The 72,089-nt window shown below is 41.6% G+C and overlaps 1 protein-coding gene across 1 annotated transcript; it reads right to left on the bottom strand.

Annotated features, from left to right (window-relative positions):
* Positions 1-14,891: 14,891 nt before the first annotated feature.
* On the bottom strand, positions 14,892-70,813 carry LOC145395299 (uncharacterized). Its single transcript, XM_080268976.1, has 8 exons — positions 70,637-70,813; positions 68,250-68,473; positions 67,016-67,174; positions 66,583-66,673; positions 65,481-65,781; positions 65,098-65,153; positions 62,028-62,196; positions 14,892-15,058 (listed from the first exon to the last, which is right to left on the bottom strand). Exons 1-8 carry the CDS (start codon positions 70,811-70,813, stop codon positions 14,892-14,894), a joined length of 1,344 nt encoding a protein of 447 aa, XP_080125102.1.
* Between the last annotated feature and the right edge of the window lie 1,276 nt (positions 70,814-72,089).

Raw genomic sequence — 72,089 nt, 5'->3', positions numbered from 1 at the left:
CTATGCGAAATCACCCATAGCTGAACTGTGGTGTGTTGAACATTTGGAAACAATGTGTGATTCACACAAGATACCCATGAAATTGTGCTTTTAATATGCAGATCCAATGTACCTGAGTGGTGCACAGTGCCTGATATGTCCTGGTTTAGGTTGTGTGCAATAGGAAAGAGATTAATAAATGTCTTCAAATGTTTCACTTTGTTTTTTATTTGTCCTTTATATGAAAAGACGTTTCTTAAATTAGGTAATAGTAGTGGTGGTGGTGTGGAGAATAAGAAGAAATTAGAAAACAGAATGAAAAGAGAGAGAGAGAGTCTTTCGGCAGGTGAAAGTTTTTGATCAAGGCCATTCTGGTCAGTTTTTCACCAGCCTCCACGGGAAGCAGAAATCATCCCACAAACTCTTCATTCCTGCGTATAGATTTGGACAGGAGGTATGTGACTTAATAATGAGGATGGGCAATACAAAGTGTCCAGGACTACGCCTGCGTAGACCTGGACATGGGTTGAAATAGGAAAGGGCGGGGGGGGGGGAGGAGAGGAGATGCTTATTACAAAGTGTCCAGGATTACGAATGCGTAGGCCTGGACATGGCTTGAAGTAGAAGTTTACCTTAAGGCATGCCCAGTACCTGTGGTTGGTGGTGATTGTAGTGGTGGTGGTGGAGGGGGGGGGGGGATGCCCAGTGCTGGGACTGAAGTAGGGGTTTGTCTGAGGGCATGCCCAGTATTAAGCATGAGGGGTGGGGGATGCCCATTATAAAGTGCCCAGGACTACGCATGTGTAGTGCTGGACACTGTATACCTACTCACGTACACATCTAACAGTGCGCTATGTTTTAGCTTTGTAAACAGTAACAGGTGGATTTCACAGCTTAACGTGTACCATGTGTCTAGTTTTGCCAAATTAGTATTGTTGCTTTACAGTGCCCCAAAACACGACAGACAGTTCCTGACGTACAAAAAAAAAAAAAGCATTGGGGGGGGGGAGGTTGTTGCGCATGTGCTGAAATTTGCGCATTTATCCCGAACCTCATGGAACAACCACAGTAAAATTCTGAGGGCCACAGCTTTCAGATGAAACAACTGGAAATTTCTGTTTTTATTGGTATTTTTTTTTTATAGGTATAAAACTTTTAAGTTGATTTTCTCCTTTTTAAAAGAACGGCATATGAGTCCCTCTGCATCTGAGGGCCTCGAATGTCGTATGAAAAGGCTTAATAAGTGGTGTATTGTTGCATTTGTCATTGTTTCAGCTGCCCGGGTAACAGACGAGTCGAATGGAAGATTTGGAAGAGCAGAGGAACGAGTACTGAAGAGAACATTAACAGAGATGTTAAACAGCTTAAGTAGCGAAGCAGGCGATAGTAATGTAAAATAATCAGAAATGAAACAAAACCAGTAAGCGAGAAGTCGATGGAGGACGTAGTTACAGAGAAACCTGGCTAACTAGGATCAGCATTTCACAACACTGAGGAAGAACTGAAACAGACAGTAAAGAGACTCGAAGAAGAAAATCATCTCAGGGAAGAAAATCTTCAAGTGAGGGAACACATGACGAAAATAACTGAAAGTGAAGTGCATGCCAAAGTAGAAGGTATATTAGAATCTCACTTCAGTAAAATCTTACAAATTATTGCATTCATGAGCATAAAGAAAAAAGGTTCTCTGAACAGATGAACTCGTAGGCTATCATCAGTTCTTACACTGAGAAGTCTGATTCCTAGATGTTATACATACGAGTATTTAAGAACCAAAGAAGGAATTCTTCTGCCAAACAAAAGTACCCTAAAAGAAAAAGAAAAACATTATAACTTTGAAACTGGTGTTCTTTCATCCACTTTAACGTTCCCTAAATCGCAAGGAGAAACTCTCAGTTCAGTTGAAAATATTGCTGTGATATCCTTAGATGAAATGAGTGTTGCTAATAAATGGAGTTATGACAAGGGAACGGATGAGCTTTTAAAGCACATCATAGTGTTCAGGTAGTTATGTTAAAGGGGTCTATAGGTGAATGGAAACAACCCATATACTGTACAATATTATGAATTTGACCAATCAAATAAGCATAAATTAAAGTTTGATTTTATTAGGATGTTGAGAATGCAGAGTATCCTCTGTTTGTAGTCGTGCATGATCTTGGCTCTACTTGTTAATAGGGTAGATTGGTAGGTAGGTAGGTAGCTAGGTGATAGTAGAGAACCGTTGCCGCCAATGTCGGTACTGTAGAGTATCGTAGATTTCTGCTGCTGCCAAACGTAGGTGATAGTTGAGACTGTAGTTGTAGATTGGTGAGGCACCTCTGTCATCAGTAATGTGGGCTGCTACCAATATAAAGTCATGAGGCGTTGGATAGCGTGGAATATGTATCGTAAGTGAAGATGAGGTAGAGATCTGCTGGGGTTATGGGGTTTTATTGTGACACAGTTGTATCGTTCGTGTGTTGGACAAAGTGACGTGACCCACATATTGTCAGAAATAATGGCGAACCTCCTCCTCTACTCTATCTCCTAAGCTTCCTTCTCTTGCCTCTCTAATCCCTTTCTGCCTTCTCTGGTTCTCTCTGGCCCTCTAACTGTCACCTTCGATTTCTAGGAATATATACTGCCTGGTGTGTGTGTGTGTGTGTGTTAGTGTCTGGTACTTTTCCGTCACATGAGCTAACTGGCTTTCGTCGATTACCCTACGTGTTTGATACATAATGAGATTCTTGATCGTCTAGTATGTTTTTGCACACATAATGTGTTTGCATTCCGGCCAGAGGTTGTATACATATCCACCTAAACACCAGACATTACATATTGTGCAAGGGTTACTTGTTATGGTATGATATAATTATTAATGCCTACAACTATTGCATGCCTATAACTATCACATATTGTGTTATGACATATTAATGCCAATGTATTAACCTTAGGATCACGACCGGATTACCAGGAATAGGCAAAATGGGCAACTACCTACCAGGCCACGGCCTGTCACAGGCCATCCGGACTTCCAGAGCGGAATAAATACACGCTTTGGGCGTCCAAATAAAGGTCATCACCCATCAGGCCATCAAAAAAGGCCATTATAGGTCATGCCAAAATTTCACAGGAAATAACGGAAAAAAGAAAACTATATGTTACAGGCCAACCACCTGCGTTTTTACAAGGCCACAGCAGGGTTAATCCGGCTCTGCTTAGGACATGAGAGGAATTTGAGATAGACCCTATGAAAAACAAAATTTCATTTCAAAAAAACATGTGCTGATAGATATTTGTGTTTGCCGATGCTCCTCATCGTATCAAACTAATTGGAAACAACTTTCTAGATTCGGGGTTCCACTTAGAGAATGGAAAATATGTGGCTGATGCATGTGTTCGTGAAATTTACCTCAACGTATGTGGGATGCAATGGCAAAGGGTGAAACATGAGTAACAATGTGAACTGTATGTTCCATCTGATCACTGCTTTTCTCAGCTAATTATTATGCGAGAAATATTGAAGGCAGTGCATGGTGAGGGTCTTAAAGAAAGAAAACTGTATAAAACTCTTGCCTCTGAAATAAAATGTTCTGATGTTGATGAGCCTGATGATATTACACATTTTTTCTTTAAGATTTCTGTACGCTTGAGGATGAGATACGTGAACAAAATTATTGATATAATCAAGAAGAAAAGTAAAACATGTAGAGGCATGGCTAGGAGAAATATGAAACTGACAACATAAAGAATGCCAGAAAATATGATCTATACCGCAGTACTTCATTTGCCTTTAACTTCAGGTCAGTAAATCCTGTGCTCTCATAGTGTAGAAAGTAACCTATTTTATGAAATAAATAAAAACTAAGTTTACTGTTTTAATCCTTCGTTAGTCAGGTGGGGTGTTTTGGTACTCCAAATTTAATTAAAAGCTCATATTTCCTAGCTGGTAAATCGAATATTTCTCTCCGTTCCAGTACTCTCCTGATTCAGTGAGCGGAGGGAGCATGTGGATTGGTTTAGTCCTGCCTCTGCTGTAGTGAGAAAGAGTTGCACTCCCCCCCCCTTGGGGTGTCCAGTCACCTCATCAAACTAACCATTTATATCATATTGTGATACAGATTGGATTTTTATCTTATTTTTGTGTATTGTTTACCATTATACTGATTTTAAAAATCGCAAAGTGTATTTTCCTGTGCGCATTTACCTGGCAAATGAGATATGAGTCCATTTGTTAATTTTTACTGATATTATAATTTATTGCTTTTTATTATTATAAATTAATAAACACCACCGACAAGGCTTTCAATCTTTTCATGAGTGATTGCAGAGATATGTTTAAGTGGCAGTATGAATATACTTTACATGTTAGTAACACTACATGTATTTTTGTATTGGGGTGTTGTAACACCCCACCGGACTAACCACAAAACTAATGAAGGGTTAAACATAGCCCATCTTCCCTGTAAACTTTACCTGTCTGTGCCCATGTAACTGTTATATTTTTCTTTCTTTGTGTTTATGAATTTTTTTTCAACACTATTTGGAGCTGCTAACATGGGCTCTCCGACCTATTGTGTCATACATTCATTTCATATTCCACTTAGAGTAGGATGAAGGTAAAATAAGTAACTAAATAAATAAAACAAATATAAGCACACAATAAGTGTTGGGTAAATGTAGAGCAGGTATGCGGACTCCGAGTGAGTAGGGGGCGTGACGTCATGCGCAGTGCATGTTTGTTTTGGCCAGCCACCTGGCTGACCTGTTTAACCACATCTTGGTCAATGGCAACAGCGGTACCAGATATCAGCAGGCAAAACTGTCACAGATAGTGCCTAAGTTCATTATTTCTTATTTCTTTTTTTTACTTAACCCGCTGCATGCCGGTGCCATTTTAAAACGGTCTGACATAATGCAGCACCAGTGCCAGTGCCGTTTTAAAATGGTCTAAAATAAAAAACTTCACTGTGGTTGCATTTTTCAAGATTCATGGGTAAAAATTGGCAGGCATGTAAGGTAACTGCTCCTCTACCATCCCCCAGGCGGTCAAGGCCATACACTCACTCACTTCCCCCCCTCATGCTTGCTCTGCCTCACTCTGCCTGTGTGCCTCACCCAGTGCTGTACATAGTGAAGGCATTTTGTAAATATTTTCATGTAAGTGTAAGTTGTAAATATTGTAAGTGTAAAGACTATATAGTGAAGTCAAGTTGTAAATAGCTTCTTGTAAGTGCCAGGACTGTATGTAATGAAGTCAGGTTGTACCTACAGTATATTCAAGTAAGTGTAAGATAATGCATTCACAGTGAGAAAGACACGAAAATTGTGATAGATGCTGAAGTAATAAGTGATCAGAAAAGTGTACTGAACATCGCTTTACCTTCCCAGCATAAATACCTGAGTATACCTTACATAGAAAACGGCTTTCTCTCACGTACGTGGTGAGCGTGAGAGAGCAGCTATACCTGTACACGAGTATGCAGGACTCAATAAAACTCATTTTCGAGGCTCGGTGAGCATTTGAATGGCGAATTTCATTGTTTCCACATAAAAATCTATCATTTTAGCCAAAAAAAAAAAGGTCAAAAAATGGGGTGACCCACAGGGCTAAAAATAGCTGGCACATGGCAGGTTAAAGGGCAAATATTATGCTCTCTAGTATGCCCAGTCAAATGAACAACTACAAAAATTCCTAATTACATTAGGGTCAGTGCTAAAACACTAAAAAAAAAATACTTTTGAAATTTTCAACAAACCGGTGAAATGTGAAAATGTTATATTTCACATAGTCATACTAATTTTTCATTAGGATTTAAAAGAAGAAGACATAATTCATTATTTGCAAGTGTTAATATTTCCACAAATTGCAATATTAGAAGCTACCTCTATTTACACCCCCAGCCACCTGCTGGCTTGGGGAGTAGACTTTGTTTAACATCCTAGTTGTATTACAAATCGCATAGGCCACTTCAGAGCTTCTCTTCCCTTGCGATATATTTTGATTATTACACCTTAATAATGCTCTACGATATTTACATCGTTTTAACAGGGGACACAGGTTTCATCAGTAATATGGAAGAGAATACCGAGGTGCAATATCCAGAATATATCGCAAAGAAAATACTGGTAAGAAGAAGCAAAAGGCATTTAAAATACGTCCCAAAGTGTTCTTGCTCACTCTCCTCATTTGCTTGCTTACATAATAAAGGAGCATTACATCCAGCTGCCAGTTAAATGTCCACCATGGCGTGGGTTCAGATGAGTTCAAGCTCTAGACATAAGTTCCTGAATTGTTTAGTAGTGTCTAATTCATTCTCATGTAATTCGGTAATTCTCCTTTCAGATGCATTTCACCAGGCAAGGAACTATACTAAGCCTCTCTCAGAATATTATTTACCAAAATTCAGTTAGAAGTAAAGGTGTCACATAGAGTGGGAGAACGCTTATATTCGTGACAGCATGTATGATATCCGTACGACCACAATCAGTGTCAAAGGAAGGTATTCTCGTCGGTTAAGGACGCTCCCTGACAAAATTTCCTAAGTGATTTATTTGGTCTGTTATACCATATTGTCCTCTTGGGCTACATAAATCCTAATATCACCATACTCTGCAAAAATAACGTACAAAAGGATATTAACCAGCCACATCCGAAATTTAATCACTAAGGAAGACGTGTTAGGAATCCTACTTAACCGACTATAACACGAGTCAATGCATCACTGAAGGAGGCAGAAGAGCTCAAGGAAGAAGACGTGGAGGCTGATGACTGCTCCTCCCACCAACACCACCAGCGTCCCCTGTGATGGAGGATATGAGTTAGTCTCTTGTGGTTCGCAAACGATGGTCGCAACGCAGAGGAGGGATGCAGGAGGAAAGTTCTTGGGTTCCAAAGACATAGAACAGACCTAATGCTTTTACTGTATCTTATTTGCTACACTGAAATTATGATGAAGATGATTTCACTAATATATCAAGATAGGTTTTTTAATGGATACATACTCTATCTGCGTGCAGAATGTTATGACAGCTGTCGTCTCAAAGTCGAAAGGGACGCTGCCTGAAATTTTCTCCCCCATATAATAAATAAATGAATATATATATATATATATATATATATATATATATATATATATATATATATATATATATATATATATATATATATAAAGAGACAGACAGACAGACAGACAGACAGATATACGTAGAGAGAGAGAGAGAATCCCCACACCCCAGTAACACCTATCATTGCAGTTCCCCTCACCATTCCAGGCATCTTGAATCACATCTCATCCAGTTTATCCCTCCACACTGTCTTCGGATTTCGCCTCCAACCCGCCCACCCCTCCTGCTTACATGCTACAGTTGCCCAGATGCTTAGTTATTCAGATGTTTAGTTATCCAGATGTTTAGTTACTCAGATGCTTAGTTATCCAGATGTTTAGTGACCCAGATGTTTAGTGACCCAGAAGTTTTGTAACCCAGATGTTTAGTTACCCAGATGTTGCTGATGCCGAGTGTGGTGCGAACAGTAGTTTTCTTTGAGGGGTTGAAACAAGCGGTGTAGTTGGCTGTGTATGTTCTAACCCACAGGTCATAAAGGCCAGCTTCCAGTGCCTGCATTATTCTGTTGATAGAAACTTGATTTATAATATTAACCAATCGTAATATAATTTTAATAACTCACTACTTTATTAATCACTTATATTAATCACACTATGTTAATCACACTATAATATTGTTCACACTGTAATAATAATCACACTTTAATAATCACTCACACTATATTATTAATCACTCACTCTATAATATTAATCACTCTCATTATAATATTACTCACACTATAATATTTATCACTCATACTATGATATTAATCACACTATAATCATCATCGTCATCATCATCCGGACCTCCTTTCCCACCCAAGGGCAGAGGAGTAGCAATGTCCAGACAGCCCAAACTTGCCCAAATCAAATAGGCCACACTTCCAGTCACTCATCATTCAAGCCCCCGGAATCCTGGCTCTGCCGGGTACACCAAAAACATTCACCAAATTCTGCAGCTTCACACAAGGTATCCAACTGAATCAATCTGGACGCTGCCATGCCCACAAGGGGTTCCAAAATCCCTGATCATACACTTCTCCTCACGACATTCATCCAGCCAACTCGATCTCTTGTCAGTTCCTTAGCCTCACCGACTTCCAAACCTCTCTTCCTCAGACACTCATCCACCATATCTCTCCACCTTCTCCTTGGCCTACCTCGCCTCCTCCCTCCTTCAAATTCGCTCAGGTATACCTTTTTCACCACTCTGTTGTTATCCATTCTTTCCACATGACCATACCATCTTAGGACACACTCTTCGATTTTGGTGTCCACCGACTTCCTCACTCCACACCTTTCATCTATCTATCTATATACCTAAGCTGCTTCCCCCAAGGAAAGGGAGGTAGCCGAGACAGGACGACTCACTCTCCATTTACTCATCCATTCAAACACATTCATTCGCATCTTAGCCCCAAAGGGGAGAACGGACAGATCCTCACCGCACCACACCGCACAAGGGTCAACTGGGCAATGCAATCAGTGACATCCGCAGCAGGGCCCGACAGCAGAACTGGTTTACCCCTGCCACATCATAACAGACCCATCCCCTTACCCGCACCTGACCTGACTAGCTGATCAGACCAAATGCGGGGGAATATCCCCTCAGGGCTGCGTCATCACTTATTCATTCACAATTTCTCTCCATTTATTTCTGTCACGCACAGCCACTCTTCCTTGCTCAACAGACATCCCTCTCGCATCCAGCGCTCTCTTCACACTGTCCATCCATCCTATTCGTGGTCTTCCTCTCAGCCTTACACCTCCCACATCAGATCTAGTTATCTTTTTCACCAATTGCTCATTATCCATTCTCTCCATATGCCCAAACCATTGCAACACCCTCTGCTCAACTCTGCCAGCCATCTCCCGAACAACTCCAGTTCTCCTTCGCACTTCATCATTTCGCACCCGATCCATACGCGTCACTCCACACATACTCCTCAGACATCTCATCTCCATTACATTCAAACTTTTCCTCTCTGCTACACCCATATTCCATGTTTCAGCCCCATATAATGCAGTCGGTACCACAACACCCTCATACAGCCTTCTCTTTACATCCATTCTAAGCGAACGACATTTAAACACTTTTTTCATTCCTCCCAGCACCTTTCCTACTTCATTTATTCTAAACTTCACTTCTGCATCTATTCTTCCATCCACAGCAACATGTGACCCTAGATATTTAAAACAATCTGCCTTCTCAAGCAACTCACCATTCAAAACTATATTCATCCCCCTACCATCTATCAACCTCGTACACTTCATCACTTTACTCTTATTCTCATTTACTTTCAATTTCCTCCTTTCACACACCCTTCCAAACTCCTCTACCAACTGTCTCAATCTCTCCTCTGAATCAGTCACCTTTCATGAATCACATTATTTCGTATCCTATCCACCCTCTGTACTCCACATACCTTCCTCAGCAGTCCCATCTTCACTGCTCTTACTCTTGACTTTTCATTTTCATGCCACACCATAGTCTCGCATCCATATGTTAAAATTGGCAATAACACTCCTTCATGCAAGCCTCATGCAACTGCAACACTCAAGCCTCTGTTTCTTATCAAGGCCTTAATTGCACCAGCTAATATAATAGTCATACTATTAATAACTCACACTCTAACATTAATCACTCACACTGTAATATTAATCACTCATTATAATATATCTTAACCTCACTGCTAAGAAGTATATTGCCCGTACTGAAATATATATATATATATATATATATATAAAATTCTTTCTTCATATTTCTCTCTAGGCGGGTCTACTCACAAGGCACAATACATAATGCAGATCCAGTCAAATGAAGCAATTAAGCACTTTCTGTCAAATTTAGCTATCTGCACACCATACAGCAAAATTAAGCATGCAGTATTTTATTTTTTTCATTACTTCCACGACTTTACTCATTATCCGATTTCATATTTCAGCACCTATAATTATGATCCACATCAGAGAGGGTATCATGAGGACTGCTTGTCTGTGCAAGCTCCCTGCGCCAATTTGTCGCACGCCACACCCCCCTGTCATCCCCACCCTGCAACAGCCTCTCCCACCTGACCATTCCCGGGACAAACGAGGGCATGACTTTATCGCGGCGACACGTCCTGCTGCATTCGTACAGCACGTCACTTAAACTTGGGACAAAGCCATCAACAATGTAAATTTTGAAATCGGTATCATGCTGGGTCAGGATGCGAAAAAATTCGTCTGTATTGCCTTCCACGCACTTAATGGGTTTTCTAAGAGTTGATCTGATCGACGACTACACAGTACAGCGTGCTCTTCCAGCATCGTGGCCCTCAGGACAAGTTGCTTTACGTCAAGTGGAATATAAAGATCAACAGATAATGAGGGCATGAGCTGAGGGTGGCTGGGGTCCTGGTGAACAATAAAATTACCCAGATGATCATGAAGACTGACGAATGCTACACAGGAATCCCTCTCTGGCACCGCCACATGTCTTTTTCTTATTCATCGAGTTGCTTTTATATTGCCTTGATAGGGATTTTACATTATTTACCACAAACAAACCACAGTGTTTGTAAAATGACCCTAGATTATAATACACTGTTTTTATAGGTACTAGTTTTATCAGGTATCCATGTGTATACCAGGGAATTGATTGTAGTAATAGTTGAACAGGGATGTGCCCCCAAGGTGGGTGTAAACCTAATGATAGGGAGAGAGCTTTTAATCAGCCCTCGGGACTAGACCATCCCCCTTTGCTGAACTTTTTCAGTGTATCAGTAACACAGAGTAAGCCAACAGACACCCCTACACAGTTTCCTCCAACTATCTATGCCTTACTACATGCATATTACACACCATACGTCCTTTTCTGAATTTAGATAAACAAATGACATTTCAACTCGCAGCCTCAGATTCCCTTGGTGGGAGGGAGGGGAGGGGGGATCATAGAAAAACCCACCATCTGCCCCTTTTCCAGTGACGGCTAAGAGAGATGCTTGAAATCACTGTCAGAGTCACTTCTACATTTCTGTAACATTCACTTCATTTCCTCTAATTTTCTCTCTATTGAAGACAACCTGTCTTCCTCTAAACCTCACCTTCTCTTCGTTATTAAGACCCAGCTGTCTGAGACCGCTGATAGGAAGCCCTTCTCTGTATCCCCCTACTTTCTCTGATGTAAAACTGGACAGCCATAGTCAGGGATTCCATGCCCCTGTCCATAGGCTAGTAGAGGGCCCTCTCCTGTCTTAGGAGGTAGGGGTGAGTTTTCCATCCCTTCCCTGTAAAAAAACAACCTCCTGCAAAATAACAAAAGGAAGAGGGATAGGAGTCAGTGCGTCTTGCCTGACCCTGACCCAGTTTTGCCATGGGGGGTCCTTCCTCGGGCGCCAGCCTGGCAGGGATTTTTGGGCCCTATCATACTGGCGCCCATCATGATGGTGCTGAGTAAAGCCTACGAGACCCCGCAATCGGATGATATGGAGAGGACCCCCTAGCCCAGACCCTGCTTTTGATTTGCATTGTGGTGCCGCAGAGGACACACAAACCTGAGGCTCCAAGAGCGGGTTTAATCTTCGCAGGGCACTGCTGGTGGGAGCTTAGAATGTTCTAAGCCTTTCAAAAGGATGATTGACTGCCTTTGTTATCACAAAAGATGGGGGCAATTGGGGGTCGGCATAGGTAAACTCTCCAAAGTGAGGTGACCGGGGCATGGTGAGATCAGTAGTAATGGTTACACATACTACTGGTCTGGCTGTGACAATGGTGCCCATGTTAGGGGTGTTGCTGTGGCAGTTGCTGCTCATTTTGTCTGTTGTGTCAACAGGGTTACTACGGTTGATGAGCATATAATGCTGGTGAGATCGAAGCACTCCTTGAGCTTTATCACCCTTACTGCAGTGTACACTTGAGCTGGGATGAGTGATCTTGAAGAGAAAGAGCAATTGTACACCAAACTTGACTCTGTTGCGAAACAATGCTTCTCATGGGATACACTCCTTGTCTTGGTCGACTTTAATGTGGGCTTCAGGAATTGTGTAGGTCCCCATGGCTCTGGAACCAGAAATTCCAATATCTCTTATCTTCTGGATGATGGTAATTCCTGTAAGTTAAAAATTGCTGGATCCTGGTTCCAGCAGCCAAATCTTTACTGCTGGACTTGGTTGGTTAGTACTCGCTGGTGGATCTTTCAGAACTCTAGGGTTTCCAGGAGTGCAGAGTTTTTTGATGCTGATCACAGACTTGTTGTTACTACACAGATACAAATCAAAACTGAGAGATTCTCAAGACCCAAAAAAAAGGTTCCATCTTGAGAAACTCAGGGATGAGGAGTGTGCATATGAGTATGCAGTGACAGTCTCAAATCGGTTTGACGTTCTCCGTACTGTTGAGGATCATGTTGAATGATGAGACACACTTAAGCGTGCTACTCTGGCAGCAGCTGATGAGTGTGTTGGAGACCACCCGAGATCAAGGAGAGGAATCATCTCGCGGGGGAAGCTGACCACAATTGAGGAGGGCCATGCTGCCAGACTGGCTGGGGATCGGGAACAGCACAGACTTTGGTCTCGACGGGTACGAGTCTCAGTGAGAAGTGACAAGGAGAGGTATGCCAGGTAAATCACTGAGGAGGTGGAAGGCCATCGTCATGCAAATGACCTTCGACCCACTTACCAAGCCCTGAAGAAGCTCCACTCTAGACCCACCTCTCAGCTTTATTGTGTTTGGACAGCAGATGGACAGCTTGTGTTGGGGGCAGGTGAGTGTAGAGCTCATTGGGCTGAGTACTTTGAGCAGCTGTATATGGCTGAACCTCTCAGTGAAGTGCTTCTGTCATCTGGCTTACAACTTTTGATTGCTGTCCCACCAATTGACGAAGCCATGTCTTCTCTAAATGAAATCAGTAGGCAGTGGCTGGGTTGCAGAGTGGTTGCAAAGAGATAGAGACTCCATGGGATCCCTGCAGGGACAATTTAAATGATTGCTGGCTTGTACACAAATACTGAGAGTGCTGTCAAGTGTGGGGGATGGGCAGACATCTGACTTCTTCCCAGTAAGTTCTGGTATAAGACAGGGATGTGTCCTTGCCCCCACACTTTTCAGCACATGCAAGGATTATGTACCAGTCCAGGCTGTGGGTCGAAGTCACTGTGGGGCATCAACTGGCAATTTCAGGGTTACTGACCTTCACTTTGTTGATGACACAATTATCATGGCGGAGTCGCTGGAGATACTACTGAGTGCCCTCTAGGAACTTCACGAGAATGCAAAGCCATTGGGACTAAAGGCCTCTTGGTCCAAGACCAAGGTCCAGGCAGTTGATAGTTTGTTGGATGAAGCAGTTCAGTCTGTCCAAGCATGTGGTGAGATTATAGAATTCTTGGAAAGATTTGGTAGTGTGATCCATAACAACGGTAGATCAGACAATGAGATCTCTCGTCATATTGGTCTGGCCTACGGGGGTATGAATTCACTCAATTTGGATATTTGGCTTTCATTATTTGTGTAGAAAGACTAAAGTTTGCAACTTCAGGGCACTGATGCTCCCTGTCTTACTTAATGGCTGTGAGACATGGACACGAAACAGTGACCTGAAGCGGCAAATTGACTCCTTTGGTACTAGGTGTCTTCACAGGATCATGGGATATCGTGGGCACAACCAGGTGTGTAATGAGCAACTACTCCATGAGACTAAATTGAGTCCTATTACCCACACAATACGTCGTTGCCAATTCCAGCTATATGGGCACATTGCCATCTTTCCTCAGGCAGATCCTTCTCACAGGGTGATCTCTAAACGAGTTAACTCAAGGTATAGAAGAATCGCTGCCTGCAGTGTTGGACAAAGGGCCCTGCATGGGAGTCAGAGGGTGAGTAAGGCTATGCGGCCCACAACGTTTGCCCCTTCTTGAATGATGGATTGATCTCTATACTCACTTCAAAGCCAAAGGAGGCTGTTGTGATTATGTAAGCAACAACAAATCTTGCTGTATTGTTCCTGAACTTAAATCTTATAAATTCTATACCCTCAGGCTCTGGCTATCCTGTCATTCTCCGACTAAATATATCAGTGTTGCTTACTTATCCCCTATTTCTACTGACTATAAAAAATTCTTTGACTATCATACTTCTAAGTAGGAACAGATCCTATCAATTTCTCCATTCTCTGAAATCTCCATTCCAGGTGATTTCAACGTTCATCACATCTTTGGTTCTCCTCTCCCTTCACTGATCCACAAGGTGGGAAGCTCACATCATTTATATTTTTAATGACGTAGAGCAGCTTGTACAGCACCCTACCTATATCCCTAACAACCTTGGAGAGAGTTGCAACATATCTGACCTTTTCCTTACAACTACCCTTCTGCTTATGATGTAATCTTTGTTCTCTGCTGGGCTTCTCTGATCAGAACCTAATCACCTTAACCTGTTCTATCACTCCACAAAGGCTGTGGAACCTCCCAAAAAGAGGTGGCTGTCGTACTTTGGAGCAGCTGATTGGGAGACCCTCAGGCAGTATTTCTTTGATCTTCCTTGGAATGATTATTACAACCATTACTGAAAGCCATCTCAGTGTGCCTTTTGCATTACAGAGGTCATTCTCTCGGGCATGGAAGCATACATTCCTTTGGTTTATCTTCTGACGAATTAAAAAAAAAAAAAATGGTTTAACCCTCATGCTGCAGGTCCCGTCAAGGGACAGAGTGAAGCTTGGCCCAGGTCATGGCTCCTGCCCCGTCCCTCAACACGACCGCTTTCACACCAAGTTTTGAATGCTTGTCTGGCATTTTCCCTCACCTTTCCTTCCCCTGTGATCAGCTGACACAGCATAGCATGTCACTTGATCATATCAGTTATTTTTCCATCACCACCAGTGATCATTATCATGGAGTAATCTGGCACTCTGTCTGGTTCTTCACCCACCCCCCTAGGCCAAGCGACCTTTGCACTGACAAAACAACCTCCACACTTGACAGTACTTCTGCGAAGGTTGCGAGAATCCCCTGTGCACAAAGTTCTACTCTGATTTAATCATACACTGGAAAAATTATAGAAAGAAATGTGTGTTTGTATGGACGATGGTGACATTGGTGTAACAATAACGATAGCGACGTTTGTGAAATATACGATAGTGACGTTTGTGTTGTATTTAGAACAGTGATGTTTGTGAAATGTTTATGAAAGTTACGTTTGTTTGGTATTGACAATGGTGACGTTTGTGAAATATTTACGATTGTGACATCTGCGGACTATCTACAATAGTGACGTTTATTAAATCATTACGATAGTGACGACAGTGATGTGTTTTTATGAAAGGGAAAGTAATTGGTGAAACATTAATGACAGTGACGTTTGTGTTACATTTACGACAATGACGTTTATGAAATATCTACATTAGTGGAGAGAGTGATGAGTCTTCATGGAAGACAAAGTGATCTGTGCAATATTATCCTGATAACAGTGAATGCTTGGAAAATGGTTAGCTTGTTACTACTGCAGTCATTGTAATCTCAGTAGAAATGTAGAATATGACAGCAGAAAATCGTGCGGGAGTGATGCCTTTGGAACTCTGATGACAGTGGCGCTTGTGCATGAAATTGTAAACAGCATATGTGTCTGTATATAATAGCTGGACATAGAAAACAGTGATATAATCATAAGTGAATGCAGGTAAAATAAATATTTGTAAAGTATGATATTAGTATACTTTCCCTTTGTGCGAAATGGAAGAGAACAGGAAACTACTACAGAAAACCCTGGTGGGGGAATATTTTCCCTAGTAATATGCAGCAGTGATAAGAAACAGGGAAGTGAGCATGGAAGTGAAAAAGTTACTACCGTACATGACAGTATTGTGATACCATCTCTAACGTAAGGAAGTGAAGCTTAGACGTTGTTGGAAGGACACAAGTCAAGAGTGAGAGCAGTGGAAATGAGTTATTTAAGAGGAGCCTGTGGAGTCACATAGAGAGGCAGGATGACGAATGAGGATATAAAGAAGCGTTGCGGTGTGGATGTGGATGTGATAGGAAGAGTTATGAGGAACACACTGAGGTGGTTTGGACATGTAGAGAGGATGGAGGGTGAGAGACTGACGAAGAGAGTGTATGTGAGTGAGGTGGAGGGGGGAGGAGGGAGGGGGAGGCCGAGGATGAGATGGAGGGATGGGGTGGAGAGGTATATGAGAGAGGGGGGTGTGAGTTGGGACCAGGGCAGTGAAATGGCGGGGGACAGGGTGACGTGGAGGCGATTTGTTTGTGGCCACCCCAAACGGGATTGAGGCGTCTGGCAATAGATAGATAGATAGATAGATAGAATATGCAGCATTCATTTAGTTTATTTACTGGCTCACACATTGCAGCACACAGGGGCAACACTGCAGCAAGGAACGACTGGAAAAAACGGTACAATCATGAGGTAAGGCACCAGGGTGATGAGACATGACCCAAGACAGCAGCCAGGGGAGGCAGTGAGTCTTGGGATAGACCAGGGCTTTGAACGTGGCGGGCTAGGGAAGGAGCAAAGCGTGGGCTAGCTCGGCTCACTCACATGCACACTAAGGCCGTGGCTAGGTGCACCCATCCGAACACAGGCATGCTGAGCCAAAAATTTCTTCCATGCAACCCGTTCTCACTCCATAACGCCACCACCTAGCTAGCCTGGGATACTTGCACCGGGAAGAGGGAAAGTTGGTAAGTATAGTAAGCTTATTTGAACTCCTTTTGTTGTGTAGTTGCTAAGCTATGAGAGTGCCATATAGAACTATTTTGTGAAACTTGCTGGTAGGCTGTGGGAAGAAAGTGTGAAAACTCTCGTAGCCTAAAGTTTCATTACGCTTGATTAAATGCTGGCTGCAACAAGCACAGGGCCTTCAAAGGTACCCGAGCCCCCCCCCCCCCAGAATCTCATCTCATCTCATCTATGCTTCTGCTCAGAACCGTCAAAAGTCTGTCCTTCGTTCTAATGAAAATAATTGTATTCATACCAAATGCTCTGAGCTCTCCAACTCAGTTTCTTCCCACTCCTAGCTTCTTACCAGAAACGTTTCTAACAACTTTTCTTCACCATCCTTCCCTCCTCTTTTCCATTCTCATAACTCTGCAGCTGCTCCTTCTGATTAAACAGAACTCTTCCCTCAGACTCTCTCCTCGAGTTCCACTTTATACAGTTAATGCACTGTTCCTCAATCACCCTCTGACTTCCTCATGGCTGACATTAATATTTCTTCAGTTATGTTTTCTCCCATCACTGGCCTCAATCCTAACATGGCATTATGGGTTGATGGGGTTCCTTCTGTTGTCCTCAAGAGCTGTGCTTCTGTGCTTATACCATGCCTAGGTAAACTCTTTTGTCTCTGTTAACTTGTACCTTTTCTTCTTGACGGAAGTTTGCTCTCATTCAGCCTGTCTCAGAGAAGGGTGACCATTCCCAATTGCGTCAACATTCTGTACTTCTAAAGTTTTTAAATCTATTCTTAACAAAAACATTTTAAAGCACTTTTCATATCATAATATTCTTTCCAATTGTCATTATGGGTTCTGCCATGAATGCTCCACTGGTGGTCTTCTCCCCTTTGTAAGTTCCTACTCATTTTTTTGGGGGGGGACTTTGGTGAAAGCTTTGCCACTGCCTCTGTTATTATCAAAGGCTTTCAGTCGAGTCTGACAAAACTCTTTAATTTCCATATTGCCCTCTTATGATTTCTATCCTTCTGTCTGTTCCTTCATCTCTAGCTTCCATTCTGGCCACTTTGTAGTTGCTGTTGTAGACGGCCACCATTCTTCTCCTAAGGCTATCATTAGTGGTGTTCCTCAGGGCTCTGTCCCCTCACCAACTCTCTTCCTTCTGTTTATCAATAACCTTGTAAGCTGTACATCTAACCCAGTTCACTCATACGCTGATGAATCCACCCTTTACCTTTCCACTCACTTCCCACAGTGTCCATCTCAACAGTTACTTCAGTAAACAAGGGATGAGGCTATGACACATTGACTTGGCTCCTATATCTGATTGGGGTAAAAGTAATCTTGTTTTCAAAGCGTCAAAAAAATAGTTCTTACATCTTTCGACCCTTCAAAATTTACAATATGAATATCCTCTAATTTTTAACAATTCCCTGCTCAGTCCTGCATCATGTTTGAACATACTTGGGGTTTCATTCTCTCGGGATGTATCTTCATCTTGCCACTCTTGTAATATCTGCTTCCAAGAAATTAGGTGTGCTAAACTGACCTCGTGCCATTGTTACCCCTGCACAGTAGTTGACTTTATTCACGGGTTTTTATTTTGTCATTTTTTTTTAGCTAACATAACAGAAGAAGTTAAAAGTAATGAATAAAAAAAATTATCCATAACACCAGATTACAAGTGACCTCCACTCATTAAACATCTGGAACAGTTGGATTTGAGCAGCCATAGGTTGAAGTTCATGGGGAAACCACTTTGGGGATGCAATTACCAAAGAGATGCAGTTGGGGGAATAAAAGAATTCTGACAGGCAGTAGTTCTGCAATGCAGCAGTAAGTCAGTCTAGTCACAGGCACTATCAGATGTCCATGTAGCACAGGGGAAGGCATGGAGAGGTGGCACAATGGATGCAACTTTGTCTGAGCATTAGCCAGTAAAGTATCTGTAAAAGGATGCAAGGGAGACACCATTCCTTCATATATGTACTGGAGGTAGTTTATTTGTAATACTAGGATTATTAATAATTCTAACATCTTTATTCTGAACTTTGGTTGTTTTAGTGCAACCTTTCCATATCCATTCTTGGTGAGCAATATTCCAGCTCAGAGCGCACATGACATAATTTATAGCTAGCTGCACATCAGCAAAGAAGTTATGGACTCTGTGCAATAATCCAAGTTTCATTGAAGCAAGTGAACCAATATGAGAGGTATGAATATTAGTATCATTGAAGGTAGTATACGAATTGGGCAATTTCAGTCCATCACTAAATTGTATGTTTTTAGTCTTACTAGTATTAAATGAGACAGTGTTACTTTTTCCCCTTTCAGTGATCTTAGATAAGTCTTGATTTATGGAGATTGCAGTACTGAGTTGTGAGTCTGAGATGTTGAACATTGTGAATGGGTGTTTAAGTGTGAATGAACTGTGAAGTGTTGAGTCATCTGCATATGAGCAGATGGGACTATGGATGACGGATAAGAGATCATTAATATGAATTAAAAACAGGGCTGGAGCCAGAACAGATCCTTGTTGCATGCCGGCATTAATCGAGTGGAAATTGGAATAGACATAATCCACTTTAACTCTTATCTTTCTGTCGCTGAGATATGAAGAAATCAGAGGAACAAAAGACATTAGTCCATTGCAAGGGAGTTTGGATAGCAGGGAACAGTGCCACACTCTGTCATTAGCTTCAGAAATATCAGGGGCTACAGCATTAATTTCTCCATGTTCGTTAATTGACTGGTGGATTGTATGAGTCAGGAGATTGAGTATATCAATAGTGGATCTTTCGTGACAAAAACCATACCATCACTAATTAAGTTGCTGGATTCACGATGATTAACTGTGTGCTTATTAATTAGTCTCAAATACTTTGCCAAGATAAGACGAGATAGCTACTGGTCTGTAATAAGAGGGGTCAGAGGAACTTCCTTCCTTTGAAACTGGGTGGGTATTGGCTTCTTTCCAGGAATCAGGGAATGGAGGAATATCTATATGTAGACTGAATAATTTAGCTAGAATAGGAGTGAGTTCTGGGGAACATTTTCTCCAAACAATTGAAGGAATTCCATCTGGCCTTGGAGCATTGTTGGTTGGTAAATTTATGGATTTTACAGTAAGTATGTCGTCTGTATCTTCTTAAGTGGAGAAATTTCGGGAGAATCAAGTTCTAGTACAGGGGCGTTTTGGCTGACATCCTCTAAACTACAATAATTACTGGCAAATGTATTACTGGGAAGGATGTTCACTTTACCACGTGGGTCATTTGTTGTGTTACCATCTGAAGATTTTAGTGGAGGAATGGGTGATGACTTATTAAAGTTATAATTGAAAGAACTGAAAGATGACCAGAATATTCTCTTGTCAGTAGGACTGTTTACGAATTTAGATGCTTTGATGTGAAAAAAGTCTGATTCCGTTATATTTATTGCTGCTTTTGCATGGTTTCTAGCAATTTTAAATTGACTGAGGAACTCAGATTTTTTTTCTTAAGTGAGAGTTATAGACTAGTGATTTTGGGGTTGTTGTTGTGGCACAGTTACTATCAAACCATTATGGAGAGTCTGACATCTTTGTGAACTGTTGACTTGGTATGAACATTCCCATATCAGTTTGTATTAAGTCATTAACCCCTTAACCTCAGGGCATCACTTTCATGATGCTCAGGCGCAATGGATCATACCGCGGGGCGTCACTTTTGTGATTCTGTGTTATTTTGAATTCTCCTGGGCTTACAAGTGGTGGCTTGTATCATCTATCAGTACTGCCAATGTCCAACACTAGTCATCACTCCAAATCTCATCTGTATTCCCATCCATTGTTGACAATTTAGCAATTTTTCCCCGTTCCTGACTCCCCTCCCTACCTCCTCTCCATTACCCTGTCCTCTCACCTGCCCGGCCGCGTTGCGCTAAAGCAAATTTCCCCCGGAATTATCCACTGATTTCATCCATTGAAATAAGCCCTATGCCCTATTCTTATACAAAATAATATATACCAAAAAGAAATCAGGTAAGTGATAGTGCTATACACCTTGATTTGGCTAATTATCACCTGACAACACCTCACGTGCACTCGTTCGCTAATTTCCCACGGAAATTTCCCCTTTGAAATATGCCATATAATCTATTCTCGTAATAAAAATATATATAAGAAAGGAAGGGAGAAGCCTAAGTGACATTTACATTCACCTGGAACTACCTATTTTTTTCTGTATTTTCGAGATTTCCTACCAATCATTTTTTAGCATGTACTGGTACTGTCGACTAATAGTCAGCACTCCTAATCTGACCTGTACTCCCATCCATTGTTGATAATTTAGCCATTTTCCCCCGTTCTTGACTCTCCTCCCTACTTCCCCTCCAGTACCCTCTCACCCCTCCCTACCTCACCTCCTTTACCCTTTCCTATCGCCTGCCCGGCACCGCTGTGCTAAATCAAATCTCCCCCGGAATTTTCCACTGATTTCATCCATTGAAATAAGCCCTATGCCCTATACTTATACAAAATAATATATACAAAAAAGAAATAAGGTAAGTGATAGTGGTATACACTTGGAATTGGCTAATTATCACCTGACAACACCTCACATGCACTCGTTCGCTAAATTCCCACGGTAATTTCCCCTTTGAAATATGCCTTGTAATCTATTTAACGTAATAAAAATATATATATAAGAAAGGAAGGGAGAAGCCTAAGTGACATTTACATTCACCTGAGACTACCTATTTCTTTATGTGTTGCCGAGATTTCCTACCAATAATTTCTTAGCGTGTAAGTTAGCAGCTGTCAGTCCCATTGTCACTGTCAACCCTTGCCTGCACAGATAAGCCGCGCCATTCAGTTCCTTGTCCTCCTCTGTGGTCAAACCATGTCACACTCGCGCCCCACCATTTCCGTTGCTTCTGTGCCCATTGCAAAGGGCCCCGTGACCTCTACCCCCAGAAAAACCGTGGGGGAACCAGGAAAGGACTAAGTGACTCTGCAGTGGAACGTGAAATTGCCGAATTATCAATGATAATGATAGACAGTGACTATGATCCTTCGGGTGATTCGTGTGATGAGCCGTGTGAGGAAATCATGCCAAAAACTCCTAGTACGAGTGCTTCAGTGTCCCAGGTTATCCCAAGCTCCAAAGGAAAGGAGCCCTTAGTGCAGCAAGGGAAGGAATTTGGGAAGGGAGTGAAAAGGCGGCGGGTTAGCCCTGGAACAATGGCCCCGCGTGACCCAGCCCGCCATGAGTCCTGAGGTGAATCACCTCCCCGCTCCCCTAGCCCCACTTCACTCATTTCTTTCTTTTCTTCAGCTGAATTTTCTCCGGAGTCTTCGTCGTCGGAGTCGCCACCAGCATCTACAGTGAAGGCAGGCCGTAGAGGAAGAGGTAAATCCCTGACCCGTAAAAGTAGAGTTGCCAGTAGAGTAAGGGCTGCTAGTGCTGTACGGCAACCCAGGGTCAGTGCGAGTGACCCTGAACAAGCTAAATCTGCCTCACAGCCACCCTCCACCCTCACCCACCCTACACCGCCACGACAGGGAATCCTGGACGCCTTTGCGTGGACGGAAGGGTCCGATTTTGTCCAGGATCATCTTGATTTCAACGAGAGTTCCTCAGGGATACAGCCTGCCTTCACTCTTGACGAGGATGCTGAGTGTGTTGACTTCCTTTTGGCCTTCCTCGATGATGAAGTCATGCAGCACATATGTGATGAGACCGACAGGTATGACTCACACCGTGCTGCAGTGGTACAGGTGCAGCGAAGATGCAACAGTGGACCTTGCTGGGAGTGCAGGAGCTGTATGTGTCCTTTGCCCTCATGCTTCTCATGCCACACTCAAAGTAGCATGAGTTGGAAGAATACTGGTCCATGGACCCCTTACTACCCTCACCCACCTTCAATAAGTACATGGCCAGAGATCGCTTCCGGAACATCATGGGAAACCTGCACTTTGCCAACAACGATGTACCTTCCCAAACCGACCCACTCTGGAAGATCCGGGAGATTCTGAGCAGAATGAAGGATAAGTTTATGACATTCTTCCACCCCTTTCAGGAGGTTGTCATTGACGAATCCTTGGTTTTGTTCAGAGGACGTCTTAGGATTGTGCAGTACATTCCAAGCAAATGCATTGCTTTGGAATCAAGTTCTTTGTACTGTGCGACTGTAAGACAGGGTACATCCTTGACTTCGTCATTTATTCAGCCAACACTGTCGATCTTGATAAAACACACCCCCTTGGGTTCTCAGGCTGTGTAGTGAAAGTGCTCCTTGAAAGGTATTTTGGTGGGAATCATGTGCTGTATACTGACAACTATTATACAGCACCGAAACTTGCTAAATATCTTTCGGAGCACGGCATCGGCTCCCGCTGCACTGTCAAGAGTAATCGTGCCCACTTCCCTAAATTCCCAGAGGCAGGAACCTTGCAGTGAGGAGACGTGCACCTACGCAAGTCTGAGAAGATGCTGGCAATATGGTGGCATGACAAGAGGGTCGTGCACATGCTCACCACTGTACACAAGGGGGAACTGAAAGACAGTGGGAAGGTCGACCGTAGGACAGGCGAACCTGTGAGGAAACCTGATGCTGTCATAGACTACAATATCAACATGTGGCTGGTGGACAAGTCCGACATGATGATTGGAGAGATCGACTGCCTCAGGAAGAATACTAGGTGGTACAGGAAAGTTTTTCTGCATCTCATAGACATGACGATGCTGAACGCCTTCATCCTGTACAAGATGAAGGTAAAGCCACCCAAGTCCTTCTCCCTAAGGTTGTTCGCCAGGACTTGTGTTCAGCAGCTGCTTGAGAGATATGGTAAGGTGACAGCAGCAGCTCCAAGGCGCCATGAAGTAAGACTTCCCGACAGACTTGAGCAGAGGGTGTACATGGATTGGCACAGACTGGTGCAAATGCCTGCCACAACCAAGAGGAAGGCTGCGATCCGCAGGTGCCAGGTGTGTGCACATACCACCTGACGCACACCTGAGCACAAACGCACCTCTTGGCAGTGCGCTGAGTGCCAGGTTCCCCTCTGTGTTACCTGCTTCTTTGATTACCACAGCCAGAAGCAGTTCTAAAAGTGCAAGTGGAAAATGAAAATAATGTGTAAATAGCAAGTGAAAGTAATGGATGTACATATGATTGAACAGTGCAATATAGTTTTATGTTACTGCAAGTGACAGTGAATAACATAGTGTAAGTAAAACAGAAGTGTAAATATTGAAAATACAATAGAAAATGTAAATAGAAATTTAAATAATTAGTAATATAAGAATATGAGAACAAATACTTGAGGTTATAACAGTGAAAGTGAATCCGTGGCTCTCTACATATTTTACTGAAAGAAAAATTGAATGACTACAGTGACAATAAACTATTACTACTGAAGGAAACTTATGGATAAAGACTGCAGATATATATAAGTGTTATACAGTAATAGGAACATAAAGGGTGAATGTTTTTTTGAATAATAAATGACAGAATACCAGCGGCGAACTAGCACAAGTGGGAAGGTCATACGCCCTCGTAATTTTCATTGCTTTCACAGTGTTTTTTTTTTGGGAGTATGATTCTAATCTACTTGATAATCATAGAATAGTGTTTCTAGTGATAATATCTGGTTGTGGTAATCATATTAAGCGTTGTCGGGAAGTGTAAAGTGGAGACTTCGTTACCCAACTTCAGAGGTCTCCACAAGTCCTACGGTACTCGACGAAGGATCAACAAACATCCAAGGAGAAAGCTGACGGTATGTGCCGTAGGCAAGTTTAATTTTAATATTCTAGGACTAATAACTGATTTTTGGCAAATATTTTTAGAGAGTCTGTTGGAGCCCGAATATGCCCGCTGGACACGGAAGTCAGAGCAAAACAAGCCCGCGGTTAAGGGATTAATGTGGGACTGGGTAAAATTGATGTCACAGGAGAAGAAACTGGCAAGGAATATCAGCAAGATAATTTCTGAATCCATCCCAGTCTGCTCTATCAAAATGCCATCTGGTCACCCTGACAGGCTCAGAATGGGAAGGTTTGGGGGAACTGACTAATGAGGCTTTGATGAGTTTGTAGGTCAGAGGAGCCAAGTGGTGACAGTACTTCTGTCCTATATTCATCTGGATTATTTGTCAGAAATTGATCCAAGAGATAGGTGTTATGGTCAGGATTATCTGGTATTCTGGTTGGTTGTTTTACCAATTGCGTAAGATTAAATGATTCTATAAACAGCTCGCACTCCAGACCAGCATCGTCAGTCCTGGCAGAATGTAATAACCATTCTGCATAATGAACGTTAAAATCACCCAAAACAGTAATTTCAGTGGTGGGGATGAGGTTAAGGTTAGACAACTGTTAGGATAAGAAGTCAAATACATTGGGTTCTGAAGAAGCATTAAGGGAGCAATAAACTACGCAGATATCTTTGGTAATCATCAGCGATAAACAACACAGATTTATTTGGTAATCATCATCATCATCCGGACCTCCTTTCCTACCCTGGGGCAAGGTGAGGAGCAGCAACATCCAGACGGCCTACATTTGCCTAGTTCAATGGGCCATGCTTCTGTTCATTGACCATTTAAGCCCACAGAATCCCGGCTCCATCAGATAGGCCAAAACGCTTTCATCACGTTCTGTAGCTTCACATATACTAATCTGGTTAGAGTCAATCTCAACGCTGTCACTTTAAAAAGGGGTGTCAAATCCCTGGTTATATGCTTCTCCCCACAAAATTCATCCAGCCGGCTCGGTCTCTTGTCAGACCCTTAGCCTCACCAACTTCCATATCTTTCTTCCTCATACACTCATCCACCATATCCCACCACCTTCTTCTTGGCCTACCTCGTCTCCTACCTTCTTCAAACTCACTCAGATATACTTTTTTCACCACTATATTGTCATCCATTCTCTTCATATAACCAAACCATCTCAGAACACTCTTCAATTCTGGTGTCCACAGACTTCCTCACTGCATCATTCATGGATCACATTATTCCGTATCCTATCCACTCTCTGTACTCCACATACATTCCTCAGCAGTCCCATCACCGCTCATACTCTTGACTTTTCATTTTCATGCCACACCATAGTCTCACATCCGTATGTTAATGTTGGCCCTAACACTCCTTCATGTAAGCCTCGCACATCTGCAACACTCAAGCCTCTGTTTCTTATCAAGGCCTTCATAGCACCTCTACTTTTCTTCCTTGTGTAACTCTACTTTCCACTTCTTTTGCATATTTCCTCTCTTTTCTGTCACTGTACTCAGAAACTTGAACTCTCTCACCAATTCCAGTCTCTCTCCATTCATTGTAACATCACACTGGGAGTCAGCATTTCCCTCAAGAACAACCACTTTTTTCTGCCTTTACTCTTAAGGCACAACGCTCGCAGATATCTATAAAACTCTGGACTAGTCTACCAAGCTCTTGTCCGGTATTTGCAAGTAGCACTGCATCATCAGCGTACAACCAAAATTGAGATATTCCATCCATCACCATTCATTACCAACGCCATCCCTCTCTCCATTACCTGCGTTTTTACTTCTGTTATCACTGCATCCATATACGTATTGAACAACCACGGGGACATCACACAATCTTGTCACACACCCACATTGATTGTGAACCATTCATTTAAATGCCCATTTACCCTTACACGTGCCTCATTACCATCAAAAAAATTCTTGACGGCACCTAGCAGCTTACCATCTACACCGTACATGCACAAAACCTTCCACAGTGCTTTTCTGTCTACTTTGTCGTATGCTTTTTCCAGATTCACAAATGCCATAAACACCTTATAATCCTTCTCACACACCTTCTCCATTATCTGTCTTACTGCAAATATTTGATCTACACATCTTCTGGTAATATTTAGATACTTTAGTTTCTATAGTGAATAATCAAAATTAACTGAAGTTAAAAACAGTGTAAACTGCAAATTTGCCTCTGTGTAGAGTACAGCTTTCCTATGTGGGAAGGTTCACCACATACGGCTCTTCTTAAGGGTAGTCAAAGGCTTTTCATCTCATTAACTGTCCTCCTCTTGCTGGCTCCTTTTAACCTTAACCGTATCTCTTCATCGTACTGTTAATTCTTTGTCTTTTTTCAATTCCTACCTCATTGGTCACTGCTTCTCCAACTTTCTGCTTGTATCCCTTCAAAAGAATGGTGGGCACGTAACACCCGTCTAGCAGAAAACTTTCATCCTTTTTCTGTCCAACTTTCTAATGCAAGAGTTAGCCGATACTCCTAGTCCTGCAAGTATGCAACAGGTCAACTCTGGAACTGTCTTGCTCTGTCTGTATTTCCTACTAACTACGACCCCCAGTCTTTTAACCCCTCAATTGCTGTGGGTTCAGGAATTTGCAGGCTCCCCCAGCCAGTCCCAGGACCATTTTTCCAGAGTTCTAAAATCGATTTCTTTTTTTTTTTCTTTTTTTATTGATGTGAAGAAAATCGTCTGGCGCACCTGGCAATATGTTTTTTAGCTTCTTAAACCCATCCTGTGATTCGCTATGATTCGCCGATGATAACATAAAATTAAAAAAATATTCACTGTGCCTGTAAACAAATGAGCAAAAACATCCGAGAAAAAGGGATCACCTGAGTGCTTGGCATAGTAGAGTAGGGTTCAGTAAACATACCAGTGCTGGCGGCCATTGAGGGGTTAAACGCAATGAGCCCAATGTGTCCAGGCACCTCAAAGGAATAGGTCTTGAATCTGGCTCTCTATTATCTTATTTTTATTTCTTCTTGAAGTGAACAATTCGCAGGCTTCAATCCTTTGTTTCGTTATTTCTTGTATATAACAAAAAATGTATATTCATGGGGATGCTCAACCTGTGCCACCAGCCACCAGCTGCCAAACCAAAGGGCCAAATGTAGTGTTCCTATTACCAATAACAAGAACCATTGCATTACTTGTGGAAGTTTTGAATCTTTCCTGTATGACAGGAGATGAATTTGGGTCATAATAGGGCGAGTCTGTAGCAGGCATATAGCAGAAACCCAGTACCACACCTGGCAAACACGAAATATGCATCCACACATTATCATTAACGCTAATATAGACATATATAACATACCTATACAAATATTTTTTAACGAGCATTCCGTTGCACTTCGATGGGCAACAGTATCATCAATACTGTTGCAAGTGACATGTTCAGGAAATCCAACATCTACTGGTGTTTAAACCTCATTTATGTAGACTATATCATAAGTACAGTACATAAAAACCTTTGAACCTATTTTTTTTTTTTTTTCGGTTTTCTGTGAACTTCATTGACGTTCCATGAAACTCTACGTTTACCACAAATCTGTGGCACATTTTAAAAGGCTGTGGGTTCCATCTGCCAATGACTACTTCATCCTTGTACAATTTCTGCTCTCGATTATCAAGCTCAGTTTTCCATCAAACATTTTCCCCTGTGTCTTTTTCAGTTGCTTCCACTTTGCACAAACATTTCAGTTCATTTCTTATGCTTTTGTGAACATTGAAAGATCGTGCTTGATATTAATTCACTCGAGTTAGCACATGTCTCCTACAGTTTTTTCGACTTATCCTTCACTCCATCCCGTGCAGATTTGCTCTCCACAGCCAATAGTATTGGTCTCTTACGGTTTTCTCAAAGTCCTAGCCTGCAGTGAAAGATGCTGCTGCTCGTCTCACCCGAGGTCTAATGAGGTTTTCTGCCATCTCGCAAATCGTGATCCGTATCTGTTTCAGTTTGTCATCGTCGAACAAAGCATCTCCCACCGGCTGCTCCTCCTCCAACTTTAATTTTGCGCTCTTGCCTATCCACCATTAGGAAACTGTGTTGCTGTGCAGTGGTTTGGACCTGCAGATCAATTTGTGCTTGCATTGCAGCAATACTGCGATTAATAGTGCCGTTGGGTGATTACAACATCGACTTCAAGTCTGTAATGCCACTGGTAATTTTATCAAGGCCTATGTCCTTCGTCCGCTATTGAAGCTGGATATCAGGCTCTCTTCATTGGTGCCTATTAGATTTTCCATAATTACTGACTTTAATTTTGAGTGCTGTATTGCCCGCAAATCCGGCAGTTTTTTTGGCCATGATGTAGAGGAAGGAGGGAGAGACAGCAAGGTAGTGACGTCACGAGCAGGTTTTCCTACTTCCTATCTAGCCACAACTGCGCATGCATGGACAGAACTGAAACCTTGCGATGGAGTAGTAGGGGTGGGTATCAGATTTATTCATCTTATTTTATCTAAATCCAACAATAACTTCGCGGTCATCATTCACATAATCTTGATCTACATGTGCTTTCTGGCGGTCCTATAAAGCATTAGGGTTGCCCACTGCCTGAAACTTCAGCATATATCTTAAAAAAAAAAAAAAAAAAAAAAAAGCTTCTTACGGGCTAAAGATTACTTCATGCAGCAATATGCAGTGGAAAACGATATTAACCTTTACATCTGAAAATAAATCTATCTCTATCTATATCTGAAAATAAATAGCTAGGAAAAGGCATTAGGGAGCCTCTTTTACCGACGATTGTACGGTCCAAAGAGCTCACCAAAATAATTTTTGTTCCCAAATACCACAGTACATATATATTTTGAAAATATATATCATCTGTAATATGTTTTTTTTTTTTTTATGCGAGGAAGAAGGAACCAAAGGCCATGAGCCCGCAGTAACAGTTCCCTCCAAGAGAAAAACAAAATACAATTGAGAGCCAAATTCAAGATCCGATCATTTTCAGATGCCTGGACACACTGCGTTTGAAAGACTGGAGATCATAGGCAGCAGGAAATACAGACAGAGGGAGACAGTTCCAGAGCTGACCTGTTGCATAAATGAAAGACGCGGAGTAACGGTTAACTCTTGCATTAGAGAGTTGGACAGAAAAGGGATGAGAGTTTGCTGCCAGACGGGTGCTACGCGCCCGTCGTAGAGGTGGAGGAATGCAAGCAGACAGTTCAGAGGAGCAGTGACCATTAAAGTAGCGATAGAAAAGAGATAAAGATGCAACAGTGCTGCAAAGAGACAGAGGTTGAAGGGAGTCAGTAAGAGGAGGAGAGTTAATGAGATGAAAAGCCTTTGACTCCATCCTATTGAGAAGAGCTGTATGTGGGGAGCCTCCCCACACATGAGAGTTGTACTCCACACAGGGGCGGATAAAACCCCTGTATAGAGTCAACAATTGTGCAGGGGTAAAGAAAGAGCGGAGTCGGCTTAGCACACCCAATCTCTTGGAAGCAGATTTTACAAGAGATGTAATATGATCTTTCCAAGATAAGTCCCAAGAAAATGAAACCCCAAGCATGTTCAAGGATGATGCAGGATTAAGCTGAATATTATTAAACATTAGTGGGTATACCTATGGAAGATTTTGTCGGGTTGATAGGTGTAAGAACTGAGTCTTTGATGCATTAAAAACAACCATGTTATTTTTACCCCAGTCAGAGATACGAGCCAAGTCAGACATCAGGTGTGCCATAGCTTCATCCCTTGTTTGTTGAAGTAACTGTTGAGATGGGCGTTGCAGGAACCGAATGGAAAGGTGAAGGTTGGAGTTGTCAGTGTATGAGTGGATAGGGTTAGATGTACAGCTTAGAAGATCATTGATGAATAAAAGGAAGAGAGTTGGTGACAGGACAGAGCCCTGAGGAACACCACTGTTGATAGATCTGGAGGAAGAACGATGGCCATCTACAACAGCAGCTATAGAACGACCAGAAAGGAAGCTAGCAATGAAGGCACAGATAGAAGGCTAGAAACCGTAGGAGGGCAGTTTGGAAATTAAAGATTTATACCAGGCTCGATCGAAAGCCTTTGAGATGTGAAGTGCAATGGCAAAGCTTTCGCCAAAGTCCCGAAAGGAGGATGACCAGGAGTCTGAAAGGTAGGTGAGAAGATCGCCAGTGGAGCGTCCCTGACGGAACCCGTACTGACGATCGGAAAGAAGGTTGTGATAGGAAAGGTGCCTTAAAATTTTTCTATTGCGAATTGACTAGAAAACTTTTGAAATACAGGACGTTAGAGCAATTGGACGATAGTTGGAGGGTTGGGAGTGGTCACCCTTCTTTGGGACTGGCTGAATGAGAGCAAACTTCCAGCAAGAAGGAAAGGTGCAAGTTGACAGACAAAGGCGAAAGAGTTTGCCTAGGCAGGGTGTAAGCACAGAAGCACAGTTCTTGAGAACAACAGGAGGGACCCCATCAGGCCCATATGCCTTGTTAGTACTGAGGCCAGTGATGGCAGAAAATACATCAACTGAAGAAATTTTAATGTCAGCCATGAGGAAGTCAGAGGGGGGAAGTGATGGAGGAACAGCACCGGAATCTTCTAAGGTGGAATTGGAGGAGAAAGTCTGTGCGAAGAGATCTGCTTTATCAGTAGAAGAAATAGCTACAGAACCATCAGAGTAGAAAAGAGGAGGGAAGGATGATGAGGTAAAGTTGTTAGAAAGATTTTTGGCAAGGTGCCAGAAGGAGCGGGAAGAATTTGAGTTGGAGAGTTGAAAGCATTTAGTATGGATGAAATTATTTTTAGTAGAGCAAAGAACAGACTTAGCACGATTCCGGGCAGAAACGTAAAGATGATGTGATTCAGGGGTGGGTTGGCTCCGGTACCTTTTGTAGGTCCTCTCCTTGTTGCGGACAGCATTAGAACAAGCGTGATTAAACCAAGGCTTTCTTGCGTTAGTCAAAGGCTATGAGAAAGGAATGTATGCTTCCATGCCCAAGAGAATAACCTCCGTAATGCGCAAGGCACACTCAGATGGCTCCCGGCCATGGAAACAATAACCATTCCAGGGAAAATCAAAGAAGTACTGCCTGAGGGCCTCCCAGTCCGCGGCTCCAAAATGCCACAGACGACGTTTCCCTGGAGGGTCCACAGGCCCTACCGGAGTGATAGGACATGTTAAGGTAATAAGGTTGTGATCGGAGGAGCCCAATGGAGAGAAAAGATTAACAGAGTAAGCAGAAGGATTAGTTGTGAGGAAGAGGTCAAGTATGTTGGAGCTCTCTCCAAGGCGGTCAGGGATACGGGTAGGGTGCTGTACAAGCTGCTCTAGGTCATTAAGGATAGAAAAGATGTAGGCTTGTTCACCAGGTGGATCCGTGAAAGGAGAGGAGAGCCGAAGGTGGTGGTGAACATTGAAATCTCCTAGAATGAAGATTTCAGAGAAAGGAGAAATGGATAGAATGTGTTCCATCGTAGAAGTAAGATAGTCGAAGTATTTTTGATAGTAGAATTAGGGGATAAGTAAACAGCACTGATATATTTAGTCAAAGAATGACAGGAAAGCCGAAGCCAGAGTGTAGAGAATTCAGAAGAATCGAGTTCAGGAACACGAGAGCAAGATAAGTCGCTGCATATATATACACAACAGCCACTTTTGGCTTTGAAATGAGTATAGAGAAAGTAGGAGGATACAGAAAAGGGTTTGCTGTCAGTTGCCTCAGACACCTGAGTCTCCGTTAGAAAAAGAAGGTGAGGTTTAGAGGAGGAGAGGTGGTGCTCAATAGGGCGAAAGTTAGAGGAAAGGCCGCGAATGTTGCAGAAATGAAGAAGAAGAGAGTCAGACAGTGGTTCCAAGCACCTCGAGTCATCACCGGGAGAGGGGCGGATGGTTGGGGCATTTATGGTCCCCCCCCGGGGACTCCAAGGCTTGGTGATGAGACGCCATTTTAGTTGAATTTTGAATAGGAAGTGTAGTGTGTACTGTGCATGTAGTTTGGTGTAGATAGTTAAGAGAAATTTGTACTGGAGAGTATGCTGGCCTACTCTCTGTGTAACTGAAACACTGAAAAAGTTCAGCAAAGGGGGATGGTCAGGAACTAGTCCTGAGGGCTGATGAAACGGGCGCTCCAGCACTCCCTGTCATCAGCTTTCCATCCACCTCGGGAGTACTGCCCTGCTCGACTGGTACTACAATATACTCCTCCCATAGTATCAGATCTACATATGAAAGAAATTAGATCATTGTCATTAACCCCTAAATACCGAACCAAGTCAATGTACCTGTTGACCACTTTGGCCCTCTCAGCCGAATCACGCCTCGTAAAAAACTGCCAGCACATTGCTCCGCCCCGATTGTGGCGTATATCCCTTCAAGCCAATAAGAACTAACCCCTCCGGCATCGGGTTGGGTGATCCGGCCACTCTGGGGGCAGGGTGGTCACCCCCCCTGTCGGCCCTCCCATTGCCTGAATGTTTCGTCATCTGTCACATAATAACCCTATCTGAAGACCCTCCCACCCCTCTGTACGCCCCAGTAGGACGTTGTTAGTCGAAGTTTACCCCTCCCCCAACCACGAGGCCCATTCCATCCCCCTCCAGCCCCCCCACCTTCCCCCCTACCTTGTATACTCCTACTTACCCTACCCCCTCCCTCCCTTTCGGCCCCATATTACACTCCTACCCCCAATGAACCATCGTGTGATAGCGACCAAGCAGCTTGGCTTGCTCCCCCCCCATCCCTCCCCTCCCCCACTCCCCCCACCCCAACACATGTACACGTACTTTATATGTATTGCCTCGATGTTTTTTTTTTCCTTGTGCCTTTTCGTATCTGATCATAATAAATGCTTCTCTGTATACTATGCTATACATGCAAACACGTGCAATCACAGGCATCTGAGCCCCAGCCCCCCCACCACCACCCGTCCACCTCGATATACTAAAGACAGTTACAATTTCGCTTTTCCCTTGCATGCATCTGCAATAATATAAAACAATATTCCATTTACCTTCATGGCAATATAAACATTTGGTGTTTTTGAAAGTTTCTGAAGTATATACCATGAGGCACTGCAGGATTACTCCCCATACGTGAATTATCTCCCCACACCTGCAAACACACTTGCTTGCATGGTTGATATGCTAAATTACATAGATTTTGTTTGTTTCAACTAGCCAAACTGGTTGTTACTGTAAATGATCTCCCAAGGTTCAATGTACTCGTTGTGGGCCTTCTCTCCGATCGAATTTTATCTCCACACACGTACACACATCTGTTTTCATAGTAGTTGGTCAGAACAAACTAAAGTGCTCTACTTTGATGAGAAAACATGGTTTTATCCAACCTCCATACCTAAAAACCTTCTCCTCACAGGGTACTTTATCTCCCCAAAAGCAAGTAATCTCCCCACGCCCTTGGAGTGACATATGATACTGCAATGACCTATTTCAGTAATAGAAATAGTTAGTTATCAAAACTATGGGAGCTTTCGAAAATTTTGGGGGTAACTGTTTTTTTTTTTCAACTTTGACCCTCGATTGTGCGGTAACCATTAGGCCTGGGGGGGTGCCGAGTGTGCTGCCAGGTGTGTAATTTCTTCCTCTTTAGCCAGAACATATTGATTTTCCCCTTGGTGAAAGTCGCAAAAACACCCCCTAATTGCGGCTCCAGTGGCAGACAAGCCGGATCGAATTGCGGTATTTAGGGGTTAAGAGCATAGCTATACCCGTTTTACTCTAGCATGATGTAAAATTGCTATCTCCTCGCTTTGAATGTTCAGGTGCAACGCGATCTGCACCATAATAGGATGCCTATCACGAAGAAGTGCTGTGGGAAGGATGTAGAACCATAGCAGCTCTTTTTTTTTCTCCTACTGAGTTGCATGAAAAAAGCTAAAAAAGAAGAAAATCTGGCCTAACTTAAAGGAAAACAGTGTAGTATTTATTGTAAAATGAGAAGAAACGACCTAAATCCCGTATTATTTGTGTGTACACGAATATAAAACCTATAACTCCCAAAAAGAAATTAGATTTGTCAGTAAATAAATAAAGCTGCAGGCGGTTGCACAGCAGTACTCTGTGCTCAGCAAAGATTGCTGTTACTACTTAGTAAAAATCAATGTTACCACTGGAGATAAATTACTGGTACCAGTGAGCAAAAATCACTGTTCTTACTGAACGAAAGTCACTGTTGCCATACCATCTGGTGCGTAGCTGATACACATTTCCACTAAACGTCATAAGTGTGGAAGGGGATGCCTTCACCTGGTGGCACTGTTATAGCATGGCAGATCTGCTAACCGCTTTTTCTAACGTCCCTCAACTACCTCCCTATCCCCCAGTAGGAGCTTGGTGAACTGAAGGTGAAAGGCAACTCCATGCTGCAGTCCACTGAATTTGCATGTACTGAACCTGAGGTAACAGTGCCGAGATACGGCGTTCATATGTTATAATGTAAAGGAGTGGGAGAAATAATACTGGAATTGTCTATAGCTTTTGTCTTTCCTTTATACAAAAAACCCTGACGATTGTTCCCTCCAAGGAAAAAAAAAAATGTGAGAGCCAGATTCAAGATTCGTTAATTTCGAGATGCAAGGACACATTGCATTTAATAGACTGGAAGTCATAGGCAGAAGGATATACAGACAGAAGAATGACATTTCCAGAGTTGATCTGTTGCAGACATGAAGGACTGGAAGTACCAGTTAACTTTTGCATTTGGGAGCTGGACTGAAAAGGGGTGAGAGTTTGCATTCAGATGGGTGCTATGCACCAGCTGTAAAAGAGGAGGGATGCAAGCAGATAGTTCAGAGAAGCAGGGACCATTAAAGTAGCAACAGAATAAAGATAAAATGCAATCAAACAGTGGTTGAAGGGTCCTGTTCCATAGACAGGGTTATGGAAACAGAGTTGGCATTATTAATTAGGTATCAGTGAATAGCAGCATTGGATATGGTGCAGCTGGCAGCACGCCATTAAAACCAAAGTGTCACTCCAGATCTAGCGGTTACTTATAAGTATTCACCTGTGGTTAAGTGCATCCACAATTGGACTCCCTTTTGGGCCCACCAAGGAACCCATTGCTGGAAGAAAGGCGTCTCGTCCAATATAGAAATCACACCTTCCTGTAAGGAAAAACATAGTAAGGGACTAATGAAATTTTGGGTTATAGCCACTGAGCTCTATAGTATGGTGGAGGCTTTCTCATGGGTAGTGCCGTGTAGTTTGTGTACCAGCCACCAGGGCGGTGCAGATGTAGCGGCAGCCATGTTTATGCACCTCATCTGACGCCCACGCCTTTTGATATCAGCCAATTAATCTTGACAATATAGTGTCGTGGTCCACTGCACAGCTTACGGATGCAAAAATGGGCACAGGAACAGTTCTTCGAAGAAAGATGTCAACACACTTCACAGGTAAGAAATATGTCTTGTTGCTAATTCTTGAAGATTACTGGATATGTTAAATTGCAGAGAAAAGATTCTTCCTTCTCAAGAAGCACCGGTATCAGCATCTAAAGGGTTTAGTTACTTGAGCACTTTTGTTGGCAAGTGAGACAGGGGAGCCCTCCTCTTTGCAAGTCTGAGTGTTGTTAAAATCATGCATGAAACTGAGAAATGCTTTCAAATTTTAAAGAAAAAAAATCTTAAAACATCAGCCTGTGCCACTAGCTATTTCAACAGCTGTGTTACACATCTTGCACAGTATTACTGTTCACAGAATATTTGATTGTCTAAACATCCATATGTTTGATACCTCCATTGAGGACAATCATGTTCACAATAAAACTGGTTTCAATTGCTACACATTTTTTAGGGTTTATCACATTAAGAAATTAATCACAGAGGAAGCTGTTGGTACCAATGAATGCTGCTAGCTAGATTGATTGTAGGCTATTAAAAAATCATTAAGAAATAACTATGGAAGTATGTTTATGTATAGGAACATATGGAAGTAGTACTATTATATGCTAAGAGATAATGACAGTTTTTAACTTCAATATTATCTTTACTATCAAAATTAACCAGGCATTAAGTTTAATGCGGTGATAAAAGGAAAAAAAAAAAGTATGTTCTTTTCTGCAGCAGCATATGACGTTGTTTTATTTATACTCTTGACCAAATGTATCATTCAGTTCGTAGAGCTAGGCAGAAAAAGATCTATTTACTTTTGTATTATAACATATATGCATACAGTACATAGATGCAACAGTAAAACAGAGACAACAAGCTAAGAACAGTGTTCCAATTGCATTAGCATTGTGGAGGCTACGAGTGCGGGTGTTTCCATATGACGGCCAATTTCACACACTTGCTAAGCAGATAGCCCCTCCATTTTATATATCTCAGTGGTTATAGCTCATGGTCAGAGTAAGAATATGTGACGGATCATTATATGATACAAACTAGTGAAAAATTACTTGATGTGATATGAGAAAAATTGTGTAACTAGTGTTAATCGCAGATAATGATTTTTAGAATATTAAGTTAAATTACGCAGAAGAAATCGCCAAGGAACAACTGATATAAACTGTGCAAAGCCACACAGAATACATCCCAAGTTAAAAATCATACATGCTGTGGCCACACAGGTCTTTGTCCTGGCTCAGCCTCCAAGGATCAGCCACCTGACCCTCAGTGTTTGAGTGTACTGGGTTTCCTTAGAAATCTTGTATAAGTTTTGGAGTTTTGACTGAAAAATCAGAGACTGGGACATTAAAATCTGAAATTCATGAAGATCTACACGTACGATGTAAGAAGGTCTCACAAAACACTGCAAACTTTATACCTTAATGATTAAATAAGAAAACCGTAGTTGGGATATTGTAGGTCTGGGTGAGATCCAAAGAAAAGAAGAAAAATTAATTCAGCTCTAAGACAGCAACCACCGATTTTACTATAGACGAAGGCAAAAATGAAAGAATTTGTGGTGTAGGATATGTAATTACCAGAAATCTTGCAGACAACATTGTTAAATTCAGCGCTGTATCTGGCAGTGTCACATGGATTATAATTAGACTAGAAATACCCTAAAAGTAATACAAGTATATGCACAGATTTCCCGAAGCTCAGAGGAAGAAACAGAAACATTCTATGACGACATCTCCCAGCTTATGGAAGAAGAGACGACCAAGTATACTAAACGCATGGGAGACTTCAGTGCTGAAGTTGGCAAGCTGAAAAATGGAGAAGCATGTATGGAAAAATTCGGAGTGGGAGAAACGAATGACTGAGAAGAGTGGTAAATTTTGCTGAAATGTATAAGATGAGAATAATGAACACATTTTTTACAAAATTAAAAAAAAAAATAAAAGAAAAGGAAAAAAATAGATCTGGGCAAGCCCAAATGGAGAAACAATGAATGAAACTGGTTTCATTATGACTAATAAGAATAACTTGATAATAAATGTGACAGTTATCAACAAAGTATGTATACGAAGTGACAGTAGAATGATGGATAGCAGAGTCATATTTAATTAACGAAGTGAAAGGAGAAAGATGATTAGAAATAAAAGATATGCCCAATAAAAGTAAGCGAAAACAAAGAAGCCTTTCATACAGAAATGATGAACAGATTTCAGGCTTTATGTTATGCTGAGTGTGACACTGATAAGTTGAATGATAGACTACCAAAAGTGCTAAGAGAATCAGTGCAGAGAGCAGGGAAGCGTAATACAACCAGTGCCAACACTTATTCAAAAATGACCCTCTAACTCATTAAAAAAAGAAAAAAGGTGAAAGTAAAAAAGAAAGATGAAACAGAAGGAGCGGAGTTGAATAGGCATATCAATAAGAGACGGACAGCAGAAAACAAAAACGAAAAGCATGGACGAGATCAAAGAAACCATCAAAAAAGGGAAAAAGTCTGAAGCAGGTCCGAAGTAAAATGACACTAGGAAAGCAACCTAATCTATCACTGAAAGACAAAAACGATGAGATCATTAAATGCAGAGACAGGACGTTGAAGAGAGTTGAGGAACTTTCCAAAAAACTGTATGCATAAAAAAACTACAATAACAATTGCTAACTTTACAGTTGACACATGAAATATCAGAGGTAACACCAGATGAAGTAAACATTTCTCTTATGAGTATCAAAAGTGGGAAGGTAGCGGGAGAAGATGGAATAGTAGCAGATTTACTGTCGGGTGCAGGAGTAAAACTACAAAACAGGTTCGCCCGCTTATTTATTTAGTGTATAAAGAAGAAAATTCCCAAAACACGGTGTAATGCAATAGTTTTTTTGTTTTCATTACAAAAAAAGGCGACTGAAAAGGTCTTAGTAACTATCGACCCATTAGCTTATTACCAGTTTTTTGCAAACTCTTCACTAAAGTTCTTACAGGCAAAAAAGAAAAAGAAAAGAAAAGAAAAGAAAGAAAAAAAAAGGCAAATCTAGAAGAGAACCAGTCCCGTGAACAGGCAGGATTCATTAGCACGTATTCGACTACTGATCCTCTACACACAATGAATCACCTAACTGAGAAAACTACAAATTATAATCAACCACTGTGCTTAAGTTTTGTTGATTACGGAAAGGCATTAGATTCAGTGCAACACACAGCCATAAATACAGTACGAGTACATTGCAAGAACAAAGAGTAAACGAGAACATCGTAAAACTGCTCGAAAACTTTTATAAAGAGGGGACTGCTACACTTAAATTACTTAAAGACTTGGACAAAATTAAGATTGAGAAGGGCGAGGGAGAGGGAGATACAATTTCACCATAATTATGTATAGAATGCCTAAAAAGTATTTTCAGAGGGCTTGACTGGGAGAACAAAGAAGTAAACATACATGGAGGAAACCTAAGCTATTTAAGATTTGCATATGATATTGTCTTAATCTTAGAAACAGTAGAGACACTGCAAAACATGTTAAAATTACGTAAATAGAGAAAGTTTTAAAGTTACGCTAAAGATGAACCGGAGTCAATGCGGTTTAATCCAAATACACCAAAGATTGCCATCAGAATAAACGAAGAAATTCTTGAAGTAGTTGAGGGGTTCAGGGGTTGTGGTAGGTGGTGGCGACCATCATCCACTCACTTGATGGGGTGCTGCCTACTTCTTCCTTAGCTTATATCATTCTTTTTCTGTGCCTGTCCTCCTTTCTTCCTATTTCTCCCATCTTTCCTGTCACTTCATATTGCTTTTCTTTCCTTTACAGGTGGCTTGACATTGAGTGACAAGCCAAATGGTTTCCTGTAAGCCAAGAAACCATTTACTACGCTGGGTGGTAACCATATAACCAAACCATACGTGCTCCCTACGTGTCAGCATGTGGGTTGGTGGAGGGTTAATGCCCCTCTCTGTAAAACCACTAACTCAAAGTCAAATGGCCACCCCTTAAGGGATTATGGTGTCTGGCAATAGATAAATGGTTGAGGGGTAAAATTCTATCTATCTATCTATCTATCTATTGCCAGACGCCTCAATCCCGTTCGGGGTGGCCACAAACAAATCGCCTCCACGTCGCCCTGTCCCCCGCCATTTCACTGCCCCGCTCCCAACCTACACCCCCCTCTCTCATATACCTCTCCACACCATCCCTCAATCTCATCCTCGGCCTCCCCCTCCCTCTTCCCCCCTCCACCTCACCCACATACACTCTCTTCGTCAGTCTTTCACCCTCCATCCTCTCCACATGGCCAAACCACCTCAGTGTATTCCTCCTAATGCTTCCTATCACATCCACCTCCACACCACAACGCTCCTTTATATCCTCATTTGTCAGCCTGTCTCTCCATGTGACTCCAAAGGCTCCTCTTAAATAACCCATTTCCACTGCTCTCACTCTTGACTTGTGTCCTTCCAGCAACGTCCAAGCTTCACTTCCATACGTTAGAGTTGGTATCACAATACTGTCATGTAGTAACTTTTTCACTTCCATGCTCACTTCCCTGCTTCTTATCACTGCTTTCAAGGAACCAGCAACCTTTCTTCCCTGCTGTACCCTTTCAAGCACTTCACCCTCTAAACCTCCATCCTTACTCATCACACTACCCAAGTACTTAAACGTACTCACATTTTCCAATTCCTCACCATCCAACCTCGCTGTTCATTCACTGACTTCACCCCTCTTAAAGACCATCACTTTACTCTTCCCTACATTCACCTTAAGATTCCGTTTCTTACACACTCTCCCAAACTCATCCACCATGCCTTGCAGCTCTCCTTCGTCTTCATTCAACAACACAGTGTCATCTGCAAACAACAGTACAGGGAGTTTCCAAACACTACCCTCTCTCACCAGGGCCACTCCAACATCCACTACCCTACCTTGTACCTCTTTTATTACCCCATCCATGTACAGATTGAACAACCATGGAGACATGACACATCCCTGTTTCAACCCAACCTTCAAAGAGAAAAATTCACTCAGTTCCCCATCCACACGCACTGCAGCCTTAGCACCATCATACATACTCTTCACAGCATTCAACAACTTCCCATCTACTCCATATATTCTTAATACTCTCCACAATCCTTGTCTATCCACCCTGTCATATGCTTTCTCCAAATCCATGAAAGCCGCATACAACTTCTTTCCCTTCTCTAGAAACTTTTCCACTAAAGATCTAAGAATGAATATCTGATCTACACAACCTCTTCCCTTCCTAAAAACCTCCCTGTTCTTCTCCAACTAATTCCTCTATTCTTTCTCTAACTCTGTCAATGAGTATCCTACCAATACTAAGAAGACAGATGTCCCTATGATTACCACACACTTCTTTTTCACCTTTTCCTTTGTCTATCTATCTATCTATCTATATACCTAGGCTGCTTCCCCCAAGGAAAGGGAGGTAGCCAAGACAGGACGACTCACTCTCCATTTACTCATCCATTCAAACACATTTATTCGCATCTTAGCCCCAAAGGGGAGAACGGACAGATCCTCACTGCATCACAACGCACAAGGGTCAACTGCGCAATGCAATCAGTGACATCCACAGCAGGGCCCGACAGCAGAACTGGTTTACCCCTGCCACATCATAACAGACCCATCCCCTTACCCGCACCTGACCTGACTAGCTGATCAGACCAAAAGCGGGAGAATATCCCCTCAGGGCTGAGTCATCACTTATTCATTCACAATTTCTCTCCATTTATTTCTGTCACGCACAGCCACTCTTCCTAGCTCAACAGACATCCCTCTCGCATCCAGCGCTCTCTTCACACTGTCCATCCATCCTATTCGTGGTCTTCCTCTCAGTCTTACACCTCTCACATCAGATCTAGTTATCTTTTTCACCAATCGCTCATTATCCATTCTCTCCATATGCCCAAACCATTGCAACACCCTCTGCTCAACTCTACCAGCCATCTCCCGAACAACTCCAGTTCTCCTTCGCACTTCATCATTTCGCACTCGATCCATACGCGTCACTCCACACATACTCCTCAGACATCTCATCTCCATTACATTCAAACTTTTCCTCTCTGCTACACCCATATTCCATGTTTCAGCCCCATATAATGCAGTCGGTACCACAACACCCTCATACAGCCTTCTCTTTACATCCATTCTAAGCGAACGACATTTAAACACTTTTTTCATTCCTCCCAGCACCTTTCCTACTTCATTTATTCTAAACTTCACTTCTGCATCTATTCTTCCATCCACAGCAACATGTGACCCTAGATATTTAAAACAATCTACCTCCTCAAGCAACTCACCATTCAAAACTATATTCATCCCCCTACCATCTATCAACCTCGTACACTTCATCACTTTACTCTTATTCTCATTTACTTTCAATTTCCTCCTTTCACACACCCTTCCAAACTCCTCTACCAACTGTCTCAATCTCTCCTCTGAATCAGTCACCAGTGCAGTATCATCTGCAAACAGCAGCTGCTTCAGATTCCACTCTCCTCCATCAACATTTACCAGACTCAGACCACCTAAAACTCTTGCATTCACCACCTTACAACACCATCCATGTAAATATTAAACAACCAAGGCGACATCACACATCCCTGTCGCAGCCCCACTCTCACGGGAAACCAATCACTCACAGTATTTCCCACTCTTACACACGCTCTACTATTTACATAAAAACTTTTCACCCCTTTTAGTAACCTACCATCAAGTCCATACAATCTTAAAACAGTCCACAAAGCCTCCCTATCAATTCTATCATACGCTTTCTCTAAATCCATAAATGCCCAAAACACATCCTTGCCTTCTGCTAAATACTTTTCACACACTTGTCTCACAGCAAACACCTGATCAACGCATCCCCTCCCTCTCCTAAAGCCACACTGCTCATCACTAATCACTCCCCTCTGTACCCTCTCTAACTCTCATAATTAACACTCTACCATACACTTTACCTACAACACTCAACAGACTTATACCCCTAAAGCTAGTACATTCATACTTATCACCCTTGCCTTTATACAACGGGACCACACAAGCACTTGCCCAGTCAACTGGCACCATACCTTTCTCAAAGCACACATTCAATAATCTTACTAACCAGTCAACAATATTCACTCCACCACCCTTCAGGCATTCCACAGCACACCCATCCATACCTGCAGCTTTCCCTGTTTTCATCTCCTTTACTGCCTTCTCCACTTCCTCCTTCGTGATCAAAGAATCATTCAACTCTCCCAACACATTTATTCCTTGCACCCTTCTATCTGCCACAATCTCAGCCACCCTTTCCTCCTCTACATTTAACAATCTTTCAAAATACTCTGCCCATCTCTTCCTTACTGCATCCATCTCAATTAACATCCTTCCATCCTCTGCTTTTACTCGTTCTTCCTTCCCAGACTCTCCCTTTCGCACCCTTTTTCACCTCCTTCCAAAACATTTTCTTATTCTGTTGAAAATTCTCTGTCAGCCGCCTACCCCACCTCTCATCTGCTGCCACTTTAGCATCACGCACAGCCCTTCTCGCTCTATTCCTCTTTTCCTTATACCTTTCATATGACATCTCATCCTTCCTCTGCAGCCACACTTCATATGCACGTCTCTTCTCAGCCACAGCCATACTTACTTCCTCGCACCACCATTCACTTCCTTTTCTTACACCACCACCCACATGTCTCACACCACACACCTCTTCTGCATGCCCCACCACAGCACTCTTAAACAACTGCCATTCCTCCTCCACGCTGCCATTTTCCCGATCTTTCACTGCGTTCCACTCATCTCTCAATTTCTCCTGATACTCTATCTTTTTCTCTCTTTTATCCAACTCACTCACTTTCAAAACCTCCCTGCCACACCTAACCCTCCTAGCTCTCACCCATCTCTTACCTACTCTTAACTTTCCCTCCACCAGGTAGTGGTCAGACATACCTCCACCCTCCCCTCTCAGAACTCTCACATCCAACAATCTTCCTATTACATTCCTAGACACAACCATATAGTCCATCAAGGCTCTATCAACAACCCTTCCACCCTCCAGTCTCACCCATGTATACTTATAAATATCTTTCTTCTCAAACAGCGTATTCCCAATCACCATCTCTCGCTCAACACACATCGCTATCATTCGTTCCCCATTTTCATTTCTTCCAGGCACACCATGCATACCAACTACGCCTTCAACTGCTACATTTCCCACTCTAGCATTCAGATCTCCCATCATTACCACATTCACATTCGCTCCAAAACTCTGCAGACACTCATCAACATCATTCCAGAAAGACTCCCTCTCTTGTTCATCCCTTTCACTACCAGGCCCATATGCACTCACAAACACCCACAACTCACGTTCAAATTTCGCTTTCACCCACATCAGTCTCGATGACACCTCCTTCCATTCAATCACACACTGCTGTACTTCCGGACTCACTAACAAGGCCACACCTTCTCTTGCCCTTCCTCTATCAACACCTGACAATCTTCCATTCACACTTCCAAACATAGATTCCCCCTTCCCTTTCATCTTCGTTTCACTCAAAGCTAACACATCCAACTTTCTTCTCACAAACATTCTCCCAATCTCCTCCCTTTTAGCCTCAATTGTACTACATCCACGCACATTCATAGACCCAATCTTCAGGGTACGGGGATAACTCCATCCCCCATCCCTTTCTCTGGCCTGTCTCTTTTTAGGAACTAAAAAACAGAGGAGGGGGTCCCTAGTCCCCTCACCCCGCCCCTTTTAGTCGCCTTTTACGACACGCAGGGAATACGGTGGCAGTATTCTTCCTAACACAACCTGGCCGCAGAGTAGTAGTACCACCCCATAGTGCGGCCAGGTTGTGTCCCCCCCGCCACAGGGGAATAATTATACTTGACTTCCAATCCTCCTGGACTCTACCTTCCTCCCAGGCCAATCTGCACATTTTCCACATCCATTGTACAACTATCTCTCCCCCATACTTCAGCATTTCACCACACACTCCATCAATTCCTGGGGCTTACCCCAATATAACTTTCTTCATTGCTTCCACAACTTCTATCCTACTGATTTCTTACTTTGGGTAAATACTAGTACAAACGAAAAACCATGATAGAGAAGTAAACGGACCCACTACAGTTGGATGGAAAGCTATAACAGTTCCCTCTTTATATATGTTTTCGAGCAGTTTTATAATGTTCTCATTTACTCCTAATTCCCACAATGAATTTGTAATTGCTATGTGCTGCACTGAGTAGAAAGCCTTTTCGTAATCAACACCTAAGCACAGCGGTTCCTATTTGTAACCATTTGTTGTGTACGGTGCTAGAGGATGGTTTATGCTACTTGTACTTACTCAACACGACTAACGCTCCACTAAAGTTACAAACGGGAACACAGATTGGTGATTTCTTGGTATACCCAGCAGCCGTACATGTATGCCAAGATTTCTCACTCCCTGTTGACGATGTGTGCTCAATTGCTCAGTCCACCGACATTCCATTTAATCTTGAATCTCATGTGAAACAGAGTGATTATCCAGAACACAGAAGTCAATTAATTAATCTCTTGCAAGACTATCGCGAAGTCGTAGCCCTACCCAGTGAGAACATGGGCAAGACAGATTTAATAAAGTGTCACATTACATTACAGCCTGAAGCTCAGCCAGTATATATACCTGCCTACCGTTTACCACATAGCCAACATCAACAAGCTGATCGTCTTATTCAGGACATGTTGGATAATGAGGTCATTGAACACTCAGATAGTTCATGGAACAGCCCACTGTTTCTGGTTCCAAAGAAAGGTGGTGAGTTACGCCAGTGATAGATTACAGACGCGTGAATGCACTGACTGTCCCGGACAGATTTCCAATTCCTGTACTCACTAATTTGCTGGAATCCTTAGGCGAAAACAATTGTGTTTTTTCCTCCCTAGATCTTTTAAGTGCTTACTGGCAAGTGGAAATGGAGGAATCAATCTCGTCCTGTCACTACCTTCAGTACTCCATGTGAGCATTACCAATTCCATAGACTTCCATCGGTTTGAGAAATGCACCATCAGCGTTCATGTGGCTAATTCATACAGTTTTCGCCAGCATGATAATTCACTCAGTTTTTGCTCATCTAGATGATGTCATAATCGCTAGTCACTCGGAGGAGGAACACTCAGAAATATTGGCCGAAGTGTTCACTAGACTCAAACAAGCTGGACTTAAGATCAACCTATCAAAGTGTGATTTTTTAAAGTAAGAAACTCCAATTCCTAGGACATGTTGTTGACGCTCATGGAATTTCATACATCAGATGACAAGGATAGAGCCGTGACAAATTTCCCAACTCCAAGCAACACCGATGCTATACACAGTTTCCTCGGTCTCAGTGGGTATTACAGAAGATTTATTAAAGGGTACGCCCAGATAGCTGCGCCGTTAACACGATTGCTAAAGAAGGATGCGTCTTTTGTGGGGGCTGATGAACAGGCAACCGCATTTACAACACTGAAAAATGCCCTAGCAAAATCCCCAGTTTTGGCATTCCCTGATTATTCAAAACCATTTCTTCTCTATTGATGCTTCCGGAGGAGGCCTAGGTGCCGTTCTCATGCAAAATGACTCCGAAGGGAAGAAACGTGTCATTGCCTATGCCAGCCGTGTGCTAAACTCCGCGGAAAAGATTTACAGTGTAACTCATTGGGAAGCCCTTGCTGTGGTCTGGTCTCTAAAACATTTCCACATCATCTACGGATATCCTAAACAGACCATCTTCCCTTATGTGACCTGTTTCGGGGACATAACCTCACCAGTCGACTTGTACGTTGGGCAGTCACTGTGAATGACTATAATCCGACATTTGAATACATTCTTGGGAAATCCAATGTCGTAGCCGATGCCCTCTCGCGGCATGTAGCCACAGTCTCAACCGGTTGCGATGTAAACTTGGCATTCAATTATGACACACTACATAGGTTCCAGCGTGTGGACCCCATATGATCACAGGACATATATTTTCTAGAGTCAGGCGATGATTCTTCTCTGCCGAAGTTACCAATCCCAGTATCTGATTTCTTCCTCAACAATGAATTGCTCTATAAACACTCAGTACTGAAAGGTAGCAACAAACCTCATCGCAAAGTTAAGCAACTAGTCATTCCAGCAGACTTAATTCCTGCTGCTCTTCATTTAATCCATGACACCCCCTCACGCATCACACCCTGGCAAAGACAGAAGCCTACGGCAAGCACGTCTGTCATATTACTGGCCCACTATGCGAAAGGATATAGAAGCGCACTGCGATGCATGTTTATCATGTGCCCATCATAAGGGGACAACCTGTCAACCTGCTCCTATACTGCAGTACCCAGTACCATCAAAACCTTGGCAAACTGTCTCTCTTGATCTTCTGAAGCTGCCTCGTACAGAATCTGGCTTCGTCTATCTATTAGTGGTAGTCGATCATTTCTCTAGATTTGTCATCTTAGTTCTATTGCGTGAAAAATCTGCGAAGGCAGTGGCACATGCCTTTATAAATTCAGTAATTTGCCCTTTCACAACACCAGAAGTAATTTTAACTGATAATGGGTCAGAGTTCAATAATTCAGTACTGGAAGAAATTTGTCTTCGATACGGAATTAAGAAATGCAATATAGTGGCCCATCATCCAGCCTCGAATGGCCTAGTAGAGTGCCAGAAGAGAAAGATATTGGAGAGTGTGCATCACACAGTGGGAGATCAGACTTCCACCTGGGACGAGTGGATTCCACAGGTAGCTGCTTCAATTAACTCATCCATCAATAAGTCAATTGGTGAAACACCATTCTTTGTCATCTATGGCTTTGACAAAAGACTACCTTATTCACTGTTGCAATCCAAACCTTATCCGATCTACGACGACGATAACTACGTGCGAATCAACTTATCCAACTTCCAGAAAATTCATGAATATGTTCAGGATAATCTGGCCCTTACAAATGAGGAGATGGTACGTAACCATCATGCCGATGCCACAGATGTTACCATCCAAGTAGGTGACTTAGTTTTTGCCATAGATCATGACAAAACTAAACAGTAAATTCTTGGGTCCCTTCCGTGTCATATCTCATAAAGGTAATAACTTCGAATTAAGAGATCTGTACAAGGCAGAGACGACATGGGTGCATGCGGATTATCTCAAACGTGCATCAAAACGCATAGTCTTGGAGGAGCCACTAACAGAGACCACATCTCCACAACAAACTCCTACCAACCTTCTTCCTCTTCTCTAAGTCCTCTTTCTGACACTACTATTCAACCTTCCCCAACTGTTAATAACTATCGTGCCAAATTGCATTCTGCCACTAAGTCTCTTGCATAACGTTATCATCTCACACTGTCGTTACCATCTGCATTAACATCACCTCTGACATCAACTCATTTTATAGGAAAGATGCAATGGGCCTACGTGCTTGCAGTGCTGACTCTGGTCAGGTCTGGATCGGGTGAGGACTATGGTGCCGTACGGCCCGGGGCCTTGGTTGGCGTAGGAGGCAAGGTAATGGTGGTGAAAGATGTAGTCTCCTTGCGCTACGACCTAGAGCCGCTGGCCGCCGTGGCCATCGCCCTGCCTGATTCTTCACGTCAGCTAGAGGACCTGCAGGGATTCCTGTCAGATATTAAAAATCGACATCCCACAGACACATTTTTGTACCCACTCTACCTACTCATCTGCTGGAAGTTAGATTATATTCATTTATCAGTTCAACCACCTCCAAGATTCCTTCCCTCACCAAACGCCTGTGGGTCGCTCACGAGTGAAACGTGAACTTTTTGACCTTGGAGGAGAAATTCTGAGCGGATTATTTGGTGTAGCGACTACCCGTGACCTTTCTGTATTTAAGGAAGACTTATTTCAATTAGCAAATGCTCTACAGTCCCAGGAAAAGGTGTTAAGTGTTCAACATTCTATGCTACAAGAGATGACACACCATTTAAGTGATGTTACAAATAACTTAAATAATTTTACATATATTCTTAAGCGTGAAGTATCAAAGGTAATTATTATATCAGAGTTGATGTATGTAAAATTACATGCAGATAATTTGCAGGTTTCTCTGGACTCTCTTGTCTCCCAAGTTTCTAGCCTAATTAGTATTTTAGTCAATGCTGTTGATGGTCGTGTCACCCTAGATTTAGTACCTCTCTCTCACCTTCGTTCTACCTTGGATTGGACTCATTCAACCTTCGGCTTGTCTCCTGTGATTTCATTTTCCTCTCTAGAACATTACTACCCAATCCTAGAGGCCACATTCCTTACTAAAGATATAATTGTTCACATTCCTCCTCGTTCTTCCATCACATTCGATCTTTTTCACATCATTCCTTTTCCCTTCTGGTACAATAACTCTCTGGTACAAGCCTCTGTCTCCCCAGAGTACTTTCTTCTCTTCCATGATCATCTCTATATTGCCTTCATCTCCTCAAGTGACCTCGGCAGATGTGCCTTTCTTACACCCAACTCTCGAGTTTGTGCTGCTTACCTCCTAAAAATTTTTCCTGGCAGTGTTGCTCCTTGCGAATCTGCTTTAGTCCATAACTTCTCAGTACAACCTGTCTGTACCTTTGTTCCGGTCCGCAAAAGCCAGGTACACAATGCTCGTCTAAATCACATCCGCTATTTCTTCTTTAGTGTCTCAACTCCTGTCAGTCTTATTTGTCCAGGAACACCTGTCCGTTCACTAACCGCAATCGGTTTATATAAGGCCCCTGATTACTGTACGTTAAAGTCTGAGTCTGTAATTGCCCATGCTACACATTATCACTTCGCACTTCGCTCCCACAAGTATGAGATCTTCAAACATATTAATACTACATTTCATCTACCAACAGGAAATCTTTCCATTACATCAGAGAACCTACGTATGTTGAAATTTCTAAATCAGTCTGATTTCATCATGAACCAATTCTCTTCAGCTTTTAACCGCTCCTGGTCACATCCAGTCTTTGTATTTCCTCCGGTGGTCTTATGTTTTCTAGGTTTTATTGCAATTATATGTATCCTATACTGTTGTGCCAAGCAAATGAACAAAAGATTGCATGAGATCCGTGTTGCAACAAGGTTATTGCGACAACCAAAAGACCTGGAAACTGGTAGTTCTAAGTAACATTCATTTTGTGATTATTAGTACTATATATATATATATATATATATATATATATATATATATATATATATATATATATATATATATATATATATATATATATACATATATATATATATATATTTTGCCAGACGCCTCAATCTCGTTTGGGGTGGCCACAAACAAATCGCCTCCAAGTCGCCCTGTCCCCCGCCATTTCACTGTCCTGCTCCCAACTCACACCCCCCTCTCTCATATACCTCTCCACCCCATCCCTCCATCTCATCCTCGGCCTCCCCCTTCCTCTTCCCCCCTCCACCTCACTCACACACACTCTCTTCGTCAGTCTTTCACCCTCCATCCTCTCCACATGGCCAAACCACCTCAGTGTGTTCCTCTTAACGCTTCCTATCACATCCACATCCACACCACAACGCTCCTTTATATCCTCATTCGTCAGCCTGTCTCTCCATGTGACTCTACAGGCTCCTCTTAAATAACTCATTTCCACTGCTCTCACTCTTGACTTGTGTCCTTCCAACAACGTCCAAGCTTCACTTCCGTACGTTAGAGTTGGTATCACAATACTGTCATGTAGTAACTTTTTCACTTCCATGCTCACTTCCCTGTTTCTTATCACTGCTTTCAAAGAACCAGCAACCTTTCTTCCCTGCTGTACCCTTTCAAGCACTTCATCCTCCAAACCTCCATCCTTACTCATCACACTACCCAAGTACTTAAACGTACTCACATTTTCCAATTCCTCACCATCCAACCTCGCTGTACATTCACTGACTTCACCTCTCTCAAAGACCATCACTTTACTCTTCCCTACATTCACCTTTAGATTCCGTTTCTTACACACTTTCCCAAACTCATCCACCAAGCCTTGCAGCTCCCCTTCGTCTTCACTCAACAACACAGTATCATCTGCAAACAACAGTACAGGGAGTTTCCAAACACTATCCTCTCTCACCAGGGCCATATATATATATATATATATATATATATATATATATATATATATATATATATATATATATATATATATATATATAAAGATCCATTTGTAAGTTAACCAAACCTATATGTATGCTATCTTTCCAACATGGCCATGTACTGTAAATATATTAATCCCTTCTTACATCCAGCTTCTTGCCATATTATGATTTAAAGCCTCACCACTGTGTCAGGAGACACACTTTCTGTCGAGGGGGGAAAATTGTTTGTAACCATTTGTAAAAACATGTAGTGTGTAAATATAGTATGTAAGTAGTTGTAAGTATAGTTGTAAGTAGGATCCAAGTAGGGCGCCACCGCCCTATGTTATGTCTGTGAGTGCTTATTATGTCTAGCTGGAATGAATCATGACTTCTGTGGTCGCACCACAGCTCTAGCCGGGCAGAGCCGGCAGAAACACTTAGCAACAGGCTGGGTTGGACAAGGGTGGTGTCAAGTGCTGCTGTAGAAAGACATAAGGTGGTGTTTAATATATTATCAGAAAACTCGTCCGAGACTCTGACTTCACCTACGACTGGCGTCAAGGGGCATTGACAAGCGTTAACATTCTTTATATTCTAAAGTTTTCTCATTTTCCTGATTCATTGTGTGTAGATGATCAATAGTTGAATACCCCCTTCGGAATCTTGCCTGTTCACAAGAATGGTTTTCTCCCAGATTTGTTGTTTTTCCTGATCATTAGGACTTTAATCACGAGTTTGTAAACAACAAGTAATAAGCAAATGGGTCGACAGTTGCTAAGATTTTTTAGTCGCCTTATTGGTAAAGCAAAATACTGTAACTATTGCTTTACACCATGTTTTGGGAGTTTTCTTCTTATTTATATGCTGAGTATGTAAGTGGGCGAGCCTGTTTTTTACTTCTACTCCTGCATATGACAGTAAATCTGCTACTGTTCCATCTTCTCCTTGGACCTTCCCTTTTTTCATACACTTAAGAGAAATGTTAACTTAGTCTGGTGTTTCCTCAGGTATTTCACTTGTGTGAACTGAAAAGTTGGCTATTGATACTATTGTCTTTGGTGTAGACAGTTCTTTGTAAAAGTTTTAAACTCTCGTCACTATCCAAACTCTGCATTTAATGACTTCACTGTTTTGGTTTTTCAGTGATATGATTCGTTGCTTTCCTAGTGCCATTTCACTTCGAGCATGTTTCAGACGTTTTCATTTTTTGATGGTTTCTTTTAAATGATCCATGTGTCATTTTCTTTTCCTATTTCTGTCTCTTGGTGATAAGCTTACCTACTTCCACATTTTCTAATTAATCTTTCTCTGTTTTTTTCGTTCATCTATTTTTTTTCTTTTCATAAGCTCGATGGTTGTTTTGAAAACTTATTGGCTTTGGTTGTATTAAGTTTCCCTTCTACCTTCGCTGATTCTGTTAGCACTTTTGTTAGTTTATCATTCAACTCACCAATATCACACCCAGCATAACACAGAACCCTAAATCTGTTCGTTATTTATAACTGAAAGGCTGCTCTGTTTTCACATACTTTCATTGGGCATATCTTTTTATTTTAATCAGCTTCTTTCCTTCACTTCTGAAACTGAATAAATATATGTAAACAGACAGATACCTAGATAGATGTAGATACATCAGGGCTCTTGCTAACTGCCGATGTTTGCGAGCCATTTGACTCCTAACGTTTCAGATTTACGAGCCAAATAAATATTTAGTAGCCAAACTGACTACGAGCCGAAATATTTTACGAGCAATAAATACATTTATTTATTTATTTACACATTCTCTATTTTTTAACATTAACAGTGACGACAATGAAAGATTTAATAATCGATCACAATATGCTTTTTGTTCATTTACGTAAGATTTACTTCTCTTGTAGTTTACTGGGTTTGGAAGTGGATGTATTTTCTTCTTGCCAAGAAGCGACTTGCATGTAAAATTTGTTCGCCGAAGGGGAAAAAACACTTGCATTTGCGAGCTGTGGCTCGCCAAACAAGAGCCCTGTATATATAGATGTGTTATATAGGTACTCAGATGTGTGTGTGTGTATATATACATACATATATATATATATATATATATATATATATATATATATATATATATATATATATATATATATATATTGTTACATAGCCTATGATTTCATCATCCTTTGTGTAATTTTAACGCACAGTTGCTGCATGTTTGATCACGAGCGTGTTCTGCCTCAGGCCCCCCCTTCTACCGTTATAGTAGAGTAAGTCGTTCTCTCTCTTCTTCAGTGCGGGATTTTCAGCTCTTTGTCCCCATGGCTTCATTTTGCGCGTCCTTCTTACAAGTTGTATCAAGCTCTCCTGGCCCCTATATAATGAGCTCAGTCTCTGCATCATTGCCACTTAGATCTGATCCTCATTTTGTTCACATCTCTGTCCTCCCCTGTACAGATATTATTATTGTGAGTGCTCAAGAAATCTCCAAACATCTAGCAGCTGTGTGTAATTTGAGTATAAGTGTTATTGCATGTTTCTTGTACTGTGTAGCATAAGGTTGATTCTTAGGCCTAGTGAGGTTTTTGATTGATGTTGGGTTTTATGTCAGTCATATTTGATAATAGTTTGTATCTGTAATAATTTATCTGGCATTCACTGAGTATTATCTGGTATCTCATTTTATCAGGGCTGACTTAGATAAATTTACTCTTGCTAATTTCGTGTTAATAGAGGCTATTGCAGTTAACCATATATTTAACCTGTTTTTTGCCATTACGTTATCCTTATGAGTCCTGAATGTTTTGTTGTTAGTTTGAGCATTAAACTTTAACTTGTAATTTTACCTAACTCTTTTGTTTTGAACCTGGAACTTTACGGGACAGTAGTGACTCTTCGTATTTTCACTTAAAGTGTACATTATCTTTCTCTGTTCCGTAACATAAATTTGGCGACCTCTCATCAGGATATTCAGGATATTATCATAAGGATATTGCTTGATATTTTGTGACTGTGATATATTCATGATGGCTACTATTACTACACTTGATGAAGCCAAAGATTTTTTGTCAAATGTGCAAACAGTGTGTGATGTAGAAAACAGAACAAAGAATGAACTTAAGCTTGTTGCTCAACAATTGGGAATTGCTGTTCGCTCTCATCATTCTAAAGATCAAATTGTTGACATGATTAATGAAAGCTTGTTTAATGTAACTCCTCCAAATGAGCAAACGCAGATTGAATTAGCTAAGTTACAGCTAGCCCTGCAGGAGGCTCGTGTGAAGGAAGCTGAATTTCAAGCACGTGCTAAGGAGGCTGATGTTAAGGAGGCTGAGTTTCACGCACAAGTTGAACTTGCTAGGATTCAGGCAGACCATGAGTATCGCATGAAACAAGGTGGAACTGGATCATCTAGCTCTGATGATTTTGATGTGGCTAAAAATGTTAAACTTGTCCCTCCTTTTAATGAATCTGATTTAACAAAGTATTTTCAGTTGTTTGAGAGGGTAGCTACAGGTTTTAGTTGGCCCAAGGAGTATTGGCCAGTACTCCTTCAAACTGTTCTCACCGGTAAAGCTCAAGTAACTTATATATCTTTGCCTCAGGATCAATCTGATAATTATGATGTAGTTAAGAGCTTGATTCTTAAGGCCTATGACCTTGTTCCTGAAGCCTATAGAGTAAAATTTAGGACAACTTACAAGCAAGATAAGCAATCCCATGTTGAGTATGCAAAAATCAAAGAAGATCTGTTAGAGCAGTGGTTAAATTCTAAGAATGTGGATTCTGATTTTGACAAATTTAAGCAGATGATTTTGCTGGAGGACTTCAAAAGGTGTATTTATAAAGATGTAAGCCTATATCTTGATGAGAAAAGAATAGATAATTTGTCTGATGCTGCAGTTTTAGCTGATGAGTATGTTCTTACTCACAAGAGATATTCTAAAGAAAAAGGGAAAGCTGAGAGTAAGTACGTTGCCTCTACTCAGAGTACAGGTAACAGGAAAGAGAATAAAGATGATGTTTCTCAGGAAGTAAATACCAGCTTCACCTGTAGATTTCAGAAAAGTAAATGTACTTATTGTAGTAAGCTTGGTCATACTACGGAGAAATGTTTCAGGAGACAGCGTGATGTGAACAAAAAGGAGTCTTTAAATATTCAGTCAATTGGTCTAGTGTCCACTCTTGAGAGTTCCCAGAATTCTTTAACTGAGTTAACTGAACCTGCTTTGAGGGGTAACTTAAATTCTCATGATGGAGCTCCTCTTTTGAGCAGTAACGTGGGTGACACTCTCAAGAGTTCATGTGCTAATTTCCTGTCTGATGGTTTTGTCAGTCCTCTGGACAGTAATGACAGGAAATTAGTTAAAATATATCGTGATACAGGTGCTTGCCAATCCCTTATGCTGACCAGTGTTCTAGGCTCTAATGTTAATTCCTCTGATGAAACTGTAATCTTACAAGGTGTAGGGAATAATTACTTCTCTGTCCCTCTGTGCAGAGTGAATTTAGAGTCTGGTTTTGTTAATGGTTCCGTTATGGTTGGGTTGGTTGAGACACTCCCAATGTCAGGTGTAACTTTCTTACTTGGAAATGATATTGGTGGAAGTCAAGTGTGTCCAGCTCCTCAGTTGTCTCGTGAGCCAGTGGCTGTGTCCCAGGATTGTGATGTCCCTGATGTGTTCCCTGCATGTGCTGTCACTAGGGCTAAGTCTAAAGTTACTGGTGATTTAGAGGATAATGATGATGATGATGTTATCCTAGCTGACACTTTTCTTGCTAATTTGGACCACTCACCAGATCAGGCAGTACCCCGTAGTGTTGATAATTTGTCTCGTCAAGAGTTGGTTGAGTTGCAGGTTGCTGACCCTGAGTTGAAAGGTCTAGCTAACTCTGCTTACAGTGAAGAAGAGTCAGCCGGTGCTTCTACTTGTTATTATGTAAAGTCAGAGTACTTATGAGGAAGTGGAGACCCCAACAGCATCAGCCGACTGTGAATGGGAGGTTGTACATCAAGTTGTCATCCCTCGTGTTTGTAGGCAGGATATCATTAGAGTGGCTCATGATTCCAGTTTGGCAGGACACCTTGGAGTGAGGAAGACTGTGGCATGCATTTTGAAACACTTCTACTGGCCAAGTATCTTCAGGGATGTTTCCTGGTATTGTAAGTCTTGTCACACCTGTCAAGTTGTGGGGAAGTGTAATCAGACCGAAAAGGTTGCACCTCTAGTTCCCATTCCTCCTTTTGAGGCGCCTTTCACCCGTGTGTTGGTGGATATTGTGGGCCCTCTTCCTAAGACTTCTTCAGGATTTTCTTATGTGTTGACCCTGATTGATATGGCTACTCATTATCCTGAAGCCATTCCACTTAGAAATATCTCAGCAAAGAACGTGGTTAAGGAAATGCTAGGGTTCTTCACAAAGTTTGGTCTACCCAAGGAGGTACAGTCAGACCGGGGAAGTAATTTCATGTCAAACGTTTTCAAACAGTCTCTGAAAGAGTTGGGCATCACCCATATCACGTCTTCAGCTTACCATCCCCAGACCCAAGGAGCGTTGGAGAGATATCATCAAACACTCAAATCGATGCTCAAGAAATACTGTTTGGAACATCAGAAAGACTGGGATAAAGGTCTTCCATTCGTTGTGTTTGCTGCAAGAGAATCTCCAAATGAATCACTGGGCTTCTCACCTTTTGAACTACTGTTTGGCCATGAAGTAAGAGGACCCCTTAAGCTATTCAAGGAATGCTGGCTGTCGGAGGAAGATGACGTCAACCTGCTGGAGTATGTGATGAAGTTCAAAGAACGGCTGTCCACTGCTTTACAGCTGGCGAGAGAGAATTTAGGAGCTGCTCAGGAGAAGATGAAGACTTGGTATGATAAGAAGTCCAGGTTACGCCACTTTCAGCCAGGAGATCAGGTTTTGTTTCTACTACCAGTGCATGGGCAACCTCTTCAAGCCAAGTTTAGTGGTCCTTATTTCGTGGAGAAGAAACTCAGTGATGTCAACTATGTCATCGCCACACCAGATCGTAGAAAGAACAAGCAACTATGTCACATCAACATGCTAAAGTTGTATCACAGGCGGGATGAAAATAATCCAGTCTGCACTGTAGCTGTTCCACCCGAATCTGCAAGTGAAGCTCTCCCATGCAGTATGAGCCTGAGTGATAGTTTGGGGAAGAATCCTGATATCATGAATGATCTCCAGACTAAGCTTTCTCATCTACCTCCCAAGGAAAGGCAGGAGTTTTCGGCATTACTGCAGGAGTACCCGCAAGTGTTCCGTGCCACTCCAGGAAGAACCACTGTGTTGATGCATGATGTCGATGTTGGAGACGCAAAGCCAATTAAACTGCCTCCTTACCGTGTGAACCCAGTGAAAGTTCCCCTGATCCAGAAGGAGCTTGGCTACCTGTTGGACCACAAGATAATTGAGCCCTGCCAGAGCGAGTGGAGTTCTCCTGTCACTCTAGTCCCTAAGCCAGGTGGGTCACAGAGGCTTTGCATCGACTACAGACGTGTTAATCAGATAACTAAAACAGACACTTACCCTCTCCCTCGTGTGGAAGATTGCATAGACAAGATCGGAAAGGCTAGGTACATAAGTAAGTTTGATTTGTTAAAGGGATACTGGCAAGTACCTATGACTGAACGTGCTAGGGAGATCTCATGTTTTGTAACACTAGGAAAGACTTTTGCATGTTCAGTAATGCCATATGGTATGAAGAATGCACCAGCCACATTTCAGAAGCTCATGAATGTTGTAACAGAGGGTTTGGCAGAGTGTGTTGTTTATATTGATGATGTATTAATCTTCAGTGACAACTGGAAAGATCACCTATGCCATGTCAGTAAATTTCTTGAGCGTTTGGTTCATGCTAATCTTGTAGCTAATTTATCAAAGTGTGAGTTTGGTCAAGCTAAAGTTCAGTACCTTGGGTATGTAATTGGTGATGGACATGTTGCACCACCAGGAGCTAAGGTTCAGGTTATAAGTGATCTTCCCAGACCTAAAAGTAGGAAGGAGCTACAAAGATTTTTGGGAATGGTAGGTTATTACAGGAGATTTGTTCTTAACTTTTCTATTATTGTATCACCACTTACAGACCTACTGAAAAAGGGAGTTAAATTTGTCTGGACTGATAACTGTGAATCCTCTTTCAACAAACTTAAAGCTATTCTATTAAGTCAGCCAGTGCTCGCTACTCCAAATTTTGCTAAGCCTTTTAAGATGGCTGTTGATGCAAGTGATACAGGAGCTGGGGCTGTTTTGCTGCAAGAGGATGATCAGGGTATTGAACATCCTGTATCTTATTACAGTAAGTAGTTCACTCCACCTCAAAAGAACTACTCAACTATTGAGAAAGAGCTTTTGGCCTTGATTTTAGGTTTACAGAATTTTTCATTTTATTTGTGTTCTGGTTTTGACCCCATAGTCATTTATACCGATCATAACCCACTGAAATTTTTTAATAAGATTAAAGATAAAAATCAGAGATTGACAAGATGGAGTCTACTTCTTCAGGAGTATTCATTAGACATACAACATGTCAAGGGGAAAGAAAATGTTATTGCAGATTGCTTATCTAGACTTTAGACAGATTGTTTTAGAGTAATAAGAAATTTCCTTTGTAAATTTCTTTTTCTTTGTGGGGAGGTGTTACATAGCCTATGATTTCATCATCTTTTGTGTAATTTTAACGCACAGTTGCTGCATGTTTGATCACGAGCGTGTTCTGCCTCAGGCCCCCCCTTCTACCGTTATAGTAGAGTAAGTCGTTCTCTCTCTTCTTCAGTGCGGGATTTTCAGCTCTTTGTCCCCATGACTTCATTTGCGCGTCCTTCTTACAAGTTGTATCAAGCTCTCCTGGCCCCTATATAATGAGCTCAGTCTCTGCATCATTGCCACTTAGATCTGATCCTCATTTTGTTCACATCTCTGTCCTCCCCTGTACAGATATTATTATTGTGAGTGCTCAAGAAATCTCCAAACATCTAGCAGCTGTGTGTAATTTGAGTATAAGTGTTATTGCATTTTTCTTGTACTGTGTAGCATAAGGTTGATTCTTAGGCCTAGTGAGGTTTTTGATTGATGTTGGGTTTTATGTCAGTCATTTTTGATAATAGTTTGTATCTGTAATAATTTATCTGGCATTCACTGAGTATTATCTGGTATCTCATTTTATCAGGGCTGACTAAGATAAATTTACTCTTGCTAATTTCGTGTTAATAGAGGCTATTGCAGTTAACCATATATTTAACCTGTTTATTTGCCATTACATTATCCTTATGAGTCCTGAATGTTTTGTTGTTAGTTTGAGCATTAAACTTTAACTTGTAATTTTACCTAACTCTTTTGTTTTGAACCTGGAACTTTTCGGGACAGTAGTGACTCTTCGTATTTTCACTTAAAGTGTACATTATCTTTCTCTGTTCCGTAACAATATATATATCTAAATATATATATATATATCTATAAATATCTATCTATCTATCTATCTATATATATATATATATATTTATCTATATATATATATATATATATATATGGAGCCTCTGTGGTACAGTGGTAATGTGTGCATTTTTGTACACTGAAGAACAAAGGTTCGCGTCTCGCCAGGGTAATAAACTTTGGGAGTGTTCTTCTGGCCACGTATTTCGTTGGTGGACACAAGGGATGCTGTGGTTGAACCAGTGTCGCATACTAAAGTATGCTTGCACCCAGTCGGCATGCTCAGGCCAATTACACTTGGTTCACAGACTACACACACATCCAAAGCCACTCCAACACAACAATTACACTTACAAGCACTTCTCACCCTACATACAATCCCTACTAGACAGCCTAAGCCACTTGATAGAGGTACATTGGCTGTATCGTCTCCACTTCGGTAGGGATTGGCCGGTCCTCCAGTGGACACTCAAACGGCTGATAATGATATATATATATATATATATATATATATATATATATATATATATATATATATATATATATATATATATATATATATATACAGGGCTCTTGTTTGGGGAGCCACAGCTCGCAAATACGAGTGTTTTTTCCTTTCGGCGAACAAATTTTACATGCAAGTCGCTTTTTGGCGAGGAGAAAATACCACTTCCAAACCCAGTAAACTGCAAAGGAAGTAAATCTTACGTAAATGAGCAAAAAGCATGTTTTGATCGATTATTAAGTCTTTCCTTGTCGTCAAAGTTAATGTTTAAAAATAGAGAATCTGTAAATAAAGAAATAAATATATTTATTGCTCGTAAAATATTTCGGCTCGTAGTCAGTTTGGTTACTAAATGTTTATGTGGCTCGTAAATCTGAAACTTTAGGAGTCAAATGGCTCGCACCCATCGGCAGTTAGCAATATATATATATATATATATATATATATATATATATATATATATATATATATATATATATATATATATATATATATATATATATATATATATATATATAATATCCAGTAGCAGCTGCAAGTACCGGACAGGAACCTCGTAGACTGGTGCATAGCTTTGCTGATGAGTGTGAGCGTCATGCCTTGAGAGTAAATGTAGTAAAAAGTAAAGTGATGGTTATTGAGAGAGAAGGTGACTCTTAGTACGATGTTACAGTGAATGGAGAGAAATTTGAATTGGTGAGAGAATTCAAATACCTTGGTATGGTGATAGAAAGAAGAGGAACATGTGCAAAACAAGTGGTAAGTAGAGTGAAACAAGGAGGGAAAGTAGCTTGCGCAATGAAGGCCTTGATAAGAAACAGAGGCTTGAGTGTTGCAGCTGCACTAGGCTTGCATGAATTAATGCTAGTGCCAACGTTAACATATGGATTTGAGACTACTGTATGGCATGAAAACGAAAAGTCAAGAGTGAGAGCAGTGGAAATGGGACTGCTGAGGAATGTATGTGGAGCACAGAGAGTGGATAGGGTATGAAATAATGTTTCGTAAAATATGTGGAGTGAGGTAGTCTGTGGACACAAGAATCGAACAGAGTGTCCTGAGATAGTATGGTCATGAGAAGAGAATGGATAACAACAGAGTGGGTAAAAAGGTATAACTGAGTGAATTTGAAGGAGAGAGGATGCGGGGTAGGCCAAAGAGAAGGTGGAGGGATATGATGGATAAGTGTGTGAGGAAGAGAGGTTTGAAATCGGTGAGGCTAGGGGACTGATTAAGAGATCGAGCTGGCTCGATGAATATTGTAAGAAGCGCATGATCAAGGATTTGGCACCCTTTTTTAACGTGACAGGGACCGTATTGACTCTATCGGATACGTTTATGTGAAGCTACAGAACATGGTGAATGTTTTTGGCGTATCAGATACAGCAAGGATTCCGTGGACCTGAATGATGAGTGAATTGAAGCGTGGCCCACTGGCTTGGGGAAATTGGGCTGTGTGGACATTGCTACTCCTCACCCTGCCGTAAGTTGGGAAAGGTGGTCCGGATGATGATGATGATGATGATGATGATGATGACTTCTATATATATATATATATATATATATATATATATATATATATATATATATATATATATATATATCTGAAGCCTCTGTTGTTACAGTGGTAGAGTGTGCATTTCGCACACTGGTGAGCGCGGATCCGCCTCGCTCCAGAGTTGTAAAAACTTTGGGAAACGTTCACCAAGCGACTTGCTAGTTTGACGGACACAAGGGGTGCTGTGGTTGAACCAGTATCACATACTAGTATGCCTGCACCCAATAGGCTTAAGGTGGGCCGATTACACTTGATTCACAGAGTACACACACATCCAAAGCCACTACAACACTACAATCACACTAACAAGCACTTCTCACCCTACATACAGTCTCTACCAGACAGCCTAAGCCACTGGGTAGAGATACATTGGCTGTATCGTCCCTGCTTCGGTAGGGATAGGCCGGTCCTGCAGTGGACCTCAATGGCTGATGATGATGATGATGATATATATATATATATATATATATATATATATATATATATATATATATATATATATATATATATATATATATATATATATATATATATATATATATATATATATATATGTGTGTGTGTGTGTGTGTGTGTGTGTGTGGAGTGTACATAGTACCTTTAGTAGAAAAATCCTGTGCCAACAATCTTTTCAGGGTGGGCTCCATTGCGACCATAACATGATCGCCTCTCCTCACCAGAGTATCCTGCATCTCAGCTACTTCGTTAGATTCTGCTAACAGCACTCGACCTTCCTTTTGCAGATCATCAATATATGGCATGATTTTCTGGTGAGCAATGGGGAGAAAATTAAAAGTGAATTATTGGCACTAGGTAAACGTGTAACTCACATATGAGCAGCTGCAGAAGCATTCTCGCACAAGCACACAATTTATAAGTTTGAAGTGTCATTCCATGCCAAAAACGTCCATGATTTACACATTTTTAGTACTGGTTCAATTGGTAGAGAGGTGGCCTGCAGTCCTACCGGACCCAGGCTCAAATCTCCGTTGGGGCAGGGAACAGTTTCAGGATTTGAATTTCATAAAATCAGACTTTACTGATCTGCCAGAAGACCTGCCAACATGTCGTAAAAAGACTTCCTCTAATACCAATGTACCAGTCCTGTATGAGACAGCCCTAGCATGTATTCAGTATGGACTGTGGGTGTTTGTGCCGAAGTGGTGACATGTAGAGAGGTGTATGGTATGTAGGAGGACTACTGGGCTTTGAAAACAGGCTGTGAAGCCTATGCCCAGAGTCGAATAAAAAAAAAAAAAAAAAAAAAAATCATGACTTTGCCAGAGCCTCCCAGGGGCCGACCGAAGACTAATGTTCTTTGTTACTGACCTACTGAATTACTGAGGGACCAATCTGAAATAAGTCCATGCAGCCTCTAGAGTCACTGGGATTGTTTCTGGTGCCTTCCTAGGCCCCCCTCCCCTCCCCAATGATTCCGTGTAATGTCTAGCCTATCTATCTATCTATTGCCAGACGCCTTAACCCGTCGCATGCTAGCCATTTTTAGCCCTATGGGTCGCCTCAGTCCCCGCCATTTTTCGACTTTTTTTTTTTTTTTGGTTAAAATGATAGATTTTGATGTGAAAACAACAAATTTCACCATTAAAATGCTCACTGAAGCTCGGAAATGGATTTTATTGAGTCCTACATACTCGTGTACAGGTATTGACATTCTCTCACACTCACCACTTAGGTGAGAGAAAGCCATATTCTATGTAAGGTAGACTCAGGGATTTATACTGGGAAGGTATAGCAATGTTCAGTACACTTTTCTGATTACTTGTTACTTCAACATCTGTCACTATTTGCGTGTCACTCTACTGTGAATGCATTGTCTTACACATACTTGAAGATAGGTACAACCTGACTTCATTATGTACAGTCCTAGCACATTCAAGAAGGTATCCACAAGTTGACTTCACTATGTAGTCCTTACACTTACAAAAGAATATTTACAACTTACACTTACGTGAAAATATTTACATGTCTCCACTATGTACAGCACTGGGTGAGGCACACAGGCAGAGTGAGGCAGAGCGAGCATGAGGGGGGGAGTGAGTGGGTGTAAGGCCTTGACAGCCTGTGGGATGGTAGAGGAACAGTTACCATACATGCCTGCCAATTTTTACCCGTGAATCTTGAAAAATGTGGTCACAGTGAATTTTTTAATTTCAGGCCATTTTAAAAAGACACTCGCACTGGCCGCAGTATTATGTCAGACCGTTTTCAAATGGCACTGGCACGCGTTGGGTTAATCCCATAAGGGGTGGCCACAAACAAATTGCCTCCATGTCACTCTGTTCCCCATCATTTCACTGCCCTGCTCCCAGCTCCCATCCCCCTCTCTCATATACCTCCCCATATAAGTTGAAAAAATTTATAAAAACTTTAAGATGTCCTACAAATATGACGTCAAATTCATAAAATGGCCACTTTATGGCCTCATAAGACCCTGTTGGGGCTTTTTTGAGCCAAGAGCTTCGTGGTTCCGGGAGTATATATCATGGCTGTATAAGTTTTTATGGGTCCTGAACAATACCTGATTTGGATAGTGAAACCCACAGTGTCAGTATGGCATATATCTTTCATCTGCCAGCGTGGTTTTCTGTGTCCTCATCGATGTTCACGACATTATTACTCCAACCAGCGACTGATTTGTACAGCCGGAGAGCATCAGCTTTAATCAATGCAAAGCAACCACTCTCACCCAACGCTTCAGATGCGAGTGTAGGTGTGGAGGGCTTTTAAACTGTGTGCTGGGAACCAAAAGTGGATAGTTTTAGAGTGACTGTGTTTATGACTAAGTCCATATTCTCGTTGGCCAAGGAATATACGATTTAAGTGTAGAAATTTAAGAGGTGCAGTTGTACATCCTTTCATGTGACTTCACGTGTTGACATACTACCGAGGTTCACCCAGTAATGTAGCCTAAGCTATACAGACCCATGGGACCTTATTCTCTTTGAATAAGGAGACTCCATAGCACCTCTTCCTTAGTTATTTAGTTTTGGATGTGGGTGGTCAATATCTGTTTGCATGCTATTTATGCAGAGTATCGCATAATTTGAAGATTTAAAAACACAGAATAAGATGTAAGGCGTAATATGCAAAATAAATCGCTTAGGAAAAGGTGTTAGGCAGCTTAGCCGATGAGATTACAGACTCATGTTTATTTCCTTAACAGTATAAACAGGATTCGAAGACATTTTAACATTTTCTCAGGAAATAAAACAGTAATGACGTATCAGTGACTGCTCACTGAGAGGCTGAGCCACCAAAACAGTTGTAAAGTTACTAGGAATATGAGAACTGATACTGATAATGATGATCTCATTCTCGATTTGTAATAAACAGAAATATGATTACAAACAAGATTTTCCCTGAGATGCAGGATGCATGAATTAAAAATAGATAAATGAATAAAATAATCAGATACAAGGCCACAAAATTACCATAACACTTTGTGCTTGAATGGTTCCTTTTTGCAATATAAGAGTAACTGGATTTTTAACAATGTCTTCGAGTGACTGTATGGGCATGGGAATGTGTCTGACGGCCAGGAGGGACGTCAGGTTGCCGGCGTAGCTCCGCGTCAACACCAGCGTGGCCAGCATCCACACACCCACCACCACACGCTCACACCACCACCACCCAACCCTCTCACTCACATCTGCAACAACACCAACACCCATGATGTCAGATGTCAGAAGCAAAAGGTTTATATCTGGACACAACAGTAAGACTCTTTATATAAAAATGGCGTTAAAGTTCATGTCATTTTTTTCCATCTGCTCTCCTGAACAACCATTTTGTAGACCCCAGACTGTGTGAATATCTTCATGAAATACTTTAGCGGTGATGATCATGGTGTTAATCAATAGCAAATGGCTAAAAAATCTGGACCATTCGTCAGTCTTGAAGATATAAAAAGAAAATTTCTGACAACAGTCTGAATACAGCCTGAAACCAACTAATAAAAAAAAAATCTGAAATATCATTCTTGTATGTCCTGGAGAACAAAAGTTTGAAAAAAAGAACAAGTGCAACTCGCCTTGTTGCATCAACACTCGAATACAGTTAGCAGTGTTGATGAACAGTCTCTTCCAGTGTGATACATTAAGAGGCAGGCAGTGTGGCAGGAGCTGCAAAGCAGTGAGCACCGCCATCAGTGTCACCAGGATGCCCACCCACACTAAGGGACCTAATGGAAGCATGAAGCTCCACGGATCCACATCACCCTGTCCGCGACCCCCGAGGATAAGCGTGTTGCCAAAAACTATAGGGTAGGCAAAGTCGACTGCTGTAGCGCGTTCCAAGGAGATGGCAAAGGGACCCAAGCCAATGTCCGCCTCCTAGGTGTGATAATGATGAAATAGAATTATCTGCCGCGTCAGGGACAGTATAGTACAAGCGCGGGCGCATACATACACACACACACACACACACACACACACACACACACACACACACACACACACACACACACACACACACACACACACACAAATCAAAATTACAGTAAGAAAATAAAAAGTTATAAAATTTTCCCAGGTTTGACAGAATGAATATGAGGAATGTGTTGGAAGTACAGTACCTTATGCAGTATTGGCCTACAGTGAGATATGAGGCAGTAAGCCTGAGATATGGAGTGTGAGTGTAGTAGACTTTGTTAAAAAGGTGAATTCTTACGAAAAGAAATCGTGTGTAGAGAATATTCATATGAGAGAGAGAGAGAGAGAGAGAGAGAGAGAGAGAGAGAGAGAGACCACAAATGAGGAGGTGGGAGAGTGTGTGTGGAAATATTTTAATCATTGGTGCTTGGACATCCGAAAGGAATGCATGTGGAACTGAACATACTGCAATGATGAAGGAATGAACATCATTTCTGTGACAAACATGAAATGAACTGATTGATGAGAAGACAGAGATATTAACAGGACCTGACCGTGGAAATTCCAGACCATTTCTTGGATTCGTGTGCCACGTCAGAAATGTGGATAACTGGGCGTATTAAACAAGTGTGCAAAATTAAACATTATTTCTTACATATGAATAACAACAAAATTCTACTTATTGTTTACTTCCGAAGAGAGGTTATTTGTCAGTATGTGTATTAATACTGATTATAATTAATATTTAAAACAGAAACATACCTTCCTCTCTGTCAATCCAATCATACCTGACCAGGAACCATCCGGGCTCTTGGCCCCCCAGGCACCATCATCCGGCGCGAGAAACGTGAAGCTGAAAGGCACGAGACGAGATCCATTGTATACTCAGCCACAAAGAAGATATGGTTCTCTTCAGGTAGTCCGGCCTTAACTTTAATAGAAAGACTTATCTATATTCTGTAATTACACTGGTTCAAGAAAGGCATAGCATACAGTAACAGATACAAAATAATGAAAGGTTGACTCTCCCATTTACTGGAGGGTTAGTGAAAAACATTTACCAAACAAGTGGTATGTCTATTTCCCAGTGGTCTGGATTTTTTTAGGGCACAAATGGCAGTTATTTTCCAGGCAAAATATGCACTTCAAGGAAAAGCACTTGTGTAACAAAAATAAACGTTGTATTTTAACTTACTTAAAGTTCATAACTTCGGCTATGACTTCTAGTAAAGTAACATCAGAGTTCAATATAATGACTCGCTTCCCCGCGGGTGCCTCTGGATCATCTACCACCTTGGTCACTAAGTTAGCCAAAGGCACACGAGCCACTGTCAACTGACTTCCATCCGAGTATCTACAGGCAGATGATAATTCCATTAGAAGTTGCATGTATTAATTAGAACTTAGAGTGAACCTTTCAAAAGGAAGAAACCCTTAATTCTAATATTATTAGAACAGTTATACAATCACTGCTTCACAAAAAGTTTTTTTTTTTCGTACTCTGAATATTACTTTATGGCAACAGTAAGAGCGACAGAAAAATGATTATCACAGGGACTGAAAAATGACAGAACAAGATATGAATGGCTTGCCTCTGGGGTAAAGCTCACAAACTCGAAGGTTGCAGTGATGAGTGACAGGGTTATGGCTAATTTCACACAGCTATTTCTTGATAGTTCTTTCATTTTGACAATTAACTGCCCATATTCATGAACCATGCCTACACATTTTAGTGTGAGGAACATGGTGATGGTGATATAAAATAAATTTACAATGGATTAATACATGCAGATGATTGACTCAGTACAAGGAGCACTTATCATCTTTCATCTTCAACGCTTCTTGTTGCTAAATCTTCCACAACCTATCCTCAAGTAAACATTTAAAAGATTATCATAAGTACACTTCTCATTAATGGAGGTTGTGCTCCGACCGTCAGTTATGTGGGTGAAAAAGGTCTGTAATCTCGTCGGTTAAGAAAGCTCCTTTTCACGTCTTCCTAAGCGATTTATTTTCCTTATTACACCGTGCCGTCCTCTTCTGTGTTACCTGAACGATTCTCACCATGCTCTGGACAAATTACGTGGAAAACTGTATTAGCCAGCCGTATCCAAAAGTCATCGATAAGGAAGAGATGTTAGGGAGTTCCCTCAACAGACGATCTTATGAGCAAAAGTCTCATGTACCAGATATTTTACCTATTGAACTTGTCAGGGAATGGAGGTTGGTGAAATTCGACCATTAAACTCTCCTTATTCCTGCAAGAGGCAATTCGCAATGGCTGGGTTTCTGGCTTCACATACGGCAAATACACGTACACACTGCATCTGGAAAGTGATAAACACAGACGTAAGGATATTCATACAGTGAGACTTAATAGGTATAACTCATTAGATGTGTTCTGACAATATCAATGTATTACTACTGACCCAGGTGGACGTGACGGGGTATTGAGTACGATGAGCATGGAATTGGTCATAGCGAGGGTTTTGCTGAGGTGGTGGAGGCGGTGGAGTGGGAGACGGGAGAGAACAACGAGTCTCATGGACCATACCAACAGACGTTCCCTTTGAGACCATTCAGCGAACGTGGTAAGGAAGGCTGGGTCATCACTCACCACCACCATTGCCATGGACCTGGACACCTGCCGTAGCTGTAAAACCTTCCGTGTTAAAATTTAAATGGCGGGAGCTGCACATACATGACCTTTAAAGTGAGTTATTGACCCACCTTGATAGCTATTGACATCACTACACTCTTTTTGCTCTAACTTGGTATAAAATTGACATTTCCCCATCTTGGGTGCTACGTCGTAATAACAGATTAACACTACAATATAATGTTGTTCATGAAGAAGTGCGATGGAAAGAACATAGATACATAGCATTGTCTTTTTTCTGCCACTGAGCTACGTTAAACTGTAAAAAGGAAAAAAATCTGGTCCAAGACAGAATAAATGACCATGATATGTAATATATTGGGGTGTTATACACATGACCACGAATATCTGCTGAAAATTCTTTTTAAGAAATCCAAATACATAAGGAAATTCTGACTTGATAATTGACTGTGCAAAATAAAAGTACATAAAATATTTTCGTTTGTAAATTCTTTACTAAAGAAGCATTTCTTGACATTGATACGATTGCCTTATGGTGGTACTAATAATATGCAAAAATCATATTTTGAAGAAGTTTCCTCTGCAAACGAAGTTCTTTTGGGGCTGAAATACAGTATATTGTCTGTAGGTAAATCGGACAAATAACAGAAGCATCATTGTAGGAAAAGTGGTTTTGCTATGTACTATCTGGACAGTGATCAGTATTGATCAGAATAAAATAATCACCAGAATGCTTCTTGGTTGTAAACTGCATACATCATTTATTCATGGCTACAAGATAATATTTTTATTGTGTGGAACTTTCCAGCATACTGTCATTTGAATGTACTAACATAAGGTGGTTATGTGAGAGCTATATTGCCTCTCTGAAAACCAGAAGTTATGAAGATAAAATTATCATACGTTTAACCCATTAATGGGTGGAATCTATACAGACACGGACCCAGTATCTCTATCTCTGAAGTAAAATCAAACCTGGCTTGTTATTTTGTACCTCTTACCGAGCCTGCCTTTGGTCAGCTGGTATGACTGAGTAAATATTGACTTCGATTTTATATGAAGCATCAAGAGGGTTGAATCGAAACATAGGAATGCATCGCAGCTTGTGTGTGCCTTGTATTAGGAGTATTTACAGTACAGATACAACAATGTTTTGTAGGGTACGAAAACAATGTGAGGTGCCATGACACTGTTGTACTGAAGTGTTGTGCATGCAAAGACAAATTCTTTACACTTCTACCCACGTTTTATATCTAGATTTATCTATCTCTCTTGCTAGCTAGCTACTTATCTTCGCGGCAGCATTACCCACAGTCTTTAGATAACCTCTGTTTTTTTTTTTTTTTTTTATGATACATGAATCAGATTCTACACAGACAGTTACTGTTACCTCCGCGAAAATGTTAAACCACACGAATCTAGAACTCTATATGCATGTGTTATAACATTTTGTTGGTGACCTGAATTGTCTAGTACAGGCATTGGCGTAGGTATGCGCTCTCTGAGTGATATATTCTTGTTTAATCAGTTCTGGATAAAAAATAATACAGTAATAATATACCCAAATACTGTAAAAATGCAAATACATTGATACGCATAAAAATGACCAAAAATACACTTGTCATCAGAAGTCCTGTCACCTCTCCAGCTTTATTTCCATAATTTTTGAGAATCAATGTGGTGAATCCGCAGCAACCCACATTGGATAAAATTAAAGGATTTATGTTACAATGAAGAGGAAAGTACAGTTTAATAACCAAAATAAATCGCCTGTGGAAAGATGCGAGGGAGTTTCCATAACCGACGGGAATACCGGCTCTAGCCACATAATAATTTCATTCACGTCTTTTGCACTGGATTCACGACATTGTACAATGTAAAGAAATTCATGAGCGTTTTTACAATTTTAAGTAAACTCGTGAATTTAAAAAAAACATAAACACAATAGTATAAAGACACTATAGAGCAGTATGTGTCCCATCCGCATCAGCAGTAATGTAACAGTGACCTACCCGCCTCAGCAGTAATGTAATAGTAACCTACCTGCCTCAGCAGTAATGTAACAGTGACCTTCCCGCCTAAGCAATAATGAGACATACCTACCCCCCTCAGCAGTAAAGTGACAGTGACCTACCCGCCTCAGCAGTAAAGTGACAGTGACTTTCCTGCCTAAGCAATAGTGAGACAGATACCTACCTGGCGAGCCTGGCCGACCACCCGGGACATGTGTACCTGCGTCACGTTATCGTCCTGGCCGCCCACACCCACACCAAACACACCCACACCCAACCACGCCGTCACGTCAGCTACACCAGCAAACTGCAGGATTAGGGTTAGAAGAGCTTTGATTTCCTTGTTTATTACGTAAGTCATTATACTCAACATTAACCAATATTTAGTATCACTGCTCAGGTCACTATCGAATGTTTCAAATGTGAACTTATATAAAAATGAATAACATCTATTATAGTCCATCGATTTATGATGCATGTCTCCTGCCCACCCAACCCACACATCATGAAAAGAAATTACAGGTCTAGAAATAAATACCTACCGGCCTATTTCCGTCTGTGATAAAAGTAACAGAGAGGTCCTGTGACGAAGCTTGTAACACGGCATTCAGCACCTCCACCATCGTCACAGCTGAGCTAGTGTTGTCTGCACCTTCAAAATTATTATCCATATCATCATCATCACTTATCCTGGAGTAATCCCGTTAGCCCCTTCAGGACAAGAGGCCTTCATTAAGTTAAAATATATACCTGGGGGTTTGTAAAGACATGGGGCCAAATTCTTGTCGAAGAAGGAAACTCCCTAGCATCTCTTCACATGGAGGCGTCCACACGTGTGCTGAACCAAGTGCTGGCAACATGTAAACAACACAGTACAAAACAAGCTGTAAACAAGTTCGGAACAGCTGCGTCCAAATCATGTTGGCAACATCATGACAAGTCTCAGCTGTCTTGTATGGACACACTTACTGCATCCTCTCTGCTGCCAGTAAATTCGAAGCTGTACCGAAACATGTTTGTATACAATTGTCCAAAAACTGCCACATATATATATCCTAACATGGTGTCAGCTGTGTTGTCAACACATGTTCGAGAACACGTGTGGACGCGCCCTTAGTGATTGTTTTTGTTTATGGATGGTTAAGGTTCTTTTGTACGTTATTTATGCAGAGTATGGCGATACTGGAATGATTTTTATGCAACACGAAGTAGGAACGTAAGGTGTAATATGCAAAATAAATAACTTAGGAAAAGAGGATAGGGAGCTTCCTTAACTGATGAGAAAACGGGACATGTTAACGATAAGTGGAAATGGAATACCGGTTCCGCGGAGCAAGCCAGACACCACCACCCTAAAAGGAGGGTACAGGGAGGTGACCCCCACCCCACAAGATGATGGAGAGGCTCTTTTTCACCTGCCGAGCCTTCCGGGCATAAACAGCATATCTCCCCCGTGACCCTACTCCCCTCTTCCCCGCAGCCAGACCACCGGGCAGTGTACAGTAATAATACACTACACTTCAGCAGAGGGAACACTCGCCAGAATCGGGGTAGGACTTGTATTAACAAGCTTCCAAGCAGACCCTCAGACGCCGAGTCCCCTGGATCAGCCTCCTTTTTGAATGAGAACTCAGGAG

Source organism: Coenobita brevimanus, chromosome 30, assembly GCF_032717465.1.
Source record: "Coenobita brevimanus isolate Jiangsu-jjx chromosome 30, ASM3271746v2, whole genome shotgun sequence".
NCBI lineage: Eukaryota > Metazoa > Arthropoda > Malacostraca > Decapoda > Coenobitidae > Coenobita > Coenobita brevimanus.
The sequence above is the reverse complement of the archived record's forward strand: the minus strand, read 5'-3'. Positions and strand labels throughout refer to the sequence as shown.

Bases quoted from the DNA above. Each gene is read 5' to 3' on its own strand.
- LOC145395299 (XM_080268976.1), bottom strand. From the start codon at position 70,813: ATGACTTACGTAATAAACAAGGAAATCAAAGCTCTTCTAACCCTAATC. The intron at 66,674-67,015 runs GTAAGTTAAAAT...CGTGCCTTTCAG, and splicing joins GCCGAAGTTATGAACTTTAA to CTTCACGTTTCTCGCGCCGG. The intron at 15,059-62,027 runs GTACTATGTACA...CTTTGTGCACAG, and splicing joins ACAGGATTTTTCTACTAAAG to GGGATTCTCGCAACCTTCGC.